Source organism: Nothoprocta perdicaria, unplaced genomic scaffold (assembly GCF_003342845.1).
Source record: "Nothoprocta perdicaria isolate Ctin4 unplaced genomic scaffold, notPer1 scaffold_13, whole genome shotgun sequence".
Classification (NCBI taxonomy): Eukaryota; Metazoa; Chordata; class Aves; order Tinamiformes; family Tinamidae; genus Nothoprocta; species Nothoprocta perdicaria.
This window is the reverse complement of record NW_020454427.1, coordinates 7432827-7497607: the sequence shown is the minus strand read 5'-3', so window position 1 is coordinate 7497607 and position 64781 is coordinate 7432827. Positions and strand designations below refer to the sequence as shown.

The 64781-nt window shown below is 39.8% G+C and overlaps 3 protein-coding genes and 1 long non-coding RNA gene across 4 annotated transcripts in view; 2 read left to right on the top strand and 2 right to left on the bottom strand.

The window, feature by feature from the left end:
* ING2 (inhibitor of growth family member 2) overlaps positions 1 to 3453 on the top strand; it is a 10513-nt gene extending 7060 nt beyond the window's left edge. The window contains exons 2-3 of the mRNA XM_026033643.1: positions 576 to 678; positions 2264 to 3453. Of these exons, the coding sequence (XP_025889428.1) occupies positions 576 to 678; positions 2264 to 2931 (771 nt within the window). The 3' untranslated portion in view covers positions 2932 to 3453. The remainder of the gene's footprint in view (positions 1 to 575; positions 679 to 2263) is intronic.
* Positions 3454 to 15159: 11706 nt separating this feature from the next.
* On the bottom strand, positions 15160 to 20866 carry LOC112942638. Its single transcript, XR_003248423.1, has 3 exons — positions 20748 to 20866; positions 19301 to 19376; positions 15160 to 15313 (listed from the first exon to the last, which is right to left on the bottom strand). It is a non-coding gene; the product is annotated as an uncharacterized LOC112942638 (long non-coding RNA).
* Positions 20867 to 24942: 4076 nt separating this feature from the next.
* RWDD4 (RWD domain containing 4) lies at positions 24943 to 30775 on the bottom strand. The gene is made up of 8 exons (XM_026033612.1): positions 30744 to 30775; positions 30559 to 30639; positions 28338 to 28447; positions 28090 to 28234; positions 27627 to 27741; positions 26518 to 26567; positions 26355 to 26357; positions 24943 to 25339 (listed from the first exon to the last, which is right to left on the bottom strand). The coding sequence occupies exons 1-8, from the start codon at positions 30765 to 30767 to the stop codon at positions 25307 to 25309; spliced, it is 561 nt and encodes a 186-aa protein (XP_025889397.1). The 5' UTR covers positions 30768 to 30775; the 3' UTR covers positions 24943 to 25306.
* Positions 30776 to 31079: 304 nt separating this feature from the next.
* Positions 31080 to 54799, top strand: TRAPPC11 (trafficking protein particle complex 11). The gene is made up of 29 exons (XM_026033521.1): positions 31080 to 31361; positions 31961 to 32130; positions 32446 to 32516; positions 33575 to 33689; positions 35643 to 35742; positions 35973 to 36046; positions 36299 to 36395; positions 37112 to 37245; positions 37586 to 37733; positions 38430 to 38523; positions 39773 to 39852; positions 39940 to 40018; positions 40103 to 40157; positions 40784 to 40929; positions 42043 to 42104; positions 42198 to 42330; positions 42992 to 43122; positions 43551 to 43706; positions 44212 to 44399; positions 45093 to 45241; positions 46792 to 46913; positions 47579 to 47698; positions 48906 to 48971; positions 49067 to 49223; positions 50432 to 50540; positions 51237 to 51328; positions 52192 to 52325; positions 52678 to 52845; positions 53971 to 54799. The coding sequence occupies exons 1-29, from the start codon at positions 31131 to 31133 to the stop codon at positions 54013 to 54015; spliced, it is 3426 nt and encodes a 1141-aa protein (XP_025889306.1). The 5' UTR covers positions 31080 to 31130; the 3' UTR covers positions 54016 to 54799.
* The last annotated feature ends 9982 nt before the right edge of the window (positions 54800 to 64781 follow it).

Below are 64781 nucleotides of genomic sequence, written 5' to 3'. Positions count from 1 at the left end.
CCGCGCTCCACGGCGATTACGTTCGCTGAGGCTTCCAGTCGCCGCCCCGCGGTCGGTTACCTGGGCTGAGAGCGGGTGGGGGTGCGGCCCCTCGGTGTGAGGGCTGGGGGTTACCACACGCGGCCTCCCCCGCTCCCCGGGAGCTTTTGCAGCCCTGAAACTGGGCCAGAGTGGAGGCTGTGGAGTTTTACCTACAAACCCAGTTTGGTTTCACCTGCTGTGTTTGTCCAGGAAAAAAAAAAAATCAAAAAAGGCCCAATAATGTGACAAAAGTACTTCAGGCTGAGTCTGAATATCTTCTAAAGATGGTGCTAATGTAATTGTACCTAGTTTAAAAGGCAGTGGTAGTTCACGTGGGAGGGCCAGACTCGTGGCTGGACTGGGCAAGCTGAAATCCCTTTAGCCTTTAAAAGCTCCAGCACAACCTAATCAGGTTGCCCCTACCACACACTGGGGCCGGGCTCCCCTCTTAGGAGGGGTCCCGGGACAACCCCGCAGGGGTGCGGATCCTGTCCCTCGTCCTGGGGACTGTCAGGGAGTTATCTGGCAAGTCTGTGTTTCTATCCTTCCAAAAGTTCCTGCTTTTCTGTGCTCCGGAGAAATTCAGCGACCRTTTGGACATAGGGAAGGGAGGTTGTCTCTTCCGTGAGCCATTTAAAGCGTTTGGCATGTCGCCTGGTAAATATCAAGGGATACATGCAGGGAATAATGAATTAAAAAAAAAAAAAAGGTGGGGGGGCAAAAGGGAGGAAAAAAGGCGYCTCAGTAGCATGAGGTCAGTTCTGTTCCCTGTAACAGCAGTTCTGTCCCGGGGTGCTTTGTGGCAGGTCTGTCCATAGGCAGCAAACCTGTGTGACTGCACYGACACTGCTTTCCCTCCCTCCTGGAAGGAGCCTGGGTGGCAGCTAGCGTGGCTGCAGCCGTCTGTACTCTGGTTGTGCCTTTCTAGTGGAGCAGCCTACAGAATACCTTAGTCAGCACTTGTCGGGAGGACAGAGGGAGATTCCCTTCCCTGGCAGGGCAGCAGGCGAGAGCGGCCGCTGGAGGCGCGGGAAGCGGCACCGTGTTTGCAGTGACAGCCGCAGCGCCAGGCTGCAGGAGAAACACACCGACTTGCTGGGCGGTCACGGTCTGATTTTTATCTTACCCCTGTGAAAGTTGGGAAGAGAACAAAATGCTCTTGGCTTTTGCTGTGTAGGTTTCAAAATTTACAGTAAAAAGTGGCTGTTTGGACTTAATGTTATTGTTTTTAAGATGTTAGCAGGAAAAAAGGAGAGAGAGGAAAAAAAAAGCAATGTTGAGATAATACCTACAGTTTCCACTTAGTGCTAGTTTGAGTCATTTCACAATTGTACAAAGCAGACAACATCCTTTAAAAATAGAAGTTAATTTGTAAAAAGCTGCTCTGTAGGGAGAGAAAGATTTTATAGTGTATCTTCTGGCTTCAGAGGCAAATATATTAGCTTGGTATTGTTCATAAATTTCCATGCATGTTCAAATAAAATCCTTAAATTGTTAGTGAAGAAGCAAATACTCCATCTGCCAAAGTGCATTAGACTTCACTGCCAGCTCTCACTTAATTTAGTTTTCTTCATGTAAGCAATTCCTTCCTTTTTTTTTTAATGTGTAGGTCTAATGTAAATTCTGAGAAACAAAGTTATAAAATCCAGCAACCCCCAAATCTTAGGGTACAAACTGAAACTGGTTTATAGCTTTAATCTCTATTTTGGTTCATTAAATATGCTTCTAAGACTTTACTAAAGATGCACTGCACTTAGTTATTTTGCATGATTTGCAAGGAGAAAATAAAGTTAAATGGAKCCACTCATTACCAGTTGCTTAAGAAGTAAGTCCTGTGATGTGCTAACCATTAGATGACCTATTCTTAAAAACTCTACCTTAGCAGAGTGCTAAAGAGTCTGAACTAAAATTACAACTTTGTCAAGTGGAGGCAGCGTGTGGAATATCCCCACTGTGGTGGGTTAAAAAACCTTTCTGGGTTTATCCTTTTCCTGTGCCTCACAGAGGCATTGGAAATGTCTCTTTCTCAGAACTTCAGAGAGTTTTCTTGTAACAGATTGTGAACTTAAATATTGGTTTGATGATAATATGCAACTTGCATTAAATACCGGATCTAGCCCACTAGGGTATATTAAAATTTGTACCGTTTCTCATGAGTTAGAAATACATTCCTATAGTTTCTTGAGCAAGTTCTGTCTTGTGTAATTATTCCTATTGTCTTCCTTTTTTTTTTTTTTTGTAGAAGCACTAAAAGAAATAGATGATGTCTACGAAAAATACAAGTCGGAAAATGATCCTGCCCATAAGAAACGCTTGCAGCAGCATCTTCAGCGTGCATTAATCAACAGCCAAGAACTTGGAGATGAAAAAATTCAAATAGTTACTCAGATGCTAGAACTCGTAGAGAATAGAGCACGGCAAATGGAAACACACTCGCAATGTTTTCAAGATGTGTCTGAGAATGAAAAGCCCCTGGAAAAGGCAAAGATGGATTCCTGCCAACCGGAGCGATCTTCGCGCCGGCCCCGCCGGCAGCGCACAAGCGAAAGCCGCGATCTGTGCCATATAGCAAATGGCATCGACGACTGCGATGAGCCACCCAAGGAAAAAAGATCCAAATCTTCCAAGAAGAAAAAACGCTCCAAAGCCAAGCAAGAGAGGGAGATGTCACCYGTAGAATTTGCAATTGATCCCAACGAACCAACTTATTGCTTGTGTAACCAGGTGTCTTATGGCGAAATGATAGGATGTGATAATGAACAGTGTCCTATTGAGTGGTTTCACTTCTCGTGTGTTGGACTCACCTACAAACCAAAGGGGAAATGGTACTGCCCCAAGTGCAGAGGAGATAATGAGAAAACTATGGACAAATGTACTGACAAATCAAAAAAAGATAGAAGATCGAGGTAGTGAAAGCAATTCATGTTTTAAAGAGTTGCTCCTTTTATATTGAGATGTTTAATTTCCAGAGAACGCTGTTTTAGGAAATGCATAAGACTATGCAATAATTTTTAACCTATAATATTAATGGAGTATTAAAAGCTGTCATACCTTCTGTGATCTTTAACTTTCTGCACTGAATAACCAAATAGTTGAGACAGGGTGACTTCAGACCTTCACAGAAGACATTACAAGCATATGGCTCTTGGTTTCAGTTTAACCCATTAGTATTTTAAAAAGCCTTGTGAATCTTGAAATAGTGGTGATGGGAAAGATACTGAAGAACTTTTCATTTTATGGGAAATTTATTGAGTTCCTCTGAGGCGCCCTCACGTAACTGTTAAAATTCTAACAACTGAATTTGGTATTCCAGGTCTTAAGAGTTTGGGGCTTTTTGTATTAACATCACATTTTTGGAATTAGGGTTTTTGAATTCAGCCATGTATGTAAAGTCTTCCAAGCTTAAAGCAGACCTCTTCAGTGACTTTCATATGACCAGTATGTCATTTCAAGGAAGAACATACCACTAACTTATGCTTTTTATGTCAATATTAAAATCTTGTCTTGGTGACTTTATATTTCGGAGTCAGTTTCTGGGTACGATGATAATTTAGGTGTACAAGCTGTTTGAAACACTCAAGCATGCTGGTGTGGGCTTTGCTCATTAGGATACTCCCCTGATGCTGAAATGACTTCCTGGACCCTCTTCTGTTTTGCCAGGGCCTGGGTAGGTGGTAGAAGCGGTAGGGGATGGGCTGAGTGGGGTTGCTGCTGTCCTGGGATCAGATGTGGTGGGGGTCACGAGCTGCAGGGTGCTGGTGACGGGTACCCCGCTCCTCGGGCTGTTGCAGGGCTCTGCTTGTGCAGCTGTGGCTGCCGGCCAGGAAAGCCCCCGTGTGCYGTGGCCAGGTGGAACACAGCGGCGTATGGATAAGCGCCATAAAATAGTAAGCCTATTTTGGCACCTGGGATCTGATTCCTTCACAGGATCTAGCATTTGCAAGTGAGACTGTAGTTAACATATGGCAGGGGAATGTGAAGCTGGGGTTCAAGTCTCTGCTCTAAAATTTGATTTCTGTGAAGGGGAACAGCCACGCTGTGGAGAGCTGTGCCACAGTGACCAAAGAGCTGCTGCAGAAACCCAGAGTAAGGGCCCTGACCATCAGYGGGGCTGGAGAGAAGCCTTTATTTCAACACCATGCCTTACCTTCTAGGCTCTCAGCTAATTTGCATTTGCAAAGACAGGCTTCTTGAATGGGCTGGATCATTATTACTGACTTCCTATGGAGAAAGATAAGGCTGGTTGCTGGAGAAAAGTGTCTTAAAGCCTATTTTGCATATTTTACTCCTCCAACTTGCTACACTTTAATGATTCTTAGTTTCCTTCTTGGGAAGATATACTGRAATACTTGGATTGGGGACTGTAAGTATCAATATCTAAAGTGTTCTTAAAGTGGAAATACTTCCTAGTATTAGAAAGACCCATTTGAGCACTGAAGTAGTAGCAAAGTACAAGTGAACCTGTATCTGTTAACATTCATCTTTTGAATTTCTATTGGCTAAATCAAGAATATTTTTTTCAAAGCACATGAAGGGAGCTTGGAATCACACAATTGCTCATCTGGAATAACTGCTGAGGTAAGAGAAAAGTGTATTTGGTATGTTGCAGTGTTGCAGAAAGGAAATGTTAAGATGCTGAAAGTGGTGCAGATATGAAGCTCTCATGCAGAGATGCTCTGTTTCAAGCATCCTTCCAAAGTGAATATAAATTCCTAAGGCTGCCAATGAAGATACTGCTGGGGGAGCAGTATTTGCCTAATGCATGAATTCCCTCAGATACAGGAATAACTCAGCACTAGTTCATGAGCAGATCAGCAGTTGGCCTCAGATACACGTGGGTGCATTTGAAATTGTCCCTTTTCAATACTCTAAGATGTTGCTAAAATTTGTATGAGAAAAAGATCTGATGCTATCTGGTATTTAGCGCTTCTGCCACCTCTTCTTATCCAAACTCAGATTTTGCAGTTTTGCATCTATTTTCATACAAGATGAACGGTAATGCGTTGAAGACGTGCATAGGATGTTAATACAAAATAGGCATGTTAAGTAGAAAACTTCCTAATGTTGCTCCTTAAAGTTCCATTCTTAATGAAATGCGCCTCAAAAAAAAAACCCAAAATATTAAAGAATCCTGCATCAGTTGCTGTCAAAGATAGGTATTGACTACCATGAAGTAAGGCTAGTCTCTTGAAGGAAAAAAAAAAAAAAAGAAAAAAGGGCAATTGTTAAAATTGTTTTTGAAGCTGACAAAGGTTAAGATAACAATAGAATATGTAGGTAATAAACCACATTCTCGAAAATTGGTATTTCATCTGAATTCACTGTGGACACATCAAGTTTTATTTTTTTCTGTAAGCTTGGGAAAATGTGGTTTGCCTTTCAAGTTCTGGCCCTTTTGCCTTTCTATGTTGAAAAGATACAAGTTTGTCAGCAGCAAAGGGCCTTCGTAAAGATATAAATTCAAGATTTCATAAATTCATAAATTCAAGAGAAAAGAAAGGGCTTCAGTCAACAATGTTTCTTGATTGTCAACATCTAGATCATTAATCTTGACRAAAATAATGCAACTAGATTTTTTAAAGCAAAACGAACAACTTTACTATTTGCTTTGGAAGCAAAATGAGCAGTTTTAACATTTCCTGCCAATATTATAAAGCCATCTTGCTATCTCCAGCAGTTCATTTTTCTGGACTCAAATTTGACAAGCCTTGAATAGTATACAGTATTAACAGAAGATTTTTCTAGCTGGTCTGTCTAGTCCATAAGCTGTCTGAATTCAAGCTTGGTTAGTTAACAGACATGCTAGGAACCATTTCTTTAAATGTAATCTCTGAAGGTTGTTGTACATTGATTCCTGTTGATTGCTGAAAAGAATGATGCTAATAGTTAAGTATTTCAACTGGTTTTAACTGTGCTACCCTTCCAAGCATTAATTAGCCTATTCTGAGGTGATATAATTGTGATATAGCTGATGAAGCTAGTCTAGTGGTAAGTGAAAAGCCCTCCGCTTCCCTGTATTTATCTAAGGCTTATTTACCTTGGCCTTTGTACAGAAGGTGGCATTTTCTAAACGTGAAGCTTTTCATTTAAAAGCAACTAAGTTCAGCTTGAAGGCAAATAGTGCTGTTTGTCTGAATTCAGACTTTAAAACTGCCAAAGGTTGGTGTTTCTGTAACTTAAACCACTTCTGACTGCACCAGTTCTGGTTTTGAAAGCCTTCGTGTGGGTTTTGTCCTTCAGACACAGCTGGGTACAATTGCACCGTGTTCGGTCTCCCTTGCAGCGCACCCAGCGTTGAGGACCAGAACTGCAGGGACTGCCAGGTAAGCAAGAGCAGCCTCTTCTCTGCATACCTGCTTCTTGCACTAAGAGGCCATCCTCTCCAGCAGCTCTGCAAGCCTTTGACATTGGCATCTCGGGTTAAAGAAGGTAAAGCACAGGCCTCACAAAAGTCCTACTTGCTTSCAGTGCTACCATCCCAAGTTGCGTGTTTGTTTTGGTTTTGTTGTTTTGTGTCCTGTCTCTGTATCCTGAATGCAACAGAGCGATTGATAAAAGCGGTGAAGACCCTTCGGGCAACATGTCTGTCATTTCTCCACGGTGTATACCCAAGTAAATGCTGCCTTGGCAGCTCCTGCTTGCTAAAGCCTGCTTTAAACTCAAGTCACGGATGTGCAAGTCAACTGTCTCATCAGTGGTGTATGGCAAAAAATGTATTATGGGGGGAGAAGGGGTGGGGGCAGCAGTTGGCCTATTGCATAGTTTAGTACAAGAACATCTGCCCCAGTCGGGACTAGCACGCCTGGCAGCTGCTGCTCTTGGCCGGTCTCTGCCGAGGAGATGCAGGCAGCCAGCTCTGTACTGGCCTATGCAATGCAGCACCCCAAAGAACCCAACGGGATCGCGCTGGGCTGAGACTAGGACTGCAGGGTTTTCTGGAGGAGCTGAACTCACAAAAAGCCCTGGAATGGAGGTGCATGCCTCCGTGCAAGCCAGCAAAGTGGTCGATTCTGAACTCTCAAAATTCTATGTTAAAGTGTTTTTTTTATTGAGCATTATGAGCTTTTCTGAGTCATGCTTTTCTCATGCATAAGTCAATGCTTAAGTTCTTTGAATAGCCACCTTTAAATCACAGAATGTTCAAGGTTGGAAGGACCTCTAGAGATCATCTAGTCCAACCTTCCTGCTCAAGCAGGCACACCTACAGCATGTGGCACAGGGTGGCATCCAGGCGGGTTTTGAAGACCTCCAGACAAGGAGACTCCACAACCTCCCTGGGCAGCCTGTTCCACTGCTCTGTCACCCTMACAGTAAAGAAGTTGCTCCTCACCTGGAGACAGAACTTCCTGTGCTCCAGCTTATGGCCATTACCCCTCGTCCTGTCGCTGGCCACCAGTGAGAACAGCCTGTCCCCTTCCTCCCTGCATTCTCCCTTCCTGAACTTATACACATTAATCAGATCCCCTCTCAGCCTTCTCTTCTCCAGAGTTGGATCAYTAGATGTTCTAGTTTTCCTTAAGTTCTTCCTCATTGCTGCTGGATATTTCTCAGTTAGTCTCTCTCAGTGGAATCCACAGCTGCTTTTGCATCTGACCCTCACAAGGTGATAAGGGCTGTCACTCAAAGCCACAAGAATTGTTTTTTCTGTCTAGAACTACTGCTAGGGAGGAGAATTTGCTGTTATATTTGTTGGTTATAAAAATGTTACTGTGCAACTGTTCAAATCCCACAGATTTACCTCACATGGAAGAATTATTATTATTAAAACTGCTAGATGATTACAGAACTTCCAAATTTCCTAAAGCTAACCAGAAAGCCATTCTCTTTTGTGAAAATGTCTCACAAATTTTAATGAAATGAAGTTGGTTTTGAACTGTAAGTAGTTCTCCTTTTGGCAGGCCCATTTTACAGATTAGGGATTAGTGCATAGTGGGCACAAAGGCAATAAAATCCTCTCCGAAGTTTTGCTGTGACATACTTAGACATACTTAGAGTACTTGCACTGGAAAGGGTAACACTGTTAAATGAATTTGACTTCAGTGATTTGCTCTTTAAGACTAGTAGGAAGTCACAGTTTATAGTTGGGGGRAAAAAAAAGTGGGTAAATCTGGAGTTGAACTTAGTATGATTTAAAAACCTAAGGGGAAACTCCTGCCTCCTACTGAGAAGCAGAACAAACTAAAAAATTCTAGAATATTTTGGAATAACTTGCAGCAGAGAAATTAGGATGAAATCCTGTTGCAATTTAAATAAAATTCAGTTGAGCCAGGATTCTTCCCAGCATACAGATTTCCAGCTTCCTTTGACTAAAGCCTAAAAAAAGATTAAAGCTCCATGGCAACTGCTATCTCAACTCCTGACAACCGTAGTATAAATTATATCTTAGAAAAAACTAATCATGAAAGTTTTATTTAGGTCACCAAGTCAGGCTAGGAAATGGGAGGCTTAMAGTGACCGCCCCAGCCTGCCTTCTGCTCCTCTGCGTTCTGAATGAAGCAGAGGTTTTGTTGGAGGCAAACTGGATGATGCCCTGTAATTATAAGGAGTACTAATAAAGAAGTGAGTAGTTAGCTACAAATCCAACACTTTCAGGGCTTAAATTTGTGTCTTTTAAATTATTTCATACTTTGAGGGGAAGAGTAGCATTTATTTGCAATCGTTACCTTCCCAGTAACACCGCTGAGGTTCAAGGTAAAGACTGCAGCCCAAAGTGGTGCTACGGGAGGGAGCTACCACGGCAGCTGCATTATGGCGGTGGATAAACAGTTATTATTTTTATATGGTGGGGGTAGCTGGGCTGAGATGGTGCGCTGCATTCAGGAGCCCCAAGGCGCTGCCCCCTTCCCTGCTTGCTCCCTGTGCCACCKGGAGCTGCTTCCAGGCCCCTGGAGAGATGGGTTTCCTGCTGCTTGAGGTACTTGGAATTCCTAATGGGCTGTTGGCTTGAGAGGTGGAAACGAATATAAAAGGACATTAAAAGCCTCAAGTGAAGGTAATCTGTGACAAGGAAAGAAACATACCCTCCCATGGAGATTTTCTTGTATTCTGATTTCTTTAGTTGTATTGGTTTTATCCAATTATTTTTGACCATGTCCTTTCTATCTAAAAGAAACTAACTATATGATTTTCTGAGCTTGAAGAACCACTTTACTTGTTGTCAGTGGAACCCCTTACTTGATTTATTTCATAAAACTTAGGAATACTGAATAATGAGAATGGAAAGGACACAAAAACTGATTAGCTGAAAGCGTTTAGAACAGAAATATGTACTTTTGTTTACTACGATTTTTCAATGCTATGATCTAATGCTACTGTACACTGGACTGGCAATTCTACCTGCACTGTGGTGATTTGATTTAGTAGTAGAAGGTAAGAATAACTTTGAGGCCTTCCTCTCAAAGTATATTCATAGTAAATCCTGACAGTACTTCTGAGTGATTGCTTGTAAAAACGAACAATAAAAGCCCACTGTAATAAAAATATAGCCAAGGACGTCATGATTATCAAATCAGTGCTCTTCTAAAAATCGTTCAGAAGAAAGATGGCCAGATCAGGTAAGTGAATGGAATATTTGTTAATTCTTACATTTTCACGTCAGTGGAACCTGTTTGTGCAGTTTGTCATGGCCAATGTACATAAATGCATCACCTGGTGAAGCTTGGCCAAGCCAAAAGTCTTGTCCCCCTGTAAACATGCTATGCACTTCTGAAACCTGCTTGAGGATAAACTGTGTTGCTCCCCTGAAAAGCGACATTTTAAGTATCTTAGTTTTTCTTCAGAGAAATCCAGAATGTTTTGTGTCACACTTGTGGCTGTTGCCACGGAGACAGAATTGGCTTGGGCGAAGCAGGTCAGGCACAAGTCTCTTAAACGCTATATACGAGTGGGGTTTTCTTTTTTTTGATCACAATTCTCACTTGTATTTAATGACTTGTCATCTGTACTTGCTGGTATGAAGTACACTGGCAGAGAAGAAAGCACTCACAGATTTCAAAGACTTGGCTCTGTGGAGAGCACTTGAGTAGCTGAACTGCATCTTCAGTTACTGCCAACTGTAAAAGGCTGGTCGAACTTAAGAGTTTTAAATTTCTTTWGGGTTCATTTAAGTCTCATAAGTTCTCAGCTCCTGACAACCATAATATAAATTCAAATACTCCAAGTCCATCACAGCAGGAAATTTCCTGAGTGCAAACAAAAAGAAAAAATCTTCTGCTCCTGAATGAAGGATTAAATAATAATAAAGGAACACAGACKCTACATAGAAATTCAACAAAACAAATTCAGTAGAGAAAAAACATTATTTAGATCATGATCTCTTGTTTTGGCAAGCATACAAACATTCAATAAGACTCTTTCAAACCCTATGGATGAAGTAAAGCCATGCATACAGACATGTAAAATGTGTCCAGATCTTAGTTCCAGCTTCTCACTAAATTAAAGCACAGTTTCTAAGTGAAATTATCTAATAAGAATAAAAATGACAGCTATTAATTCAGTTCTTTCTATCTTAAGGTAAGTTCTCCTGTTGGTGTGACAGTGCTTTCAAATAGCTCTTATTTTCTAACTTATGTAAATATCAGGCACAGCTTGTGCCTTTCCTTACTACTTATTTCTCAAAGGGGTTAGGCAAATATTAAGCTCTTTCAGCAGATACTTCATCTCTTCCAGTCTGAATAACTGATAAGATTGTACAGCAATTTTAAATTGTGGCCCAGCAAAATATAGAATCTGAACAGACAGATTCTGTCTCAGTTCAAAAGCTGTCTTTATATTTAAATGCCATGAAGAAGTAATGTTGAAATTACTTATTTTTGCCTTACAAAAAGGAGATACACCAGGTACCAGCTCCTGAACTAAAGCCAGCCCTGTAAATACTGATTGAGATGTCAGTATTATTATTCCTGTAAGATACTGTTTGTGTTCTTAGCAAAGTGCAAGGTTTTATTGAAGACTGAAGTGTATCAAAACATCTCACATGTCTGAAGTAATGACATTTAACTCAAGGCTCTGAAACATCACTAACCTGCTGGGTCAGGGTTTTAACACTGAGGRAGAGGGAACAAACTGAAGCCCTTAGTGTAGTTCTTTCCATCATTCTGGTTTTGAAGAGTACTGGAAAACATAGTATTTAATGGGATATTATGAGTTTCATTTCAACATGCTGCAGATATAAACTCCATTAAAATACCTTGTTCTCTAGTCTCCTTTCCTGCATTAGCTTCGTTATGCCTTTCTCATGGGTTTCAAAGTTCTAAAACAGAATATTGAAATTTGACACGATACAACTTCTTGATTACAGTTTTTTGAACCACAATCTCTCAGAAGGAAGGATGCACAAATTACTCAGGTGGTCGCTACAATTTTAAGGTTTCTAGATAATCTACTTATCTTTTGTACATTATAAGCAGGTGAGGAAATRACTACTGTAAATAGCAATGGTGGATAAATTACTTCCATTTATTCAGAAATAAAAATGTCTGCAGTTCTCGACTTTCAAGGTCCATGAGAAATAATGAGTATAATTGTCATTTCAGTTACCTCTATTACAGCTCAACCATTATATTTCATTATAGTTCAGCTCGGACTAGCTTGCCAATGGACAATTTTGGGTGGCTACAAGTGGAAAAAGATTGGAAAGCACTAGGCTGGAGGGCTTAGAGAGTGATATTTCTTACAATTAAGTGATCATAGTTAGAACTCCCCCCTTCTTGCTTCCTCTCAGGCAGCGAGCGTCATTAATTCTTGCAACTGAGAAAATAATAACTATATATGAGTCTGACCCTTGCCTACTTGATCTCCCTGCTTCAGGGCAAGGACATGTCTTAAGGAAGGACATGTCTTAAGGAAGGTCATGATGAACTGTTTGTTTGTTTGTTTTTAGATAAAATTCTATTTATTTGAATTTTTATTTCTATGTCTTGGACACGAGTTGTTTCATCTGCAGCTCTGAAGCATTAATGAAGTCAAAATTGTCACCAGTGGCTCCCTTGCTGCYTCTGCTTTTGGGTGGAGTCTCCCCATCAGCTCCTCTGTGGCCTGTGACAGAAGAGGGCCTGCCAGAATAAATGGGTTGTGCGGGAGTCTTGCCTTTGGGTTCTGGCCTCAGACAACCCTTTAAAAACCCTCTCTCCAAATTCCAAACGACAAAGTGGTCCCTGGCAAAACAACAGGATTCTTTGATATCACATGAACCATGTTCTGGGAACAGCACCAAGAGATCTTATCCAAACATTTCTCACAGACCTCACAAACACTAGGGAAAACCAATTCAGTCCAACAGGCACAGGGAAGAATGAATTGCATCCTTCTGCTCCGGCGAGGTCTTTATTACTCTTAGAGGATTCTATCTCTAGAGAATGAAAGAGTTTTTTTTTTCTTTTTTTTTTTGCCACCTTCCATCTGTGGAAAAGGCAACCTTAGCTCACAATTTGGATCCCACAGTAGCTTTAAAATTAACAAGTCTTAACCGGACTGAAACCGAGTTTCCTCTCAGATGCACAGTATACTGTAAAAATCATTTATTTTTAACTTTCAGATATATTTAGACATACTTGCATACTTATCTGACAGATTTTAAGAGAATGGCCTTTATGCTAATGACTATCATGACTTCAAAAAATTAAGAGGACTGACTGAACAACCATTATATTTAGAAGTATTAATAGTTAGATCTGCAGAGAATGAACATATGATTTGTTCCATATGTAAAACTTCCTGGATGATGCAGTCAGTGCCAGAGACAAACTCCTACCTAATCTCAAAGAGGCCAAGCCGTAGTTCTCCTAAAGAATCCTGTACTTCTTTCTTTGGCAAGGAATGAGGCAAAATCCTTCTGTTTCTTCACATACTTCTTTTCAAAAGGTCATAAATTAACTGTGTCTAGTAAAACACATTCCCTGCGTCGTATAATGAATTATCTAATTAAAAATCTTTTTTACGGAAATGGAAAAGAAAAATCATCAATAAGCATGCACCCCCACAAYCTTATTTTTTGAATAATTTTGCAATTAGTGCCTGAAGAAGGAGTCTTGTAGAAGACGTAAGGAAAGAGGCCAACCGCTCGTCTGCAAGGAGGAAGAGCTTCATATCTCACCAGCACAATGTCAGTGCTTTCTACAAGTCTCCTTTCCTGTCTAGCAGCACTGCTTTGCATTTTGATTTTGCGGTGTAAGGACTCCAAGGTTCCTGCACACAATGCACCTCTGAAACAAAGAACAACCACCTATGAGTAGTAACTATCCACAGAGCTGTCCCCATTCTGTTCATAAGTTTAAAGCAGCCTGATCCATGTGTCTCATGAACACTCCTAGTAGTGATCTCTAATTCCCTAGCATAGATAGCTGTACATCAGTTACCACGGAGGGCTACAAGCCTGGCCTCATTGAAGTCAATGGGAACCAGGAGCTCATTTTGGGAGGTCTGAGTTGTTATAAAGCACAGATTTACAGGCTGACTCAGGCACCTAAACCTGTAGGAAGGCTGCCTACTTTTCAAAACCTCCTACATTAGGAAAGATGCTATTGAAGATCTCACTGGCCACCCAAACATATTTAAAGGCGGAGCACAGGTTTCTTTCCTTGAGGAGAAGGAATATAGTCTCTAAACGCTCATCACTAGGCGATCACAAGGAAGTAGCCATTAGTTCCATCTCCCGTGAATGATGAACATCAGCTCTCAGCCTATCGGCTTAGCACCCACCTCTCCTCTGCCAGCAGTGAACACCTCGGCTTCCTTTTCATTCCTGTGCAGTCAAATAAAACAGATAAAACACATCTGCAGCCTTACACTGTCACACTGCCAAGGAAAGCCTAACTGCACATAGAAGGAAGACTGAATTCTGCTTCCAGAGGTATATGTGCAAACCAGTGCAAGAGGTACACAATAACATCAGGTCTACTCTGTAAGAATCAACCAGATGATAAATAAGTTACAGAATAAAGCCCTGACGTTCACAYGCAGATTGCTTTGGACTTTTAATACCAACCAGGACATGCTTGGGAGAGGGAGGGCTGAAGGGGCAGTCTTGCTGCCCTGGTGGTGACAATTTAGGAATGGAAACTATCAGATTGCCAAATATGCTAACCAGCTGCTCACTATAATGCTCTAAAAGGTTATTACGTACAGGATTTGGGACTTTTATTACAGTTTCATTTTGCTTTGTTGTCCCCACATACACCAAATCTAGATGCTGTATACGTAATGATYTGCTGTACTCCCAATGTCATTGCCACCTGCAAATCTAGTTTTCAAACCCTTCAGGCATAATAGTGATATAAAATAAATAAATAAATAAATAAAGACCTCAAAATGCACTTTAGGTTGTCTTCTTTATAATCTCTTTCATCTACAACAGCCCCTAGCTTCTCTTATATCTTACATTCTCTTACATTAGTTTTCTTCATGACACTTTGTTTTACCTCTGTGTGACTGGATTTGCCTTTGTAAACTATTTCTGTCTTTAATGCAGAAATGCTTGCAGTACTATTTGAAAACCAAATTAAAAGAAGTGGCAGACACCGGACTTCTAAGCCTCATCATTCTGATTCTGTCAAACATACTGCATAAGTAAATATCCCCGTCCTTTCCTATTGTTGCATGTTAGAAAAGTGGACTAATCATACTTGGAAAAGTTGTTTCTTTGTTCGTTTCAGTGACTATAATATTTACACAGAGCAAGCTGAATAATGAACTCCCAGCTGAGGTCAGGAACAGGACTCCAACTGAGAGAACACCTGGTGTAGCACAAACCTTGCTCTCAGGTTTTCAGCCTGACAATCACTCTCAACAAGTGCTGTGTAAAGCTGGATGCTAGTCTGGCATATCATACCAAAAAAAAAAAAAAAAAAAGAAAGCCCTTCAATTTATATTTGGAAGAAGTACCTGCAATTGGTAGTGGAAGATACAGATGACTGTTAGGAATGTGAGAGGAGACAGCGGAATTCACACCTACAAAATCTACTCTTAAATTTATTCCCTTATATCATTTGAATTATCTAATGACATTATAGAAAATATAGAGTAGCAGAGTAAATAAGAAGTAATTATGAACTGCTCTGACTGAAAGCAAAATACAGTGATGGTAGAGTGATATTCAGTTGAATTCTGGTAAGGGATTTTAATCACAAATTCTCAGTGGGGGAAAAGCACTTTCTACTAACCTGTAAACTTACAGAATACAGCCTTTCATTGAGTTCCTTGACACAAGTATGGAACAATCCTTGTGCACAGGAATATCTGCTGAAGAAATGAGTATTTCATGCAGGAATTGACATGAATCAGTCAGATCCAAAACCTGAAATAATAAAAAACAGTAAAGGTTCAAGCACAGAGCTCAGCATATTTCCTGAGTCTGCCATATATTTCTTTCCCTTCCATGCCCCAGAATAAAATATGAAGCCCTAAAGTTCTCAGGGGAAAGGAAGTGAAATGTGAAAATAGAGAATATGAAAGTATCACCCCTCACAAAAAGCAGGAAAGAAAAACAAACCCAAACAAAGGAGAGAACTGAGGACAAGAAAAAAAAAAAAAAAAAAAAAAAAAAAAAGAAAAAAAGAAAAGAAAAAAAAGGACTGAAATGACAGTAAAAATGAAATGCAAGTTCAAAGGAAAGAAAGAACTGTCAGAAATAATTAGGAGAGGGAAAAGAAATCCAAAATATCTAAAAAGAGGAGTGAAGGGTCACTTTATAGCTAATTAACTGCATCTGAAAGGAATTGTAATCTCTTTTAAAGCGTTATGAGATTTTTCTCTCCTTCTATTTCCTTTCATTAAGAAAATCTTAAAATGCATGTTCAAGGTGTCATAGAGTACTGTTATTTATGCAGCAGTCACTGCTGAGGAGGTACCACTGCACACTGCATAATTTAAACTTTGCTTTGTTTTTCAAAACTAAGAGTCTCCTGCTAATCTTTTAAAGATTTTTTTTTCACATTTCACTTGCTATCTACTAGACTTGACAGGTTAATTCCCATTGAAATGTTGAAAAATCCCCACAGGGAAAAATCCTGACAAGTTATCCCATTATTTAACTAAATTGACAACTAAAATAAATACAGAAATAAGTCCTCCTCTCTGAAATGTTGAAATATGGATAATGAGCCCATTCATAAGTTAGATAGAATCTAGATAGAATAAAAGATTTAAAAGGCTATTAAAACCTCCATTTTCCAGGATATTAGGCAATTTCTAATGGAAAAAGTCACACAGCAAAGTCTATGAGACAGTCTATGAGTCCTGCTCCACAAGTGCAATCACCATGACCTAGGTCACAGAAGGGAAGACCCTTGCTTGAAATGCTGTAACACCTGTAAAAGATCACTCAAAGGCATAATGCCACTGAAGACAATGCATCTACACTATGAAAAATGATATGAACCAGTCAGGAAACTTCACTAACAAACATCATATTACTTAAAAAAAAATGAGAACACACAAGACACTTATTTGAAAATAGTTCACCCTTTTTATTCAGAATCTTATATTTAGTAATGCCTAAATCCATTGTGTTATAATTTTTATTTTGTATTATGACAAAGACTTAAAAGGATTTGGGGTAAATAATTTAACCAGAATCAATTAAATATAGTGGATGTTCTTGCAGAGGATGCATGCACTACAAAGTACATAAAAGAATGAAGCTGGAGACAAGGACCGGAGCTCTGTTCAACTATGGACTGCAATGAAATTTTTTCTGCAAACTCAAACGTGCTGAAACTAGAGCTCAGATATATGCGGAGCTATTCAGGGAGGGCAAACAGGAAGATGTTTGTTGCTGTTAGCAGATCTTCTACTAACATTATTTCCCATGATKGAAGGCACTGACACTAAAGTTACCTTATTTGCTACAGCACAGCTTATCCTCACTGATTAAAGAATAGCCAGTAGTCTCATTTTTTATAAATAGATATAAAGCGTCCTATGGATTAAAGATAGCTGTTGGTTACAGAGGCGAGGAGATGTGATCGGGGACCYGGATAAGCAGCGTAGATCACTAGCAGCTGCAGGAAGCAGCACGCAGGTGGGTCTCTGAAAAGGCATAAAGTTGGTCTCTGCTTTTCCATTGTTCCATTACATTTAAGGGCCTTCTCTAACACGGTTGTATCAAAGAATAATCTGCACGCTGACTCTCTATACATTCAAGGGAGTATATTCCAAGACAAGATGAAAATAAAGAGCCTGTTCCAAAGCCCCACGAAGTGAAAGAGAACTTACACTAGGAAACCCTCTGWGAATGAGAAGGTCAAAACAAATTCTGATAATTCCCTGCTTTAGCTCCCTCTTGTGGGTAATGCACAATTCAGAGACTAGCTAGTTCTCGTAAAAGTAACTTTCATGAAACAAAGTAAAACGCATTTAGAATATGATGTATATATAATTTTATAGAGATATAAAGAATATACAGAAAATATTCCAATGTAGTAACCATTCTGACATCAAACTAATGTGGATTTGAATAAAATAAAAAAGATTAAATATTATGATTTTGATGAATATATTTCTCAGATTCTTGACTAATACTTTGAAGACTAAAGCCTGACCTCCTTTCTCAAACATTTTATTTGTAACTTTCATAAAATTCTCATTTTGCAGATTTCATGCCATAAATAGTCTTTATTGTTTGCAAAGATTTCAGCTCTAGTGGAAAAACAAAAGACACTTCTAAATCTATGATATCTTTTTTACAAACTGCTTATGTCTACAGGTTTATCAATTAAAAAAACTATTTTAGTAATAAACTAACGTTTCTCCTTCTTTTAGGAAAATATACAAGAATCTCATAGCTTCAACTCAAAATTTCCAGATTTGTTCTTGCATGTAAGTTTCTGGGAACAATTTTTCCTCCCTTCACTACTTTATCATGAACGTCTTCAAAAATAATTTATCATCTTTTAAAAGAGCTTAGAGGTATTTCAACATGTAGTGAAACAACATGTGCAGCTATAGCACATGCACATAGTAACTATATTTTAAAGTGAAGATGACAGCATCTCCAATTTGAWTTTATGTCTTTGCATTACAATCCAAGACACAGTTGTTAGAGCCTTTACTCTGTCAGTAAAAAAAAAAAAAGGACACATAACTGGCCTTTTCTGAAAGAGTACACTGAAAATGTAAATGTTTCTCAGCTGGCAGTAGTTTAGTGATGACTCATGTCAACTTTTTCTATTAAGTACTTTCTATGGATTGAACTGTTCCAACTTCTTAAATGATTAGCATGTTAGGTTCCTGGTATTACATTTAGACTCAAAAATGCTGCTGGGCTGCATTTTTCCTTGACTATACTGAACAATATCGCTCCGATTTAGACAGCAAATTCTTCAGGGTAGGACATATCTTTTCCCCCCACTTCCTTCCTCCCCAGTTTTGTGGATATTAAAAGACATGAAAAGAGAAACTTTGTCCCAAGTCACAATCAAAAAAGAAGGAGCCCTCCTAACTTTCAGAGTTTGACTCTTTTCTTCTGTATCCTGGCAGAACTATGGGCAACAATACTAATAAGCATTTTATAGCTCAGAAAGTGTGTCACTTTGGGAACTGAGACAGGTTTTATAATGAAATACCTTGATATTCTGCACAACCATAGACCTTAGATTTTTTTTTTCTGGATGCACAGTGATGTGTTCTCTAGTTATTGCTGGTAGAGCACCCAGCAGAAGAAGGGTCATGYCCAGGAAACAGTCAATGACTCTGTGATGACTCCAAAGAGACTTTGCACAACCTTTAACAGGCAGAAGCTGTACTACAGGTCTCAAATTTGTGAATTTATTACAGGAGAAAATAAATGAGGAAGACATATTGCAGCTTGCACATTGTTTTATACATATAATGAGAAACAAATTATCATAATTAGTTTCAGATGTGAATAATCAGCACTATTCAAAGGTATTACAACTTATTTCTCTCTCCCYCCCTCAAAACAATTCCTTTTCACATAAAAGTCTATGAGCGAAGCATGCAGGAATGCTGTATACCATTTGGGGGAAAAAAAAATAGTGGGGAGATGTTGTCCCTAGGTTGTTGTCCCTAGGTACATACTGCTGGTTTTTGGTGAACTCTGTTAGATAAGACTAGGAAAGTCCAAGTATCAGTAGCTTAGGACTTAATTTTGAGCTCTTACAATTCACTCACCTGATAAATTGAAATTTTATCTAATTTTATCTTCATTTARAACACCATTTGCAGATAATTTAGGTATGGCTGTACTAAGTTTGGGCTGCAAGTTGATTCTTCACAGTTGATTTCTTACCTTTACTTTATGAGTTTATTTCTCAGCACTTACCCATTTTTGCTCCCCAGAGCTTTTCACAGTCCAACTGCTGTCTTGATCTATGAGCAAGATAATATTGCATTTGATGCTAGAAAAATGCACAGGAGACAAATGAACAAATGTTGCTTATCAGAAATTTCATGCAATTGAAAAAAAAAGGTAACTATCAAATACCTTGAAATACATATTCACATACATGCCTGTTTCCTCACTTATTTTTCTCTTGGGTACACGATTATGACAACTATGTCTGTAGAGGTGACAACAACCAACAAAAGCAAAAAACTTTCACATTTACATTACTCTATTGCTGATCTTGTTAACTGCGAGCAGTATATTAATAACTTAAAGCACTAACTGAACTAAATTCACTCTAGTCTGAACAATTTTATGAAAGACAAYTTCAAAAGATACAGGAATCTGTTTTCAGTCTCATGCTCCTAGAGATAAAACATCTTTTATAGAATGCTGGTATAGCAGTTTATCACTGTCTCAGCATCCAGGCAGCTACAAGCTTTCAGTGGCAGAGAAGACACAAAACCAATATAATATCTGGAGGAGATTTTTAAAAAATCTTAATCATATCTTTCCCGTTTTGCTCAGTAAGAGGTCACTTCCACATTTTGTTCAGCAAAGATCCTACTGGCCTAAATGAACTTTGTATTWATAAATGTTAATTTTTACTTTTAGACTAGATTTTTCTCAAAGCAGGAAAACAATCGGTTTAATTGGTCTTGACAAAATTGCTGCGGTATGGTGAGAATAACGGTGACAGTAGGTATTTCCAAAATGCTTTTTACTCCTTAAGAGTGCTRTAATTGAGAAATTGGCTCCTGCTCTAGAAGTTTCCTGCAGTGCTACTGTTCACGTCTCAGGAGTGGCACCAGACAGCAAAACAAAGAGTGATGGCCACAAATTAGGGTTTAGGTTGCTCAGGTTGGATATTAATCAGCAAAAAAAAATTTTTCCTCAGTAGGAGAGTGGTGCAGCCCTGAAACAAGTTGCCCCAAGAGACTGTATTCTTGGAGCRACAAGGCTAGAAAAAGCTCAGGTGATCTGATCCAGTGTTATCAAGGGCTCTGCTTCAGAAAGCAGGTTTGACTGGGCGACTTCCAGAGACTTCTTCCAGGCACCATTTATGTGATGCTGTGGGCTTTTACTGGCCCATTCACTTTAAAAGAATCTCTAATTCTTACATGGTCCTTTTCCAGCAAACATCAGAGGCAGTTTTGATTTTGACATGAAAGATTTTATATACAACTTCCTGAATTTGTTACTATCTAAACACATATGCTCTGAGGATTAAAAAAAAAAAGAGYCATAATCATGCCGGGTACTGGTCAACTGAAAATTAGCAATATTCTAGTGCTGATCTTAATCAGAGAAAAAAAAATAAAACTGGTAACATTATGAAAACTTATTAGCTATCTATAGAGAATATTTTCCATCAGACTCTTACCATCAAGCAGCTACATTTTTGCTGTAGTAGTACAAAAATCTCTTCCTTCAAGGTCAACTGAATCACACTCTCCACATAAGCAGAGATCAAACAGTTGCCTACGGCAGAGATAGCAGCGTGCTAGACAGTAATGCTCTCCTCATACTTGTTTTTCCTGCAGGAAATCATAAAATGCATTACTGGCAAAGACATTTATCTGATTTAAAGTAAGATCCTGCTCCAAAGAGTGGCTCTGTACAAGATGATTTTTACTTTTAAAGCCTTTCAGGGACAGCCTAACAGATACTTGTTCTAGAAGAAAAACATCGTCCCTTCTTGAACAAAACATTCCAAACTCATCCTAGACCCTGACTTTTCCCTTTCAGTGATCATTACCAATAATAAAGAGACTGCAGATGAAATTGTGTCCTCAGAGTTCCCCTGTGCAACCCCATTACTCTCCCCTAGAGCTGTCAGCAGTCAGACTTTGGCTGACTGCTCCTCATTGCTGTGACCTTATCAGATCCCACAAGTTAAGCAACTTGCAGTAGGAACAAACCCAAGTAAGAGCTTTCCAGTTTCTGCGGAGTTTTAGGGTGAGTACCGCAGACACAGGAGCGTGGGGCAGCTGTGTAAAACTTCAAGCTAGGTGCGGAAACTTTCAGCCTCATATAGGATATTATTGCCTGGATTTAGATTCTCTTATGTCTTGTGTAATTCAGCCATTTGGAGTGAGCTGCTCACTTGGCTCTGAATGGGTGACAGAAAAGAAAGTTACTTCTTTCATCCYTCTTCTACAATGTCTTCCCAATGTCTAGCCAGTATGTCCTGCCCCTTTGCCAGGAAGACAGTAGATTTTCAGACTATTTTGATGGGCTTGGAAACAGGACAATGGGAAAAGTAAAGGAGAGAAAAAAAAACAGAATCAYTCTTGTCAGGAATATTTACCAGCCCCATTCTGAGGAAGACAAAGCTATTTTGGAGAAAGAATAAAAGACAATGGCAGAAACAAAATTCACCCTCTGGTCTTTTGTCATATCCCAGCCTCATTCTGCAATTTATAGCTCTGTAACTGGAATCTTGGCTGGTATCTTGTTTTATTGTCTTGAAGCAACAAAGATTTACCACCAGTGCTCTTCCTTCCCAGTGTCATGCACAAGAATATCCTGAGATTTTTTTCCTTCATTTTGCTACAACCCATTCAGTTTCTATTTTTATTCATTTTTAGTTTTCTTTCTCTCTTCAAGATACTATTACACAGAAATTTCTTTGACTTTGCTAGCACAACTGCTTATGATGCAACAGCATAAACCACTAAATGAAATTATATAAACAGGCTACAAAGGGAAACTCTATCAGTTTAATGACTTGCACAACACAAAGTTCAAAGGAGCACTTTGCCTCAAAACCACTTGCATTGCCAAAACCGAAAGGCTCCCTACATCTGTGTTTTTACCAAAGGTTCACAACCAAGAAATAGCTTTCCACCCAAAGCCATAACTCATCGCTTAGGTATGTTTTATGTACCCACCTYGTGTACCACCGAGTGCAGCGGCAGTGCAGCCAAGAACAGACCTGACTGCAGTGGCGATTGTGTGAGTCTCAGTAAGGAGCTGAGCAGGACACGCCAGGTCCATCCTGTTGCTCACACACAGCTATCAGCTCCCCATCCAACCTACTTGAAGGCAGCCTCAATTATSCCCTGGCATTCAGTGCATTCTGTCGCAGCGGAGCTCCTTTGGTCTGGGCAAAAACATCCCCAAATGAACTCGTACTTTACATCAKGCCAATGGGACTACAGACATGCTTTGAAGTTTCAGCCAGAATAAAATGCCAGCATGAGGGCACGGACAGTCCTTGTGCCCTGCTTTTGAAATTTTCAAAGGCTTTACCAACACAGGACAAAATAACGCCTGTGTTATCAAAAGAAACAGCCAGATAGATTTTGGAGATCACCATTTTCTAGAGATATTGAATCAGTTTAAAGCCCAAATTGCATATATCCTATCCTAACAGCTGTGGCACCTTGAAGCTGCMAGAGGCATAGGCATTGCCTAGGGATGTGCCCTAGGGATGCGCTCTCCAGAACCAGCAGGACAGACAGGAACAAAAGACACCCCCCCTTAATAACAAGCAAACAACCTACAAGCTTGGTCTGCTAAGAGAGGAGAACAAACAAGCTGTCTTAAGGAAAAATATAGTTTATGCATAATTGTACTGATTTGTATAACTGGAAAACTCAGTCAATTTGTTTTCAAAACTTACAGAAACTTTTCTAATAACTGATAACCTTTTAATAATCCTGTATTAACTGCTAATTTTCTCTACTTTTGCTAGAACTGATGTTTGTCTTTTCATTCCAATCAAAGCCTTACTATAAAATCCATTAATTTAAATAGATAACAGGGCCCTACAAACAAATGAATCTTGTCCTACTGAAATGTCATAAAAAATCTGTTTCAACTGCCAATGTCAATTCAACTAATTCTATTAGTTTGCTTAAAATGAAATATTTTTCAACAGTATTTAAAATTCACTCAATAGTCATATCTCTATCATGTCTTAATTGATAAGAATCAATTTTCCTCCCCTTTTTTCAGTGTTCAGTGTTCTTCCATAATATCCAGCATTAGATTTTGAAATGAATCTGCTTCAACTACTGTGTCAAACCAGAAAATGATTTAAGAGAACAAATTACTTTTCCAAGTTTCCACAGAAAGAAAAAGCTAATRCAAGGTATTTTGCTTGAAAGCAGACCTCTAAACAAATCCATGTTCTCAATCACTGCTAACAAAGCCAGAAGAAACTGCCAAGGTATCTTCACAAAAATAATATGGTTTGTGAGCAGACTCTGAAGCTGAAAAATCAGGCATTTCACAAGACCAATGTGTTTGCCATTATACACAGAAATGATAGCAAAGGAAGAGAAGTSGCTTTTATTTGTCCTTCCCCTACGTTCCCCAGCTACTGTATTCAGATAAATTGCCATGGAAACTCAATTTATATGCCAAGGATAGTAGCACAGATAAGTTGAATCCCCTTGGAGAGATTCTGAATAGAAAAAGTCCTCCCGTTGTGCTGCTGGCAGAGCCTGAAGCTGCAGCATTGCTCTTCCCTGTTAAAGGAGCACAGCAACCAGCAGAGCAACTTTCTTGCTGAAGTGCTACTCCCTTCCACACGTCCTTCCCACACATGGGGAAATCGAAGCCCTGGTGACAGCAGTGCAAACGATCCTGCTCTTGGCTGCACAAGCTCCTACCTCAGCACTGCTGTGCAGGGCAGTCTGGTTGTCCCTGTGACATCCCCTCAACTACAAGCTGCACACAGTACACAGAGCAGTCACAGGACTGGCTGTGTGTGCTCGACACGGAGGGTATCCTATGACTGCCACTGGGATGCATAACCCCCACGCTAACAAAATACTCACAGCTACACTGACGCACACAATCATATCCCCAAGTGAGAAAAATTACTGCCAATTTTGAAAAATACTTTCCTTGCATGAGAAAGTGACTTGCAAATTCWATCTTCGCCCTCAACAGAGGGCAAAGAGGGCAAACAAGAGGGTACAGTTAGAAGAATAACACATAGCACAGCATATACACAATCATTTATTAAAATTCACTTAAAAAAAAAGGAAAGGAAAGGACATTAAGGCATCTTGTATTCAGTTACCATTCATTAACAGTAAAGATGAGTTTTCTTTCCAGTACAAGAGAGCAGACCAGTAAAAGAAAAAAAAGTTTTCCCAACATTATGTTGCAGAGTGCTGAATTCTTCCCACCGTTCCACCCACCATTTGGCCAACAAATTCCTCCCAGGAACTCYCATTTCTTCAGCAAAAGAGTTAACAAACCCCAACACTCACTGCAACACACACAAGGGCACATTTCCCCCACCCCRCCTCAGACCTCAGGTTTCTGTAAAGATGCACGTGAGAGCAGGACTAACAGGCGGACACTGCACAAAATGGAGAGATACTACTGCAACCACACTTTCTGAATAGACTAGAATATTTGGCCTTGCATTCGCTAGAATAAACTACTTGAGTCAATAACTAGGGAGAACGGGACCACAATCTCTAGTGTCTATTATCACATAACAATTTTTAGGTTCTCCTTCTGTATTAGTATTAGATAAAGAAATGACAAAGGTTTTGTTTCCATTGAATAATTTATTTTGATGAATTATGCTGTGAAGTGAGAAATCACTGTTATAGTGTTTTTTTTCCTTTTTTCTATTCAAAAAGAACATCAAGAAATGTTTACAGTATCATTGCTTCACTATAACAGGATTTTACTACAAAGTAAAATATAAATTAATTAACACTGCATATATCACTATTCATTTCATCACATTGGCTCTCTATATCCTTTGTCACATTCTAACCTTCATTTAAGGCAAGTTTTGTTGTCAAAGATCACAAAGTCTCTAGATCAATTTGTGTGACTAGGTTTACGAGTTAGGAAAGTGAGCTTTATAAAACGTTTACTTCAACAAGTAAGAAAGTTATTAAGAGAAAGATGGTGACCCAAAATTGTACTGTATTAAAAGGTGGTGTTTCCTTGTACCAAAGTCCTTTATTCATCATCTTTAGAACCAGTTTTGCTTAACTATAAAAGAGACACAAAAAGAAAGTGTTCAAAGTTTAGACTGCTATTCCATTTATTAGAAAACAAGAACAACATTATTTCCATCTTACACAGAATACAGGCATATTTAGTTAATAATACAGACTGTGCTACTGTAGCAAGAGGTGTATTTCACTCAAAAATATTTCTTTTTTTATACTAAATAAGCTTACTTTCTGAACCTGAAACTTTTTCTATCTTTCCTTTTTATGAACTAAGTTCTCTCTGCACATCTTAMACTGTTCCCACATACATACGAGCACGAACTGTAAAACCTAACATTATTACTCTCCTTTTTTAAATCTAAGTCCATAAGTACTAGAAATAGTGCATCTATCAGGAAATTTCTCTGAAATCCACAACATCCACTATAAATAATTACTTTGAATGCAAAGATTTTCTGCTTATAAGCACCATTTGCTAACTGGTATTTAACAACTAGAAACGGTGATAGGTCTTATACTGAGAATTAATTATGGTGGCATAAAATAATTTGCTAAAAAATGYCAGGCAGCTATATTCATTTCCACTTCACAGCAAAGACACTGGGGCAAAAGATATCTATGCTGAGGAAACGAGAAGAAGAGAATTCTTCACTGGAAGAATTATAGCAGAGAATGCTCGGGCTTGCAGGAGACCCTACTTGAGAAAGCTACTCATTGCTTCTACTTTCCTATCTATTGCTCTCCTGGCTGCACYGCAAATTTTATTTTATATCTTGCTTTCCATACAAGGAAAGAATATTTTTTGTATGTTTGGACATCAGAAGTCTCTTGTCAAAAACTAAAACTTAATTGCTCAATAAATTAAAAAAGAAAAGACTAAAGCACTTTCACTTCTCTCTGAAACTAATTTCAGATGCTATTTAACATCAGAAGAATTAAGCATTTTAAACACATTTGAAAAATATGTGAATTGGGATTGAAAATAAGTAGCAATTTTTACTATTTCCTGCAAATCTTTTTGGTATTAAAAAAGATAACTTGAGAATACTTACATGCTGGATGTACATAGAAATGAATGAGACATCACAGTCAATCCAAACAAAGTTAGGAAGAAAAGCAAAAAGACATCAGATTAAATATAATTTGTAGTTACATCTGAAGGAAACCAAAGTACATATTGCAGTATATTTTCGTAACTCTTAACAGTCATGTTACCTTAATTACATCCACCCAGTTCCATCCTCGAGGAAGTTCCCCTTTGTGATCTGCAGAACAAGTAGTTTTTGTTTTCAAAACATGAGCCAAAGAGAAATTTTATCTGTCTTTAAATCATCAAACAAAATACTAAAAACCAAGAAAACCTGAATTTCTCCCTCACAAAGTCATGAAAAGAAATACTAATGTATTTTTTTATATAAAGTATTCTTAGAATTTAACAGTTCTCAAACAACACTGAAGTATTATTCCAAAACTACTCTTAAAATATCTGAATATTCTTTTACGACAGACTCGTAATGGCAGTTAAGAGTTATTTGAAATTTTAAGTCCATCAAAAGACATTAATACGGCAAATGGTAAAAAACATACATTTTATTCCTCAAAGTMATTCTGTTGAAGTAAAAATACCCAAGACAGTCCATTTAACGTTTGATTTAGAAGGCAACTCTAAAACAATGGTGGGTTGAGCAGCAATGATGCATTTTGTCAAAAAATAACGTTTTACATATATTTCATTTTGCAGGATCAGTATTTAACACRTAAAGTATGCACTTGGAATACATAAACAATATGCAGATATTCCTAGCCTAGGGTATAAATAAYGGCTGCAGTAGGACAGTATCAGCCAGATCATTAAAAAAAATAGTACAAGTCCTCTGCAGAATTAGCCAAATAGCTGAACTCTTTCAATCAACAATGTAATATTTCATTAAAAGCACAGAATATCTGCAGAAGCATCTCTGTACATCTGTTTTGAGGACACATACTATGCTAAATGTTTTAGYTTAATTTAGTCTTCTGAAAGTAACATTTTCATTTAGAAATTATGTTTTAAATTACTTACTACTTGTCAGGGTTTGTTAATGAAATATAAGACTTTTATAAGACTAAATGTTTTCTCCATAAAAAAAATTTTTGAAAACTCCACTTTTGTCACAAAATTAAAAAAAATAATAAGCTACCTTAAAATATGTCACTTTGATCAGAATTACCAATAATTAATTCTATAAACAAGAGACTAGCGATTCTGCTGCCAGCACAATGTCACTGCTGTAAAAGCTGGACTCTCACACTGCTCAAAGAAAACAGCATTTTAATGAACAAACCTGTTTTGTCAGCTAGCTTTCGTTTCTGGGTTTTGGATAACTGTTCCTTTTTATCTTTTTTCTTACTTGCTGGCACATCAGGAGTTCCAATTGCGATACTATTGCTTGCTGAAGTCTGAGAAGGATAAAAATTGTTCTGAATATTTTGTATTATACTTCCAAAGCCAATAATACAAAAGGAACATACCTGTGTACGATTACTGTACCAGACCTACTGAAAYATCTTGATTGTCATATAAATTATCATCACAGACTGTTGTGGTACTATTGGTACCATACTCAACTGTTCAGCCACTARTATGTTTAAATGCAATATATTGATTAACATCTTAAAGATAGACTGATGAAATTTAAATTTAGAGTTCTAACAACTATTTTTTGATATTTACCATATGAAATATTTTAGAAGTGCTTTTAAAAGCACATCTTTAATTCAGATTAAGATCTGAATTTATCTACTTACCACAGTGTGAACAGGCTGATTTTCCATGAACAATTCTTTATTATCTTTGGCATATTCAAAAAGTGTATATGTCATAGCAGTTCCAAGATTAGCTTCAACCTCTACCATTAATTTATCCAGTATACTTTTTTTAACAGTTGAAGATCTAAAAGAAACCAAAAAAAACAATGTAATCTTGGCAGAAGTTTTTCAACGGAAAACCGCCTCTACATATAAAACTAGGAAGAGAAGCAGTCACAAATACTTACATTGTGTTGTTGAAGAAAGCGTCCATCGATAGGACTGGTGCTGTTTGTGGATATGTTTCTGGCCAAGACACTTCTATTAGAAAAGCTTTGGGATCTCCATTTTCACCTATCTGAAAGAAAAAGTAAAACCTAATATATCAACAATTTTGAGTAGCTTATTAAAGACTACAGTGTCAGTATGTGAATCTTCTACATCTTCAAGATTATCTACATTCCCTTGAAGACAACAACTATTTTTATACTATTACCTGTCAGAAAAAAAAAAAAAAAGTTTTTATCTAGAAAAAAAAAACCTTGCATTTATTACATGAACATTAACCTCTACCCTGCAGCTTTCCTTCTATGAAAATTATCAGACTCATTCTCAGTTCCTTCTGAGGTGATGCTACTTGGCTTCTTTGCAGGTCTGCAAACCAAATCCTATATGGTTTCCTACTCATGAGAAAAGATAAWTTTTTTTTTTCTCCACTTTTTTCCCCCCTCATCCAAGCTCAATGCAACATGAAACAAACCACAACACAGTGGTGAGATACAGAACACAATCTATTAATGACTTAAGAGAGCACAAGTAATAGGTAAGAATTTTAATACTTATTTCTTAACACTATAGATATTTTACCTTACAATAAGAAAGAATGACTACAAAGAATATTCAAGTAGCCAATAGTCTAGATGAAAAAGAAAACAAATAAACAGAAAACATATCATGTTATGCACTATGCCATAAAGATTATGTTAACTTCGGTTAAATAAAAAAAATTATTTTTCAACTGAAAATTAATACAGACTAACAAAAATGTACCTTACAAACAGAAATAAACATTTCGCACATGGATTTATTATCCTGCTGTAATAAAATTGGTTTAAATACTATTTTAATACCATGAGAATAAAATCTCTGATTTTAGAAGAGGCAAAATCTGGCTTTATTAATCTGTGTGGAATGARGTGTAACAACAATAAAAAAAATCCTACTCAAGTTAAAGCCACACTTTAGAATGACTCAAAATTCAAATGATTCTTTTTCAATAGTCTGGATGTACGTAAAGAAAAAAGCTAGTGTTTATTTCATTTACAATCGCTGTGTCAGTGGAGTGGATGAGGTGATATTCAGCGGCATCTGTTTTACGAGTAAAGGCATTAGGCTTTAAATCAGGGATATGCCACATTTATCAAGACACCCTGCACAGTGAAGCAGTCCGCTTCCCAGAGCTGCCATCAGGAGAACTGGCATTGTGGTTTATGGAGTTTTCTTCCTCTCAGAAAATCTGTCTGCACATTACCAAGCGAGTGCACAGAGGAAGCTGTGTGGCTGYCACTCCTCCTGTCAACACAGCTTGCAACCTGGGCACCACACTCTGTACGATACTGCCACATTTCCTCAGTATTTGAAAAGCTTTTCATTTCAGTTTTGCAGCACACTGATTACAAAATACATATGTGGTAGGCAAATGAGGCGCTGAAACTTTATGCAGTTCATTGTACCAAACTGCTTCAATGCATGTTTTCCTTCACAGGAAATATCTGTTATAGCCTTTATCCGATACACAGTGTATAGAATTTAAATTGGGCTCTCTTAATTTATCTTTTTTTTTTTTTTTTTTCTCTGTGAGAAATTAGCAAGAACGGAAACCAGCCACGTGTATGAGGCTACACTGCAGGTCGGGASGGATGCTACGTTTACCCTTCCAAGAACCATAACTTCACACGCAAGCAGTCCTGTCAAGAAAGCAAGGCTGCATGTGTGTGGATGGAATTCAAGCACTATTTACCAAATCAGCTCCTCTCGCTATAACTAATGATGCTACTCCAAATAACGTGCTGGATAAGGCACCTAAGCTGCCTCAGATGCGAGATGACGATGTCCCGGCCGAGCAACGGGGCAGGCACAGAGCTCCCCACCTTCCTGAAGCTTTCCTGGGAGCAGGAACCCCCTGCCCTCGGGGAGCCCCCAGCAGGGCTACCTGCCCTGCCTGTCACACAGGCGCTAAGGGGTGAYCAGCCCCTACGGGACAACAACCCACCCGGCAGCAGCTCCCTAAATGCCAAACGTTGAAACATTGAACATCACCACAGCAAAGAGCCTGGAACAACCGCCTACACCCATCTAGGGCCTTCACAGCCTGCTGAAAACCCACTTTATATTAAAAAAAAAAAAATATATATATATATATATATATATTTTTGCAAGTACGTGGCGCTGTCCCGGACGCTGCCTCACCCGGTACTGGAAGGACACGGGGCTGAGCTCCCTGAAGCACCGGTCTCCCTCGTAGATCGACCGCAGCGCTTCCAGCTCCATCTGAGGGGAGCAGAGGCAGCCGTTAGTGACCGACCGCCAGGCGGGCGGCGACGCCCCCCCGCGCCGCTAACGGCCGCTAACGGCCGCCAACGGCCGCCCCTCACCTCCTGGTCCTCGTTGGCCGCCATGGCGCGCGCCGCGGGGGGGGCGGCCGCCCCCCCTCCCCTCCTCCCTCCCCCGCCCCTCCGGGCCCGGGCACCCGCGGCGTCGCACGGGCAAGCGCAGCGCGCAGGCGCGGAGCGCCGGGCCCGCCCTCGCGGCATCACCTGACCGCTGGCTGCCACTGGCGCCGCCCTCCCGTCCTCTCCTCCCGTTGGCTGGCGCTGCCGCGGCGTCGCTTCCTCCCTTGAGCGGATTGGCTGCTCCTGCTGCCCGTCAGCTCCGCGGGGCTTCTCTTCCGGAGGCGCGGCCCGGCTTGCCCCTTTGGGTGTTCCCGCCGTGGCTCCCGAGCGGCGGYGCCGGCGGCTCCCGCTCCCGGTCCCGTGGCGAGGATGGCGGCAGCGGCGCCGGTGCTGGCGCCGGCGGCGGCGCAGTGGGAGCTGCCGGTGGAGCTGTGCTGCCGGCCCATGGCCTTCGTGACGCTCACGGGCCTGGACGTGGTGTACAACGCGGTGCACCGCGCTGTGTGGGACGCCTTCTGCGCCAACCGCCGCGCCGACCGCGTGCCCATCTCCTTCAAGGTGCTGCCCGGCGACCACGAGTACCCCAAGTGCCGCACCAAGGTAGCGCCGGCGCCGCGGGAGGAGGGATTGGGCTTGCGCGCGGGATTCTGCCGCCTCCTGGCCGTATCCCGGCGTTTGCTGCCCGGGAAGCACCGTGGCTCAGCCATGGGGCCGCCTCCAGCAGGTTCCCCTGCTTTTGGCTCCTTTTGGCTGCCTTTTGCAGCTTCCCGAGCAAACAGGAGCCCTCTCTCCCCGCTTTTTTGAAGTAGGCCTGGTGTTTTGCAGAGGCCTGTGAAATGCACAGCTGAGCTGGGCCCTTTTGGTCCTGCCTGCCCCAAATCTCTCAGGCTTTATTATTAATAAATGTCTCCTGCGCCTGGCTCTGGTGCTGGGAGATGAGAGGTATGCCCTGCTTTTCAGGAGGGAAAAAAAGGCCAGAGGATGAAGGGTATGACCTGCCCTTTAGGAGGAAAAAAGCCCGGGGGATAAGGGATATGCCCTGCTCCTCAGGTAAATAAAGGCTTGAGGGGAAGAACGTCCCAGGAAACGTGACAGACGTTTTCCCATCAGGGTATACAGACCCATAGCCTTCCTCCAACTCTCTTTAAAGAAGCCTAAAGGGACCCRTTAGCTTGCTCTGATGTGCTGAATGTTTCCAGAGGACCTCCTACGAGTGGTACATTCCGAAAGGGATCCTGAAGACTGGCTGGATGAACAAGCACCTGAATCTGGTTCCGGCGCTCGTGGTGGTTTTCTATGAGCTGGACTGGGAGGAGCCGCAGTGGAAAGAAAAACAGTCCGAATGCGCCACGCGGGTTGAGATCGTCAGGTAGTCCTTTGCTTTGGTTCACGATGCACTGCGAGCTGACGGCTCTGTCTGAAATGCAGAGCCTTCGTGGCGTTACAAAATATACATTCTATCATCTCACACAACTCCTTTAGTAAACTTAGTAAGTTCAGCACAATTATCCTTTGCCATATAGGGAAGGAACAGTGCATTCTATGCATGATGTGGTGCACTGCTGCAGTTGCTTTTATTTGTCATATGATTTCTTAATGCTCTACCTAAACTGAAATGTGATTTTCTTCTGGTTATTCTCAAACATAAGATGAGACCATGACATTATGTCACTTTTGTTTTTAGGCAAAGCTTGCAGGGACGAAATACAAAAGTTGCTGTGGTTTTGATTCAGAAAAAAACGCCACTGCCTCCAGGTACTGGAAAGCTAATTAGAGTGCTTCATATGCTATTGYGACTATCTCATTTTTCAGAAGGCCTGAACCGACCATAACTTGTCTACTATCTGCAGTTCTTAATATATTGTTKTTTCTGTGAATGAAACATATTTGTGGCTGCACTGAAATCTACACATGGAAGCTCGAGCCATTGACTCGACTAAATTGACTAATTGACTAAATCATTCCCTTCTTAATTATTTCCTCCTAAGTCCAAGTCAAGCTTTTGATACCTTTTTATCAAAAAAGGTATATTAGTGTAATATGCGTTACTCCTTGWAAGTAGGCTGTGTTTTAAAGCTTTCTGGAGATGAACAAAAAATATAAAAGTAATGAAAACTTACAGGAAAGGCATTTGCTAGCTACAGAAACCTCTGGTTTTAAGACTTTTGACATATGTCTAGTATAAATAAAATGTTAGGGCATGAGGTGGGACTGCTTAAGTCCATACATGCCTTCTCAGTTAGCTCGTCTCTGGATGAGCCAACTTCTAAGTCAGGTCTTTTTAATAGGAAGGTGAGTTAAAGGAAAGCAAATTCCCCTTGATGGAGGAGTGAAGGAGTCTCTTAATGGCAAGATCCAAAGTAGGGAAGATGATTGAAAAACACATCATTCAAGTGGAACTGTGAAGCATGGGGCTATTCATCTTTAATTTCACTGAAACCACTGCCTCTAGCAGCACATTCTGTAGTGTTTGGTTAAGGAAGGGTGTTTTTGGTAGACTTTTTTTTTTTCCCCTGCCTGCATTATATTTTTTGTTTATGGGTGCTATTTCAGTCTTTAAGATTAAAAGAGTGAGAGATCAGAACTTTCAAGACCAAGTTATGGCATACTTCTACCTCGTTACAGAAGTTTTCTGACAGTGGCTTAGCTAGCAATCTCTTCCGCTGGATGAAGCACATAGTGTTCTGAATGAAGCAAGAGGCGGCTCAGTGTTTGGTGTGCTAGATTGTCCATGCCTTGTATCGGGCAGCGTTTGGGAGCTGGTTGACATAGCGCTGCGTGCCGCTTACTTGTGCTTTCCTTGGCTCCCCCAGGAGAAGATGTCATCGCATCGGAGAGGGCAGCAGCTCTGTGTAGTGCTTGTGACCTTTCTGCAAAATCCCTCTTTGTACTTCCACACACGGATCACCTGGTTGGTTATATTATAAGGTAAGTGTTTTTACAACACTGTTTTTCTCCGTTTACTGTCAGTGATGATGAGCAGTTATCCCAGCCTATCAGCTTGCTGGGTGGTACATGTCTTGTAGACCAATAGTGAATGTTTTACCTGTGCTTCAAGTTATTCTGCTTCCAGGTGGGCTCCACRGCTCTGCACTTCTGCACAAGATTTTCTCAGAGGCTTTCTGAGAAACTTTATTAGGTATCCTGACATTAGGTATCCTGAAAGGCAAAGCAAATTTCTCTTGCTAYAGTGTTTCCTGGACCTACTGGTTCTGAGTATTTTTCCCCACTAATGTTCTRTTGGATGTAACTTTGCATTAGCAAACTCTTGTATTGGCTTTACTCTCCACTTTCTAGCTGTACTAAGTGTCTCTCTTCCTCTGTGCTGAGTGATATTTATGTGTTTGCAGATACTATGTCCTTATATTCTTCATGCTTGTCTGCTTTAATATTTTGTCGGGGATATGGCTTCATATAAATTACTAGGATTTTTCAGATACAGAAACGGGACAAGAAAACTAGCCTCTAGTGACAAAGGCAACGGAGGCAAATTTGTTTTTTTTTTAAGTTTTTGCTAGTTTTATTAAAACTAGCATTTCTTTATGGTGGGGGTGTAAAGGGCAGTGCTTGTTTCAACAAGTGCTTAGAATGAGCAGTTGTGGCCTGAGAGATTAATTCTTCCTTCTGTCACTCCATTGTTTGTGCATAATAGTCAGGTTCKTGATGCTGTTGTTGTATCTGTTGCTAGAGAGCAGGTATTACTGCACATTAACTAGCATAAGCCTTCGCAGACCTCATGTAGYTGCATTGGAGGTAAACTGTCTCCAGATATGCAGACATAAGGCTGTAGCATTAAGGATTGATAGTTTTTTTATGTGTGTTTAAAAAATAGTCTCAAATTTAAAATCAGGAACAGAATTCCTGATATCAGTGTTCTGTTTTGAATTTTTAGTCGAAATTTTATAGTAGTAAGAGAAATGTGCAATGTGGGTTCTCTTGCTTATTTTAACAATCCTGAATTGTTTTTGAGTGACCTGTATCTTCTCATAGAGTAACAATACAGTGCTGCAACAACAAGGAGACTTTATTGTCTCTCTTTTGTCAGAACTCCTAGTTAACAATTGCTCCCTACTCTTCTGTTCTTTTGCTTTCATCCGCATCCTGTCTGTGCAAAGTGGAATTGCTTTAGCCAAAGTCTGCAATGATCCTTTCCTGGCCAAATCCCAAAACTGGTGCTTCATCCTTTATTATCTGTGTGTGTCAGTGCTGTTGAATAGAATCTTCTGGCCCTCTTTTTTCTTCTCTTCCCTTCAAATATGCATCTTACATCTTCCTCAGCCTCACCTTGGCCTACTGAGCTCTGGGTCTTTTTTCTTTACCCTGAGTTATCTTGCAAACACATCTTCAGTGGTCACCTGTGGCCCCAGATAGCTGCTGGTAGTTTGAAGTGAGGAGTCAGAGTCTGTGCCCCATAATTTTCTGTCTCTTGCTGCTGTACCTTCCTATCTTGTCCTTTGACGTGTCGAGGCTTAACCCAGGAGCCGCTGCAAGGTTGACTTACTCTAACTAAGGCATCTCTCCGTGTTTTGACTTTTCTATCCTAAGAGATCAGCTGCTTGCTGATCTTCACTTACACAAACCATAACAGTGTACTCCAGGCTTTCTCATGCTGTATATTAGGGATTTTTATATTGGAAATCAAGACATCAGGGATTCTTGAATCTATTTCTTATACATTGTGCAACTCCCATGCAAGACTGTTAAAAGTCCTTGTGCAGATGTCTACCCAGTATGATAATTATAGAAGAGTTTAGTGCTATAATGTATGACTTTTGGCAATATCTAAAATATGGATGGTGATTACAAGTAGCTTCTTTTGAAGTTCTTTGGTTTCCTTGTATTTTGTTGAGAGAAAGGTAGTGAAAAACAACTTTGTTGCAGGTTGGAGAATGCTTTCTATGAGCATGCGCAGAACTACTATTATACAGAAATACGAAGAGTTAAATGTCATAAGGAGTTCTTGAACAAAACCACTCATCAGGTAAACTTACTTGGTTTTTGACATATGCAAGCTATATTAGATGTTACAGTATAAAAATAGGCTTGCTCGTTGTATGAATGTTTTTATTTCTTATACTAAAAAATTTTTGCCAAAGCACTTTTTCAAATTTAAGTACTAAATTTCAGATGTTCATAGAACCATCAACTGCTCCATAGGCAGCAGGCATATTTGGATGTTTATAAATGATGTATATTGGTTGTGTTTTGCAGCTTTTATTTGTTAGACACCAGTTCAAAATAGCATTCTTCAGTGAGCTGAAGCAGGATACGCAGAATGCTCTTAAGTAAGGCTTGTGCACTCCCTCCTTCCCTTTCCCTCTGAACCATAGATGATAATAATAAACTGGAAGATATTTATCATAACCTAGAGGGCAATATTATTTAAATAGATGTGTAATGGATTGATTCTTAACTGGGGTGGGAGGGGGACACACTCTCATTGGAAGATTGTTTTCTATTGGTCAGCAATTCTAGAATTATTTGTTATAATGTAAAAACTTATAGTAATGTGTGAATTTGTTCTAATTTATGTGTAGAAATTACAGAACTGCATATAATCTTGTGCATGAATTGAGGTCTCATGAAACAAACATGCTGGAAATCAAGACTATGGCAGGATTTATAAACTACAAGGTAATGAGCATATTCTAAGCTTCAATTACCTATACTTAAAGATATTCAGATTTTATCTGCAGAGGGGTAAATATTCAGTTTTGTGTTGCTTTCAAGGAGACAGAATGAAAATAGCCATCATTAGGTTCCTATTTTTTACCCCCAGACTTGAAAAGGCAGTTCTACATTCCACAAAAAAAAAAGTCCTTAGCTAAATATTGGCACTTTAGGAATGTCTTGAAAGACTGGAGCTGGCTTGAGTTTCAGTTATCTGAAGGACGGAACACCTTTTAGCTTTCACTTTGTGCAAGGGGAAATAACAATCTGTGACGAAACTTAGGCTAGTGTAGGTTAGATACTGCTTTTTAGGAGGGAGAGTTAATCCTTTGGTCATCTGTTGGAGCTTCTAAGTAAGAGCACTATCCCACCATTTAAAATGGCCCTGGAGTTAGACTTCATTAAAGATCATAATTTTTTGAGGAAATTGCAGGCTTCAAAGATAGTCTTCCCATTGACTCTGCAGTTCTGTCCTGAACTTGGCAATTAAGCACTCTGGCATTGATTATCTGGGGGAGAAGGGAAAGGACTGATGGAGGACTGCAGTTTCAGGCGCAATATGTTTTCATGTTTACAATTTTTCCCTCTAATTTCTGCTTTTTAGATCTAACTATTTTTTTAATTTTATTTTTTAAAATCAAATCCTTAACAGCCTGTCTATCTGTATTTTTCCCCCCTAGATCTGTCGTCTCTGTTTTCAGCATAATACTCCACTGGATGCAATTGCTCAGTTCAGAAAACACATTGATTTGTGCAAGAAAAAAATAGGAAGTGCAGAACTGGCTTTTGAGCATGCTGCTTGGATGTCAAAACAGTATGTATTTTGCTTTGGAATGCTTCTTTTACAGTTTCTGTATAACCTTATGATGAAGCTCATTGTTTTGTTTGTCTAGGTAAGACATGAATTCTGAGGGTTTTTTATCGAAGAAAAAGACAGTAGATCATAAAACCTATATGATGTCATTCTGTTTTGCACTGATGATTGACAACTTGTTGCTGGGAATGAACAGGGTATGACACAGATGCAGTCACAGACCTAAAACTCTTAAGTTCAAAGAACTGTTACTTGTCTTTAGGCTAACCATATATTTTACACCTTTCAGTTCAAAATTACTTTTTTGTCCCTAATGAGAAATATTCTTGTTGGTTTTTAGGTTTCAGGCTTTTGGTGACCTGTTTGATGAAGCAATTAAACTGGGGCTGACAGCAATTCAAACCCAGAACCCAGGTTTTTATTACCAGCAGGCAGCCTACTATGCTCAGGAACGGAAACAGCTGGCAAATATGCTTTGTAACCATGATGTAAGTTTAAAAACAGTCCTTTTCTCACTTTTTAACAAATACTTGGAAAAAATAATCCTGAATAATGAATTGTTCTATTTAATTCCACATGATATTGGCATATTTTAAAAATACTCATGAAAAAATGTTATATTCTTTATCTCTGGCTTTCTACATCTCAAGCTTGAAAACTTTCTATCAATTTTCTGTTATTTCTCAGTACACGTATCCCTTGTGACTTATAGTAGACAAGCAAGAGCATTAATATTTAGGAAAAATAATTTTAAAAAGTGTTCATTTTTGGACATTTGCCTGACAGAAAGGACTGAGTAGAATAGTGGTCTCTGTACTCAGTGATTAAATGTGTGTGCTGGGTATACGTAACTAAGTGCTTTCCAGCTGATGTGTCCTGGTTATTCAAGAATGCATTTATTCCTGTGCATGCCTTCCTTGTTATTGGAACTAGTTTTAAAATTATTATCGAGGTTTTTCTATAACTGTATTTGTAACAATTAAAATGAATCAACTAGGGTGTCAGGTTGAGTTATTGAGTATTTAAATGCTTTGGTTTCCTGAAGTAATTCTTGGGTAGATGGCCTGAAAACTTAAATATTTTGAAGCGAAGTCTTTCTTTCTTGTGTGCATGTTTGTATACTTTACAGTATTAGATTACTTCTATTTCTTAATAATAATGATGACTGTTTGTTGATTTAACAGTCCTCTGTGATGTACCCCAATCCGGATCCCTTGGAAACACAGACGGGAATGCTTGACTTCTATGGACAAAGACCTTGGCGACAGGGAATATTAAGTATGATCCTGTATCTTATATCTGCGGGCTTCAGTCAAGCAAGTCTTCAAGTCTCTGATGCTGCCAACTGGCTTAGGCAAAAACAAGTCACCCCTTTTCCACAGAGCCACATGCAGGGTTCTTGAACTCACTCCCTTGTGTTAGCTAGTGGTGCAGACGGGTGTCAAAGTGCAGGAAGTGTTTGGTTTCTGGAGAAAATGGAGAAAGAAAAATCAGATTTCTGCAGGGTCAGCTCTTCAGAGGAGTTGCACAGGCCATGCTGAAACTTGCTACTGCTGCCTGAGCTACTTGGATTAAATGTGTTGCAGCAATGTGAATAAACAACTATGAAGAGAAGGTGCAGAACTTGCTATAGTAATATTAATGACATCTCTCTGCATCACATTACAAATTCGCTCTGATGTCTGTGCTGTCATGTCAGCTGTAGACAGAAACAGCCAGATGTTCAAGACAAAACATTTTGGATTTCAAAATGGATTGCAGAGGATGCAATGACTAGATATTAAATTGAGAAAGGAAAACGTGTTTTTGCTGTTAGGTGTGTGTTTTTTCATCTCTTCAGTTTTTGCATGTATAGCCCTAAGTTAGATGTTTATACATAAATGGTTCTAAAATGCTGTTACCATCTCTTTCCCTTTGGTCACCTCTCCTTTACTGTCTGTACTCATTTCGGGCTTTTCAACTCTCACTGCCGCCTTTTAAAAACCTTTTCATTTCCCATGTGTACATATTGTCTAACTTGTTTTATCTTCAAGTGATTACTGGGTTTGAAATAGTTTAGAATCTAYTACCAAGATGAAACTCATGGTTAAAATGTTATTCAAGGCGATGTATTCTAGCAGGAGATTTTAGTTTTTTAAAGCTATATATGATTTCCTGTACACTGCTGTTCTTTACTGCTAAAGAAATACAACTTGGAAGCCTTACTTGAGATCAGATGGAAAAGAAGACTCCAAATCTGTGGTAACATAGACAGATGCACTCTAAAGGCTTAGTCATCCTACATTAGTTTGCTATTTATGGGTAATTTCTCTTTTCTTTTTTTCTTAAACAAAAAGGAAGTTTGTTACAGAAATTCATTTTTAGAATGTAGAATACAGATAAGTTCTTAAAGTAATATATCCATCTCCTAGGAAAAAGAATGTTTAAGAATCTGAGCATGCCTGAGTTGGTGCATGAACTGCATAAATTATTCCCTGTGGGCCTTGATGAAATTCCAGTGTAATGGATTTTTCACTGTCTTATGCAGGCTTTGATCTTTCTGATCCAGAAAAAGAGAAGCTGGGGATTTTAGCCCTGCAGATGAAAGAGAAAAATGTTCTTCACTCAGTAAGTTTTATTATACAAATCAGTTACATTAACACTGTCCTAATGTTACATATATAGTGATATCAGTACTCTTGATTTATCTGTTAGGAGTTAATAATCACTTTGTTGAGTAATGCTGTTGCACAATTCAAGAAATACAAATGTCCGAGAATGAAGAGTCATTTGAGTGAGTACAGATTCAGATGCATCTTTTAACTTTGAAATAGTTTTCAGTATTGATCTGATGCATTTGGTTGTTGTTTCTAATCAGTGGTTCAGATGGGTGAAGAATATTACTACGCCAAGGATTACACCAAAGCTCTGAAGTGAGTATCAGCTCAGATTGTTTTAGGCATGCATACTTGTAATGGGCTAAACTCATGTATCTTCTCTTACATGGAGTCATGTTAAAAATTCACTTAAGGTGCTCCTAGTACTCAGATTAGATTAAAAATCCACGTTTGGAATCTATGAGCTCCACTTTTATTAAAACACTCTGAAGGTAACGGGTTGCTTAGATTAGTAAAAATTCCTTCTCTACGGGGATTTGCCTCATTGGGCAAATAGAATTTTTAAAGCTCCTTTGTAAGGTAAATCCCCAYGATAGACTTTATTTCTAGCTCAGTGATTGCAGTCTGTCTCAGGAATGACTTTTGGAGTTTGTCTGCTGCCTCCAATGAGAATATAATTAAACCTGATTTAAAACTTTGAAGTTTTAAAATTCAAAATATAAGGAAATGTAACTAAGTTTAAATCTAGTTTTTATACCAAGGAATTATTGTCATATAGACTTGAAAAATCATTGTTGTGTAGAAATAGCTGGCTTGGCTTTAATCTGGTATTTGTGTTAACTGAGGGAAATTCTGTATTAATGGTATTGAACAAACAATGTGCAAGTTTCTTAAAGTATCGGAGCATGTAACTTGTTTCTCTCATTTTGAATACTTTTCAGGCTCTTGGATTATGTTATGTGTGACTATCGCAGCGAAGGATGGTGGACTCTTCTTACTTCCATATTGACCACAGCTCTCAAATGTTCATATCTAATGGCCCAACTAAAAGATTATATAACATATTCTTTAGAGCTACTGGGCAGAGGTATTTCTTTTAAAGACATATACTCAGTTAACCTATTAAGGAAAAATTACATGTGTTTGGAAATCTGACAGATAGTTGTCAGTTACATACTTTACAGTATTTCACATGTTTTGACCACAGAAGTTTTTATACCAGTGCTGACCTCCTTTTCTCAAGCTGAATTTTCTTGCTGTTCTGTTATGAAATTCACTGCATTCAAATAGTCCGTGTCAGGAGATCCTGAGACAGCATTCTAACTGAGAAAAGCAGCTGTATAGTTTAAGTGATRTAACAGAAATATCCTGAGCTTTGAGGGGCAGGGGGGAAAATATAATAAAGCTAAAAGGGGAAACACATGTTTTGTAGTAAATAACAAAAATTGTGATGATTTTCCTAGGTTTTAAAATCCCAAATGTTTCTCTAACTCTTTACTGGAACTCAGCTAATGGCATCTGCATGTCCTATATTTTAAGAGGGAAGAAAAAAAAGTGTAGCTACACAACAAATATGCAGATRTTTTGCTTTGTGTAATGGCCCTTAATGTCAGTGCAGGAATAATCTTTGAGCCTTGATTTGCTGACTAATAGCATTTTTATGGTGACTAATATCATTTTTAAGGTAGATACGATAAAAATGTTTTTGCATYGTCTGTTAGTCTGGCAACCAGAATTAATGAGATGAACCTAACTTGGCTCATTGTCAAGAGAATGTTTGTTTTTATTTTTATATTTTTAATATTTTTATAAATTTTTTTGATCTCAGTCATTTTCATGAGCTGCTTTTTTATCTGAGCTTGCTTCTTTTGGTGTCTGAAACTGTTCTGATTTTTGCTGCTGCTTCAGTTTTTAAGAAGAAATAGCAGGAAGCTATAGACATTATTCCCTTGTCTTTTTCTTCTGCTAACTTATGAAATATTTTTTTAACTAAAGATCATTTTGCTGAGTTCCAGTGAAAATTAGCAGAAATGTTTAAAATAGTTGGGGGGGAAAAACTTCTGAAAACTCAAACACTTCATTGTTTACTGTAAGATGGTTCATGCAGGATTTTTTTTTTAAGGTGCAAACTAATGGAAAGTTTTTTGTTTGTTTTTTAATTTATGGAGAACTTTATAATCTTTTTTGTTCTAATTGCTAGCATCCACCCTTAAAGAGGACCAGAAGTCTCGAATAGAAAAAAATCTCATAAAAGTTCTAATGGCAAGTGCTGAAACACACCTTTCTTAGATATTCCTAAGAGGGAGACTGTGTTCATCAGTGTTTTTTAACTGGTGATTTTCTGTCTGGATGCAGAATGAGAGCCCTGATCCTGAACCTGATTGTGACGCTACAGCTGTGAAAGCATCGCAGAAGCTGTGGGCTGACCGTGTTTCCTTGGCAGGCAGTAATGTTTTTACAATAGAAGTCCAAGACTTTATACCCTTTGGTAAGTAATAAAGCTTCAAGCAAACTTGCATCAAGCTGTGAATTTGAACGTAATATTCCCAGTTGCTTCTTTCAAAAATATAATTACCTAGTGTGCATTAACCAGTAACGCTGAAACTCTTGTGCTAGCACTGCTAAAGAATTGAGAAGTCAGTGTTTTTCTGTCTTGACGCAACATGAAGAGGAATCATTTGAGTGTAGCATTTGAGGAAAAACTCCTCTACTCCAGCTTAGGCTACCTATACTTTTARAGTAGAAATAATAAGAATTTGCTCTTTGAGGCACTTTAATTCTGGTGTGCTTTGAAGCAGWATACAGCTGAAGGGAGGTAGAATGTGTGCAAGGTAATACCTCCCATGGAAAGGGGGCATGAGTGAGCGTTACGTACAGAGGAAATTGTGGCTAAAATCTAAGGGTTTTTGTTTCTCTCCTCGACACCTGTCTCCTCACTCCCTGACCATTGCTATAAWGTTTCCAGCAAAATTCCAAAAAGTAGCTGTCTGTGGCTGTGCCAGGAGCCAGGTGTGTCCAACACTTAAGGTTTTGGCTTGGATGTATATATACAAAGCTATCTTTACCGTAACAATAGCAAGAGAGAAGAGTGATTCTGCAGTTTCTTGTTGTAGTTTGATGTATGTAACAAGTACTTTTTTTAATTCTAGTGCAATGCAAAGCAAAATTTTTTGCTCCAAGTTTTCACGTTGATGTACCTGTGCAGTTTGATGTATACTTGAAAGCTGATTGTCCTCATCCTATCAGGTTTTCTAAGCTCTGTGTCAGTTTCAATAACCAGGTAACTATCTCTATTTCAACTCGGTAAATATCATAAGAATGCTTTTTGTTTTCATTTTTCCCGACTATTAATACTTTAGTTGCAAAAAGTTATCTTTATTATCTTTTTCTTTTTTGACAGATATATTGATATTGTGGTAAGGCTTCCAAATAAATTTTAATCAATATTTATATACTATCTTCTATAAAACTTTTTAAATGATGCTTTTGAATCCTAAATGTCATCTTTCTCTCAATGTTTTTCCATGAAGTTAGATTAGCTAATGGGTATTTAATATCAAGTCTATTTTCAGTAGAGAAAAATGTAGAAAGAACTAGTGTAACTTTATCTGGTAGCAGAGCTTTAACATTTGCTATACTACCATTTATCAATTTTAAAAATATTTTAAACCTTTAGCTCCAAGCTCTTTCTCCTTTCTTCCCAATTAGGATTATAATCAGTACTGTGTGGTAGAAGAAGCCTATCAAAAAAGTGATGTTCTAGAGCAATCATCACAAGGAACAATGTGTTTGGTCCCTGGCAAAACAAGGAAGTTCAGTTTCAAGTTTGTTGCAAAAACTGAAGACGTAGGAAAAAAGATTGAGGTTTGTCTGTTTGTTTTGCACTTTTCTCTCACTGATGTTTACAAAGAATGGCAATTTCTTCTATCTGTAATTTGGCACCACTCACTAATGTCAGCGTAGTTTCAAATTGCTTGAAACTTTATTACTCCTGGATTGAATGTCAAAACTGAGAGTAACTTTTTGAGCAATATCAAAGCAAAAGGAACTAACAAACTTAAGTACCATTTCAAGGTGTTTTGTTTTGCTTGAAATATAAGTAATGTCAAGAGATGCACTGTGGAACTGAAGGAGCATAGGAAACCACCGAAGACTACATGGGCATGTACGTTTTTTCCACCRTAACTTCCTAAATTGAAGTTTTGTAGTGCTACTGTGAACACTTTGGTCTACAAAGTTGCAAGAAGCTTTTTGGTGATATACRTCTTTACTGGGGCTGTGTGTGTTGGAAAATTATTCTTACAGTGGGTGATCTGAGGACAAAAGGCAGGACAAGTTARCAGTGTCTTTTTGATTTTGTACCTATCAGATCACCTCTGTGGATTTGATCCTGGGAAGTGACTCTGGGAGATGTGTGATTCTGAATTGGCGGGGAGGAGGTGGAGATGCTGCTTCATCACAGGAAGCTTTGCAGGCAGCCCGTTCCTTCAGGCGAAGACCTAAGCTTCCAGATAATGAAGTTCACTGGGACAGTCTGACTATTCAGGCAAGCACGATGTAAGTAAAAACTTGAAGATACTCAAATTTTGAATGGTATATCATTACATAATTCCTGCAAACATCTAGTTGCTCAGTGTAAAAGGAGAGAGAAACTTCTTTGGACTTCTTTAAAAGACCATTCTTATATGTTCCTGCCTAACTGAGTGGGGATAAYTTGATACCTATCTTAATTCCTTAGGATTTTAGAGCTCCCAGATAGCAAGACTTTTAGAAAAAGTCTGCCCTCATCTCAGAGTGTACCAAATTTACTTTATATTTCTCCTTCACCCAAGTCTTGGGAAGACTTTTGCATGCTTTTCATGCAGCCAAGAAAGTGTGGCTCGCTATATTTAAAGAAGAGTGCACACAAAGGATGATGCATGCGGCTGTGTACATGCACCATCCCTGAGAACCTGTATTGGGGAAATAATGATCAATAAATAGGTTAGTAGTGGGTATTTTCAGAAAAGTCAAATCTGTTTGGGGTAATGGGCTTGTCTCTTTCTGGCAGAATATCTGAACTTCTAGAGTACAGATGTCCCAGAGTATCTCCTATCATACTGCTTTTCTCACAGGAGACCTCACATGCCCTGCTTGAGTATGCCACAGCTGTCAGAACTCTTTSGACAATAAGGTCTTTCTGTCTCCTTTAAACTATTCTTAAACTCTGCGTTTAATAAACATGCTGTACCTGAATCTTTTCTCTTGAAGGATCATTTCTAGAGTGCCAAACATTTCTGTTCATCTCCGTCATGAGCCTCCAGCCCTGACTAATGAAATGTATTGTCTGATTGTGACAATCCAGTCGCACGAGGAGACGGTTGCCAAAGATGTCAAGCTCACTGCAGGTTTAAAGCCAGGTATTATTTGCTTGTGTGAGGTTTTTTGTTTCTTTTACTCGATCAACTGCCTTTTCTGGATGCAATGCAGAGACTGTAATAAATGGCTCTCTTGTCCTACTTAAGCTCAAACCAAGATAAGATAGGGAATGGTGCAATAATAGTGATAAGACAGCAGTTAACAGCCTCATTCAGTGGTAGCTATTGTAGTCACTACTTCTCAGTAGTGTTTTCATGGTCTTTCCAGAAATACAAGTTTTGCATTGGCTTGAAAGGAAATTGGAAGTGGAAGTTTTCATTTACAAGTGAATTAACCTTTCTTTTCTCAAGAAAATGTAATAGATTTTCTTGTTGAGGTAAAAGTATAAAATGGAGCTGGATAAATATTTTCTTTAGTGTATCATCTGAGGAGGGGCAGTGGGGGAGGATTCTCCTAGAAAATGTTATTTTTATAACACTTAAAATTGGAGGGTGGGTGGAGAATTGCTGCTGAATTCATTTGAAGGAAAGGGGAGAAGATAGCATCGCGTGTTAGATTTTTAGCTAGATGTATGACAGTTGCTGACTACCATTGGTATTGACAATTTGAAATGTGAAGTCCAAACATTAGCAGTCATATATACTGAGTATAATATCCTACATGCTTGTGCATAAAAATACTTCTGCCATTTGGATAACTGCTACAAGCCCTGCTGTGTAATCTAAAATGGAACCATGTTCCCTACACACATGTACAGTTCATTAATGTCAATAGGGTATTCTTTAAACTTATTAAATTGGAAGTTTGTGCAGAGCTGCTTAAAGTGTTTATTTTTTGTCTTGATTTTTTTTTTCCCCCCTTGATCTCTAATCTTAAAACTTGATATACGGGGTCATTCTGGGCTTACTGATTACCTTAAAAGAACAATTGCATTCTGACGTTTCATTTATAGGAAAAATGATATATTTTCCACAGTTGAGACTTTTTGGCAAGATGTGACTTGTTTTGCTTTAAAAATGTTCCATTGTAATCTTTGTAGATTATTCCAGTCAACTAATAAGTGAAGAATAATGTCACTTAACATCTATGCATTTTTCTTGCGTATTTTCAATGTAACTTGGAAGAGCAGTTTTAAAAATGCCTAAAAGCATTAAACTGTGAACTTGAAAATGTAAGAGTTGTGAAACTTGCAGTTTACTTTGYCTTTCCTGGCTTGTTGGTACAGATTGCCAAGAAAAACTTGGATCACATAACCACATTGTGCTTTGTATATGGTAGGGAACATCTGGATATGRCTTCTGATCTTGAGACTTTCTGGCCTAACAAGTTGAAACAACCTTGCAGGAGAAAGGTCTAGTGTATGCAGATTCTTCAATTTAGAAAACTTTAGGTGCTATGTATGTATCTGCTTGTAGATCTTTCTGCTAGTACTTTTGAAAACTTCGCAACCAAATGAACAATGTTAATCTGTAGTGTTGCTTTTTTTGGGGGTAAGTACCTTGGTGTTTTAGGGTGCAGCACTTTTTCAGGAATTTAAATAACATAAACTATTAATCTTGGTGGATATTAAGACTTTTTTTCTTAATTTTAGGACAAGATGCTAACTTGACTCAAAAAACTCATGTGACTCTGCATGGATCAGAACCATGTGATGACTCCTTTCCTGCACTGCTTACTGATATACCTCTTGGAGACCTACAACCAGGGGAAAAGGTAAATAAATCAACTTTTTTATATATCATAGCTAAGAAAACTGATAAAGGGCTTTTATGCAGAAGTTTTTATATTTAATTTCAGATATTTTAACTAATAAATGAAATACTTAGGCATGTTTTGCCTCATATTTGCTGMTAGTTGAGTATTCCTTTAGCTGGATTTTCTTTTCACAGAATCACAGAATGGTTGAATTTGGAAGGAATGTCTAGAGATCAAGCAGGGACCTTTTGGACTGATTTGAAGATATTGTATGTTCTGAGACATGATAAGGCTGAAACACAATAAGGAGGTTAAGCTCAACTGTAATTACATTCACTGGAAAACAGACCATGCATAATAGTAGTCACAAGGATGACTTTGTAGGCGTGGATGCTCAGATCAGCAGATGTTTCCCTAAACTGAAATTCTGACTAGTAAATGAGAAATAGGATAAATCATACCTAATAATAGCTTTGATCATGGATTATTAAATAGCATGCTGCTGTTAAGTATTAAAAGCTTACACTGCATGATTAAAGTATTAGTGTAACAGATTTTTTATAGTCAAAAGTAGTCACTGTACTACTATTGTACTCTTCAAGATGATCACTTAACAAATTTAGGATAGCTCCGGGCATATGGAGTGCTTAGCTCTTTTTCTAATATTTTTTTTTATTTGACAGGTGGAAAAAGCAATATACATTCGTTGTGGAACAGTTGGTGCAAGGATGTTTCTGGTGTATGTTTCCTACTTAATCACTACTRCTGTTGAAGAGAAAGAAATTCTCTGCAAGTGCCACCGGGTATGACCTAAAAATGCATCAGTTACTGGAGATATACAACCTTTAAATTAAGAATGTGTCTTGTAGTTCTTTAATTCTGGGTTTCTTTAAAAGCACTTCCAGAATATAGAAAAATGGCAGCATATTTAGTATCCACTGAATGGATAGATGGCACAGCAGCTTGTACATGGATAAATGTCCAGAATAGTCGAAACAATGTGGGCGTGCAATGCACAGAACTGAGATAATGTGATAGAAGTGATGCAATTTTTATGCTGAAGGAAATGTTTGTATTCATGGTATTGTGGCTGCGTCAAGAGGTTGCGGAAATAAACTGTTCTGTCATAGGTAGTTATTAATACAGAACCTAATAGGACCAATTATATTTTGAGAAGGTAGGTTTAGTCAATGGATTCTATTGAAAGGTGTGTATTTTTTAAAAAAAAAAAAAGTTAGGCTAGGGGAGAAAAGTTGATGCAAGTGCTCAGTATTTTTAGGTGATTCACCTTCTAGTGAGTGTGGCAGAATGTGAAACTGAGGGATGTAGTGGAGCAGTGAAAAGCTTGCATGTGCCTTAGTGTCCTCTGTAGTTTAGTATTGCATATTAGAATTGTAATACCACCAGTTTCTACTGTCAGATGAAAACCTGGTTTCTCGTATTTCATCTAGACCAATAGTTGAATATTTTCTTTATCAGTTATGGTTTATACCAGTGCAGATTTGTGAAATACACAAATAGGGAACCTTATAATTTAAGTGTTTAYGTTGAAACTGTGTTGATCTGTTCTGTGGAGCATGAACAGAGGAGTGTTGAAAGAGAACTACAGTATGTTGGATTCAYTTAGCTTCTTGAGAGAAACTTTACTCTGGAGAGACACTTAAAATAAACAACTCTTCATCTTCTCTTCTATATAATCCTGAGTTAATCATACTATAATAATTCATGACACTCCAATGGAAGGATGACCCTTAATGGGATAGAGAGGAAGAGAACAGTCCCCCTTTTTTCAAAATTAGGGTGAGCACCTTCATGAGTGCTTAATCAAAAGAAAGGAACTTATCTTTTGCTCTCACAGAATGATGCATTAGGCCCTGGGGAGAACTTAAGAGTAAGCTTAATTTTAATGCTATTTTATTTAATTGACATCAGTGGTCAGTCTGAAACTGAATATAACTTAGGTTTCTTCCCCCTACCCTATTCCTCYTATCCCTTTCATTACCAATACAGGATGAAACTGTAACTATAGAAACAGTATTTCCATTTGACGTTGCCATCAAATTTGTCTCCACAAAGGTAGGTGTTAATTCACTGATATTTTAGAATCACAGCACTTCTAATTTTCATATCCTGTATAGTTAAAAATTGATGCTACATGTTTGTCTTGGCAGTTGGAGCACTTGGACAGGGTCTTTGCAGATATTCCCTTCTTACTGATGACAGACATTCTGAGTGCCTCTCCTTGGCCCCTCACTATAGTGACCAGCCAGCTGCAGCTTTCACCTGCTGTCACCCCAGTAGATCAGCTGGAGTCTTTTGTGGAAAATGGTAAGCCTGTTTGCTTCACAAAGGTATTTTTTACATCAATATTTGCTTGCCAATGGCAAACTCTAGGGGGAAAAATGTTACTAAGTACATCAGTTTATTGATAAGACGCGTTGTAGACAGCAGTAAATTTTAAAACTTGTTGTTCTGCTTCACTAGACCTGGTAAATGGAATAGATTAGTAGATAATAACCAARATTTAAAAATATAACAGATACCAGGGCAGGCACATGAGAGTATACCTGATGTGCAATTATTAAGTGTACATATGAAAAGATGATCAAATGTCCAGCTTTCGTGGACTACAAGTACCTTCCAGAATGCAAACACTTTACCACTAGGTAAAAACAGCTTCTAAGTGCTAAAGGGGGGCATGTTTATAACTTTAGCCATGAAACTAGAAAATGTGAAGCTAACCAGAATAGCATAAAGAGAGTCATTAGAAGTAAGATTTTTCTATATATTAAGACCTTTTAATAGCTTACTACTAAAATGTATAAACTATCTTACAGATCCTAATGTTTAAGAACTTAGTACAATAATTTCTAAAGATGGAAAAACTTCCTGCAGAGTTGATCAAAAGTCTTCTAACAGGACATGGTCTTGCATTCACTGCATTAACAGGGACATGAAAACCTGTCTGTTTTATCAAAGCTTAGAATGCAAGTGAGAGCCTACATCCATGTCTGGTCCTGGGACAGCTCTCTGACCACTTAATCAAGAACTTACAAGACTGCAGTTCCTTTGCAGCTGAATCTGCTAAGAGGGTGTTTGGCAGAAAGCAATGATTTCCCCAGGTTTCTAGCCATCAAAGYATGAGATTTCGTGTTTTGTTATGGCACCTTGTGCTTCTTGACTGCATACCACTGGTTGCTTCTAAGAAGCCAACAGCCAAGGGTAATTAAACCTCAGATAACTAACTGCCTTGCTTCTGGATGTATTTGGTTTTTTGTTGGTTTTTTTCCTCTCTTGTAAGACTTAAAGATTCCCCTAATTATTACTTTGACTTGTCTGTGTATGTGCAACACTTTCATGTGTCAGCACACTCCTAGATTTATTGAATTCTTTACTATGTAGGTGTAGTTTGCAAAACACTTCTAGGCCCTTCAGACTGAACAGCTTTGTATCTATTTTGTAATACAGGCTTTTAAGASTTAGTGGCTTCTGTAATAATGATGGTTTCTTGATTTTAAACAAAATCTTGCTGATAGTTGTTTTACAGACAGGTGAGAGTGCCAGTGAATGCTTTTGCCTTCGGTGCCCTCCTGTGACTAATGCTGGTGGAGTGGCAACTGGATGTTATACCATTTCCTGGAGGAGGTGGGTATCTCCTGGCCTGAGCTAGGGTGGGGAGTAAGGGGAAGTGGGTTGGTTTGGGGGTGACCATGTTTTGGGCTTTCTTCTTTTTGTTCTTTCTATAACAAGCACTGYCTAGACTTTGCATCTCAGGGGTTAYTGATTCTGTAAGTAATCTTTAAAACTCCTCAGGTTTCTAAGCAAATGTATATTCGCTTACAAAATAAGTGTTATGTAGTTGTGGTTTTAACGTCCCATGAGTCTTTCTTCTTTAGAAGATCTTAGGTTGGTTGCTAAGCCTTTTCTGACCACCTTTCACTCCCTCTTTTCATGCATGAGGYATTTTACTTGAGAGGCCATGTCAAAGGAATAGTTTTTTGATGTTAAGAACAAACACTTTTAAGAGGAGAACTAAATTTCTCACCCTATCTTAACCCTAACATAACTTGTTTGGGTTTCTGAAAATGAATTTTGATATACCTGTCTACTAGCTTTTTTCTTGTTTAGGCGGAGAGCTGTTTAGTTTTTCTGCTCGCTCATTGCTGTTTTCAAGATATTTTTCCTTACTTCCAACAATCCAGTGTAAAGATGCTTTTTTAAAACCATTGGAGTTACTATAGTTTATTGGATAAAACATATAAGGAATGTTCTTTTGACTTGCTGCCTTGATATTTAATTAATGTTTTATAACTTTGAATATTGTCTGACTTTTTCCTGCAGAAGTTCACCTGTGGACAGTGTACCTGTTATTAGTACAGCGATCACTCTACCACATGTGATTGTAGAGAGCATTCCCCTCCATGTTAATGCAGGTAATAAGAATTGGCAGCACAAATGGCCCAGTTAAAATGTTTAGTGTTTTTTCCTTAAGTGAATGCTATATAGTCTTACAGCATCCAAAGCTTGTGTTTGTTGTAGTACTGACAGAAAAGTATTGATGTATATTATGGGGCCAGTGGAAGGAAAATGTATCCTCTCTAGGCTGCCCCAAGCCTTATTCCTCTTGCCACTCCTTGAGTGCAGTGAAGTTGAGTGAATGTGTCCTCAAAAGCTCCAACAGGAACAGCCTGTGTTACATGGCAGCACAGCAACCACTGCCTCTGCTGAGGCTACCTTTCCCATAGGTTTTTCTAGATTCTTGTGGCTGTTCCATCCACCCACACCCTGGCAGCATCCCAGGAAAGAAACAGCCTGGAGTGCTGGAACTGCTTGTGGGCAGTGAACTATTTCTCTTCTAGCACTTCACCTGCACAGCAGCAGAGTGGAGGTGCGCAGAGCTCATGTAAAATTTCTATGCTTCACAATATTTTTCTATGCAAAATGTCTGTGTAGTTTTCTGGTTTGTACTGAGATTTTCCTATCATCCTTTCCCATTACACTTTTAAGTAGGATCCTGACAATATCTGATAAGGTCTTGGTAAGCTGAAAGTGGTCAGTGGCAGTGGCCATAGAGATTYCCTGCCTGCATTCCCAGGCAGTGTAAACAGTCAGGGATTTTGACTTGAGGGTTGCAGAAGTGTTACTTAATCTTTTTAATGAAAAAAAAAAACTCATCAGTAATATTTGGGATGCATAATTATTGTAACTTTCCCAAACTTCTCATTGTTCTTTGAGCTGCACTTATTCAACTTTAAAACTTATTTTATATATGGGATTATTTGCTTTCTTTCCAAAGATCTTCCATCATTTGGTCGAGTCCGAGAATCCCTCCCTGTGAGATATCACCTGCAAAATAAGACCAATTTAGTCCAGGATGTGGAAGTGTCAGTAGAACCCAGTGATGCCTTCATGTTCTCTGGCCTTAAGCAGGTATAAAAATGGCACATTTGCAGATCCTGTTCCTTAACTGATAGTAAAGAATACATGGGCTAGATTTACACTGATGTGCAGAGATAGCAATCACTGTATTTTGTGAAAAAAATGAAGTATGGTAAACAAAGGAAATAGTAAATTCTATGTGGAGGAAAGTCTGCATACAGACTTCTTTTAAAGAAGGGCTACATGGGAGCCTCATGAGGAGCTGTTTGGCATGTTGTTTGTACCTAACACTGTTTCAGAAGTAACAGTTTCAATAGGAAGAGGGAAGTTATTGCAYTGTTTCTAAAGCTAGATATTGTAAATTTTCTATCACAGAACTGTATATGTCTGTTTGCTTGTTCAGATCCGACTGCGAATTCTTCCTGGCACAGAGCAGGAAATGTTGTACAATTTCTACCCTCTGATGGCTGGRTATCAGCAGTTGCCATCTCTTCATGTTAACCTGATGCGATTCCCAAACTTCACGGATCAGTTGCTCAGACGATTTATCCCTACGCACATTTTTGTAAAGGTAAGACTGAAGCTTCTTGTGTTTTAAAGGGCTTTTTATGGCACTGCTTTCTCTTTGAGGACTACCCTCCTGGCTCTGTGCCAAGTTGTAGCAAATTAGTGTGGCTGGCTATGAACTGGCCATTTGCTTTGGGAAGTCTGTTACTTTCCATTTTGGAAACTCTGTAGCATCTTCCACATCCCAAAATAACTTCTAAAGATATATCCTCTCCATGAATCACTCTCAGTAAGTTTTTTTTTTTGACTGGTGCAGCGCTGAAGTCAGTTTGGTCACATCATGATAAATAGATCTTCTGTATTTTTTCCTCATTTTTTTCAAAGTAGGTTAAATCCAGTAACCTAAAGTACTGTGTTCTTAGGCTGCATCTGCCTCCAGAGTATTGCATTGATATTTCAGTTAAACTCTTAGCTAGTGAGCCCGAATTTTGTTCGTGCTACTTGAGATGGGCTTGTTGTGATGTCTATAATCCTGTTTCCTGGAAATGGGCCTGACGTTTTCTATTTTATTCAACTAAAAGAGATAGGTAAAACCTAGTTTGTATATATGCTGTCAATCAGTGACTCTTCTAAAGTGGTTATCAAGATGTTTTCTTACTGAAAAAGTCTTACTCCCCRCCCCACCAGAAGTGAGGCTCTCCTTACCTTATTTACAAAAGTGCCTCCTGAGATTTGAGTTCTTTGCTTTCTCATTGGAGTTGTCAGAACTTCTAAGAACGGTTTCTCTTTCTCTTTAAAACTTTCTCAGTCTCCCCTATTTTGTGACTCTGCTTAACAGTCTTCCAAGAAACTTACTATGTTATTTCCATTTCATGCATTTATTATCTTTTTTCTTAATACTGCATTAATACTTGGGAGACCTCTAATCAGCCAGGCCTTGTGCTAAGTTACTGAGATGTGCAAGGAAATGCCCTTGGTGTTTAGCAGGATGGGTCCAAGGAGCTGAGACCTGATACCAAGTACTGAGCAGGATGTGCTCCATAAAGGTCCTACCATTAGAAATGCTTAGAAGCAAGGATAGACTTAATGCCACAGTTGTTTTTCAGCTGCAGGGGTGAGCATGATATTACTGAGTTTCACAACCCTAATCTCTTGTGTTTCTAAACTCTTTATTTCTCTTTCCTCAAAGCCCCAGGGTCGACAAGCAGACGATAACTCAATTGCAGCCGCATAACTTGGAGACTTGTACATCTGCACTTAAAGAAAATGGCATGTTGCACAGAAGGTGTAAAACTCACTTTGGAAACATGGCTTTGATAAAACCATAAGAATTAAATTTTATTTTTAAATTGCAACTCTCAGAACTAATGTTTTAAAACACCTAGTCTTTGCTACTTTAATGAATAAATGTGGGGGAAAAGTTGGTGCTTTATTTAACATGAACTTTCTTTTGAAATTAACTTTGTGAACATCACACTCTTAAAAATATTGTTTTATAGGCATATTAAATGTCTGGAATATTTAAGCAAAAAAAAGGCAAATTACTTTGACCAAAACCAAAAGACATTTTCATAATTAATGGTAGGCTGAAGTGCAAAGTTTGTACTTGCTACTACTGGGGTTTACAGCACTGAAAATGATCATCCTGTGCAGAAGTGTGTTCTGTGCCGCTGCTGTTGAGGGCAGAACAGGGTGTGCAGTAACAGAGCTACAAATGATCAACCCATGCCCTTGGCATTACTCTTAAGTGGCTTATTCTTTAAGGCCACAGATCTCTAAWAGGCCCTATTTCTCCTGTGTAAGTGATGCATCAAAAATTGAGTTCAGCAACAGATTGTCTAATGAAGGAAGAGGCTCGTTCACAACAGCTGGACCATCCAAACTCGGCTTGATATAGTTTGRATTATTTTTACACAGTTTCTAGAAGAAGCTGTCTTGATAGTCTGCTGTGTGAAATAATAATAAAAAAGTCCTGCTGTTGTACAGCTCCAGATGAACTGGTGTTTAAAAATACAGTAAATCATGTATATACAGAAAAATGCATTGTGAAAACTACAGTTTAAGTTTCTAAATAATTACGTTTTGATTGCTTGGAAAATACCTTATTTATTGTCAGAGTGAAGTTCTAATAAACAGCTTGTAACAGAGTACTACTAAAACTGTGTCCTTATATTCTTTTCATAGTTGTTTGCTGTTGTAGGCAGATATTTCAACTTACAGCACTGAAGTCCAGAACAACTCTAACATTTGATCAAAAATGTTGTACAAGTGTGTAAGATAATGGGTCGTGTTTGGTGGGGGGAAATATATATATGTATATAATAAGCATGTATAGCCTTCCTGTAGAGTACAGATGAAGATATTTAATGAAGAGAAGGTGATGTGTGTTAGGCATTAATACAGAAGGGAAAAAAGACTGACAAACTTTGCTGGGAAGAGTAAAYTGAAAACTTCATTTTTTTATTCTTTGCTGAAATGATATGAAGTAAGTGGAGCTCAGAGGAGACATTTTTTTCAGGTCTGCCACTTAAGAAGAGAAAAAAACAGAAAATATATTCACTTTCAATTTTTTTTAAAAGCAGCCACACAGATTACATTACTTCTTGCAAGGAGTGTTGATACAACTATACATTGCAGCAATRTGTGGGGGTTTGTTTGTTTTTCTTCCTAGAACAGTCTTAACAGCTAAATGATTTGAATTCCTTTCTGAAAGAGGTGAGTTTAGAATGTGTTCTGGATTATAGCAAAATGAGAGTTTAAGTCAACTGTGTAAATTAGTTTATTTAAAATGATGAGTAGTAATTGTAGGCATTGTCTAAAAATCATATAGAAATGCAAATATCCTACATCATATAGGAAAACTTACTTTGCTGTAGTATTTGTACCTKCTATTCTTTATTCATTCCATTCCAAAAGAGAATCTTTTCTATTTGATCTCATTATGGCTTTAATAACTACAAAGCAAAGTATTTGCTTGTTGTATTTGTCGGCTAAGTACTAGGCGCACCTTTTAATCTATGTAATGGCTGCTGTCAAGCAGAAACCACCTTTCTAAAAGCACTTGAAGTGATTATTTTCCTGACTCATAAGACTCTAATGCTGAGTGGAATATCTGATTCATAACAAATCCCCTTGGGAGTCGGGAGATGGCATGTATATTCATGTGCAAGTGCAGCTTTTTATCACTTGTTGTGATGAGCACTGTTCATATTTCAGTTCCATGCATACAACTTAAATATAGTTTATTTTAATTGGAACTAATTAAGCATCAGACAAAAGCTATTTTTATACCAGTTTAAAACTAACTTTCAAACTGTTGGGAGTGGGGAGGGATGCAGGAAGGCAGAGATCAATAGTTTGAAGATGCTGCTGAGCTGGARAGTAGCCCTTCAGAAAAGCAATAGCTTTAGCAATTTAGCAATAGCAATAGCTTTTCTTAAGCCGCCTTGTTCTGCCAAGAGTGGGAGAGCAGAGCGTGGCCCATCACTTCACATCTCCTGGCCTTAAGGGACCTCTGGTGCAAAATAAGATAGTCTGGCCCATCTTTGTTCCTTCTGGGAACTCGGCCTCCAGCTAAAAGTAGTTCAGGAAAAGTGAAACAAAGGATTTAATTTTTTTTTTTTAATGGYCTTGCACTGCAGCTTCTCTGGTCTTTTGCTTACAGAAAGGGTTTGGAGGGTCCATCGGGTGGCTTTGTGTACTAAAGAACAAGCTATTCCTTAATCTCCCTCTCAGCCTTCTCTGAAGACCTGATGTGTGCGATTGCAAGTCTGCRGGTGAAAATACTTCTGCCTTGACTCTCAGCTTTGAAGTTACTGCCCCTCAAGGAGGAGGTGAAAATACTTCCAAGACAGAGGTTTGGGGAGTTTGTTTTCTTTTTCTCTTCTACATGAACCACAGCCTTGCCTGGCTGCTTCCCTTTCCAAGAGCAGTGACCTGCTGCACCGTAACCTCTTGGTGAGGAAGTCAGGCTAAGTAAGAGACTGAGAAAGAAACTGGGGCAACAGAGAGCCTGTGTAACTCATCTGCCCTCCCTCCTGCATGGGCCATCCTCACCAGAGACCTGCACCAGTAGCCATCTTAGCTCTAATTCAAGGGTATTTCACCCAATCTGCTGAAAAGGAGGGTGTTCTCACCAAAAACGTGGTGGTTCAATAATGTAAAAGGCTGCTGGCAGGGAGATGTGTAGCGAATAAAAATCAGGATGCATTTTGATTTAACCATTGTGTTTATGAAAGATTTAGAAAGGAAATCTATGAAAATACATGTTTTTAGAGAATTGGTTTAGAGCATTCACTAGKGATGGTTCTGGGACTAGCAGCCTGATAACTATTTTCCCTTTACCTAGTTTTATCAAGTACTTCTGAGCTTGTGATGAAGTTTTAAACAAACCAATTTTACACTTAAATTGATTGGGGTTAAAGTGATGAAAAACAAATTTATATGTAGTAAATGCTGTGTGTGACCTGTTTAATCCTGTTTGACTTAGGGATTGGTATATTTAGCTACATCGTCATACAGTGCAGAGATGGCTTCAAATAGTGTGGATACGGAGTGGTCCTGAGATATGTGGTTAAAATATACTTTGCTGCTCTGTGCTGCTTTTCTGCTATTGGAAATCTCTCTCCAGAGGCAAGGGTGCCATCCACGGCCATCGTGGCTCAGGTGGGCCCGGTCCTGAGGAGGAGTCTGAGCTCGTGGGATCTCTGTGTTGCTGCTGTGCATCAGGATGGGCCAGCTCAGCCTGCTTGCAGAAAACACAGCTACAGCAGCTGGTGGGAGCAAAGAGGCGAGCTAGAGAAGAGCAGTAAGTTATATCGAAAAGAATAGGCTGGAATAAGGTTGCTTGTCATCTTTGTAAGCCTTATGCTCTCCTGAAAAAAATAATTTTGGAGGGAGTATGGGGAGGATATATATTAGAATGGCTTATACTTCTGGAAAGCAAAACTCCCTCTCTCAGCATCACCATTTTTTGTATTTGGAAAGAGAGGGCAAGTGTTGGATAATTAAAGAGACATTTATGTGTTTAAATAGGATTTTTAAATGCTCCCAAATGGGATTCTAGAGTACAGTTCCCTTTACCTGAATAGATTGCTAATCCATTTTTTAAAAGGAATGTCTACTTTGGCAAGTTTCCATGCTGAATGTCTGGATGCTTTTTTGGGAACGTGATATTGTGCAAGGGCCATCAAGTTTGTACAGCCATGCTTGCTGGGTGCCTTGTATCAATACAAAACTATGTTAGCTATGTGTGCCAGTTACGGTAGTCTGAACTTGCCAGGAGGATGAGGAAATCGGGGAGTCAAAAAACTTCTCCTTGGAAAGTAAATGGAAGCACGTAGCTAGCATTTTTCSCCTGTTATTTAGGAGCTGCTAAAAGGTGTCCAATTCCATTGRGGCATTGACCTTCAAGCTGAGATTTCAGTTGCTCTTTCTATAAGGTGAGCAGTTCACCATCTTGCAGTTGTTCTACCCAAAGCGGGCACCCGCTTTCCCCCTCTAAACCATTTTGCATGCAAACGTTTGGGATTTTTTTCTCTACTCTTTAGCAATTGCTCTGTTTTTTTTTCTAAGCCTTATGAACTATATTTTTAATGTTGTTAAATGAAAAGCCTGAGCTTTTAAAATATTTTTCTTAAATGATTTTTTTGCCATCTATTAAAATCATCCATCTTAAACTATTTTAATAAGTTATGTTATTATGCATTTTTTCTTATGTAGCTACACACGCATATTACATGTACATTCACATAAGTATTCTTTATAACAAAGCTATTTCCATCCTTCTGTTACAAAATAACCTTATATTTAGCTGACTAGGAGATTGCAGACAGGTTCTCATTTCTATAGCTATTTTTTTAACTCTCTCGGTGTTACTGGTCCATTAAAGGCTTCTATGTGGGTAATGTAGCAATTAATGTGTTAATTTATGACCTTGGAGATATTCATCACTCAGAGTGGATCAGGCTTGAGAAGTTTTCAGCTCAAATGTGCTGATCACCCAGGCACGAAGCGGCTGCCGATAAGTACGAGGAAGGAATTCAGCGAGTGAGAGTTTGGGTGGTGAGAAAGAAATGCAGCTATCCATCCTCCCTGGGCAGGTGCTGCAGAAAGCACACAGCAACTTTAACAGAAATATTTCTGTATTTCACATGTTAGTTGCACATSCTTACTGAGCAGGAGCCTTCACAGTATTGATGAGGGGTCGCTGGGCTGGCGGGTGGGGAATTCTGTATGGATTTGTTCCTGGTGGGAATTGGGCATGTCGCTCTTTATGCCAGGATTGCGCTTGGTGATACATGTGCTGCGGATCTGAATGGATGAGACTTACCTGGGATTGGGTTGCTGAGGGCAATATACTGCTTATGAGCACAGGCAGCAAGCTACAAACTATCCATGATGTAGAGAGGCTGTCATTTTTCTATACGGAAATAGCGATGTATTAATCTGTGCGTTTATTATTGTCATGCAAATCACTGTGGTAAACTTTGGCTTCTGATTGCACTCCTATTCCTAGGTAAATTAAGCTGATGTTTTATTAATTTCTCTATAATGAGATCAACAAATGGCTGTTTGAACTCTGCTGTAGAGCCTTTAGGGCAAGGAGACCACGCTTGTAGGTCCTGATGCTGCAGGCTGTCGGGATTTGCTCCATGCATCTGCTTTTACACAGTGTCTATTGCTGTTAGTTCATAAACAGCAAGCTGTCAAGTTGGCAGGACTTTGCATAGCTCCCTTCTCAAATAGCAGTGCGAAACCTTTCCTCTAAAAAAGCTGCTAAGGACAAAAAGAGGAAAGGATGTTGTGGTAARCAACAGAAAGCATCTGTGCAGCGAGCTCTGCTTTTATTTTTTTGATTAAAGTGCATGAAAGATGAAATGAGTGTAAAAAAAAGAAAAGGGTGGTGGGAAAGCACTGGAAGGAAGGTGCTGGGAGATGATGCCCGAGGTGCTGTCACCGAAAGGGGCAAACACAATTTTCTGGTATCATGCAACTCCTTTGCACAAATATGAAGCATGAGTGCCTTTGATTTTCATTAAAAAATAATGCTATTTCTTTGGAAAAGAAGTTAAAAGTGCTTGAAACCTCTACAGAGGAAGGAGATGGGAAGAAAGTGGTGCTGGACAAGGAGAAATGATGAAAAGGGAAATGTCCTGGGCATGGACTAGGGGGATGGAGGAGCTCAGTGTCCAGGGGCACARTCGCCCTGTCTGCAAAACAGTGAGATTTCCATACAAAACCCCTTTTGTGCCGTGGGACTTTGCTTGCAATCCACAGCAGCTGCTGGCCATGCCAGGAACTTTTAAGGCAATTAGCCCGCGATGGCCATTGCTCCAGGAAGAAGAAAAGCTCAACTTTCTGGTTTGGTGTGGCGCTGGGTCCCCAGATAATCTTCAAAGCGGAGCTGCAAAATGTAAAAGGCATTAAGCTCTGGGAAACTTCAAATCTGGCACACCTGGGCTTTCTTCTGGATGCTGCCGCGTTTTCATTTGGAGGCTGGAGCGCCGGAGGCGGTTTCCCCTGTCAAGCAGAGACTCCTGACCTCTTGGTGGGGCTGAGGGGAGCGCGGTGGTGGGTGCTCCCGCGCCCGCCGGGCAGCATTGGGCGCCGAATGGGGCTGTCTGTCTTCCTTAGCTAAAGTGCTTTCAGACAGCTCGCAAGCGGCCGTCTCCGGCGCGCAGAGCTGTCGGCGCTGTCCCCGCAGAYCCAGCATCGAGATTAGCGGCGCGGGGGTCGCGGTGAAGCTGCCTGAGCCGGGCAGGCTGAGGCAGAGCGAGGAGGCAGCGGCGAGGCGAGGCGGCYGCTGGCACCGCGTGCGGGAGCCCGGAGCGGGCAGAGCTGCCCGCAGCCTTGCAGCGACGCCAGAGCGTGTCCTGCACGCCGCACTAAAGCAGCGCGAGGGCACAGCCTCTGCYTTACCACTGCCAGCACCCCCATGCTCCTAAAAATAGTCATAGCCGGTGTTTTAGAAGTAATCACAGGCGGTTGTAAGGTGCTYGTTAGCCTGGAGCTGCAAAGCTGCTGTGCCCTTGGCTGCTGCCCGGGGTAGGAAACTCAAGGCCTAAAGTGAAAGGTGAAGAGAGGAGAGTATCAGCAGAGAAAATAGTATAGGACCTTCCTTTAAAGGGGGGAAAAAAGTATATATCCATCCTGCAGATGGGATTTTTTTTCCCCTTAGAGCTATGTTGTTTTCCAGAGGCACCTGGAATCACCAAAGAGCCTTTAGAAATTAAACAGCAGAGATCAAAAATGACAAGGCAGGTGGACAGTCTGAGCGCTGAGTCAGTACTGAAAAGAGCCCACGTGCTCCAGGCTGCAAAAGCAAATACAAGGAAGGGCAAAGAAAGAGATAGTGTTGCTCTTTCTTCCAAAGCACTCATGAAAATTAATGGCTATTTCACTTATAGTCTCTTTTTATTACCTGCAGGGGAATCATAAAAAAAAAAAAGGTGATTCAGGTATTCAGGGCAGAAGCTGTTTGTATTCTGAGGGGTCCTTGTACCTCAGTTGTGCTAAGGAGCTGCTTTAGGTAAATTGGTGCATCATTTCAGTAATTAAAATTGCATGTTACCTGCAAGTATCAAGTGCTTTATAGCTCCAGCGGAGCCACAGAATTTGAAATAAAATTCTGCCTCTGTCAAAAAAGACATCTAAACCTGGTCCTGGCTCTAATCGGGACAAATCAACTGTTGCAGATAAGAGACAGCTAGAGGATGGAAGACACATGAAACTTCTCTTTTCTAGACAAACGTGTGTATAGGGTTAAGATAAACACATATCCTTCTCCTCCCTCCCTACCAATTTAGCTTTGGCAGTCAAGAATTTCCTATGCAGGGAGTCTATGCTGGTCCCCTTTCTCTGCATTGATAGTTAAAAAGACCTTGATGAGCAGATTTATTAGTTGTTAGCATCAAAACACTTAAGTCTCGTTCCTGTCTTTGCAGCTYCATAAATAAGTAAAACGAAAGGGCCTCCTGGGTCAGGAGTTGTAGTGCTGCTTATTTACATCTCTAGACGCAGGCAGCCGAGTGTGAATGTGACAGACGTGTCCCCTTGTATTATACATGTTTTGTGAGTAAAGTGAGAGCTCCTTTTCCATGTCTGCGTGGAGGCGAGTTTGATCCCGCTCGGCAAAGCTCCCTCCGTAGGGAAAGGCTGTTGTTAAAAGCACAGTTGCCAGGGGGACCCTCACCACTCACCTGCCCAAACAGCAGCGATCTGGTTTTGAAAATCTAGTGTTGCTGCCAAGGGTTTTGCTCCAGAGGGAGATGGGCACGGCTGCCATAGCCAGGAATCTCCTCTCTTTGCCCCAGGATCCCTCCTTGACGCCCCCCGGGGCAGAGCTGCTTGCTACGCTCGCCTTGCAAAACCAGGTTACTGAGGCAAAAGAGGACAGGAAAATGAAATGGTGCTTTATGAATTCTTGGCTGCAAATCTGTGCTTTCTTGCAGTGCAAACTGAGGAAATGCAAGGTTTTATTTACCTATCAAACCTACAGGGATGTAAGAAGAGCGTCTTTGCTGGGAGAGGTGACCCTGCTGGAGGGTGTGCAGGGCTCCTGCCAGGCAAGGACACTGCCTGCGTGGCCAAGGGAAGGGGCTGTTTCTTCCTATGTAAAACTACTCTAGTGGTTCAAAAAAATGTTCCTCCTACATGGAAGAACACTTTAAAAACCTCTTGGGGGAGGAATCTTCAGTAACTTGCTTGCTGATATACTGCCTGAATGCTGCATCTTAAAAATATTACCTGCTGCCATGCTCTTTAAGTTGCCAAGTCATGCGACTTGCCTTATAGCTTACAAGCCGGAAATGTCTAGTTGTCATTCAAAAATATATTTTGCAGCAGCCTTTCTTTTGCATTGCCTCGCACTGATGTCTTGCAGGAGGCTTTTCCTTCCCCGGAGAGTTTGTAATAGAGAGAAACCCACGTGTGGCAGGCAGATGAGCTGCACCTCTGCTCTGGATCAGGCCCTAGAGATCTCCAGGGAACAGAGCCCTCTTGGTCCATTTGCCTTTCTGCTCCCTGCTGGAATAAGCAAAGGGGGGTTGCTGCAGAGCTCCTGCCCCTGCTCTGCCTTCTGGGGCTACCTGAGCACAGCAAGGTAACCATCTCCCTTGCCAAACACTCCAGTGACACTTAGAAATTCCACTCACCTGTTTCCAGGACTCCTCCACTAAAGGAGCCTTCTTGCTTGTATTTTCATTGGTGAATACCAGAGAAGGGGAAGGTGATGCTGTTTGCTCCCAAACCAGCAAAAAAAGAATACAAATGAACAAAAGTTAACCATCCCACGCCCCCCATCCCTGCCATAGTCAGGGAAAAGGCCATTTGAATCAGTCCTAAGAGGAGGAGGCAGAGGGGGGGAAATAAAAAGGARTAGTTAATGTATACACTGCTACCCAGAGCCTTTACCCAGGCACTTGAAACAACAGGGAGTGTTTAATGTGGGTCCCAAGGTCCTGCTCAGCTCCCACTTGTCGGGAGTTCATGGGAGCAGCGTTCTGCCCTCGGAGCACGACGTGCCTTGCTTTGCACCAGAACCACTCTGCTCCGCTCCGTCCACCTCCTGTTGGACAAACCGTAGCCTGTTGCCTCTCCCTCCCTCCTCACTGCGCCTCTGTTTTCCTCCTCGTGCACCCCTGTGCACAAGCAGCTCCAGGCATCGTCCCTCTGGTTGCGCCTGCTCCCCTGCCTTGCTTGCACGCCCTGATGATGAGCAGAGCGGGAATGCTGTGAATTTGTGTGTGTGAAAGATGCATATAACAGCGGAGGAACCCTTGCAATGCGGTTCCCGGGAGCAGATCCGAGGAGGAGGAGGACAAAGGCTCCAGTGTGGGCTCAGCCAGCAGTGCTGGGCTCCATAGGGTACCCGGTGGAGACATCGAGCCCGCTCCAGGCTGMAGAGCATGGGCGTGAAGCTGGGAGAAGGACGGGGTGGTGAAATCCGGCTGGGAGAGGATGAGGCAGCTGCGGATTAGCCTTCCTGGCGGAACAAGCCAGGCACGGGGAGCGTGTTGACAGCAGGGCAGCGCTACTGCGAGCGCTTCGCAAGGCTCTGCGTGGTGCATTTTGTTGCACAAACACATCAGAATTAGGGTTGAGCACAACTAAGGGAAAGAAGAAATGTGGTGGATTTGGCTGGCACTGGGCTTTGGAGGTCAGAGGGGTCCTGTGTATGAATGCTTGCAACGTGTCAGACGCAGAAACCAAAAGAAAAGCTAAAAGGCTTAATTTGACCTCTTTGTTTTCACAGGTAGAAATAATAATAACAAAAAAACTTAAAACTATATCACCTTAAAACTGTATCACACCTTCTTTGGTGTGATAAAAGCCTGATACAACGTGGAGAGGGGAGAGGCACCAAGTACTAACTATCCCCGTGTGAGGGGGTGGCCGCGGCACAGTGAACCCCCCATTGCAGCAGGCTGCCAGTGGCTTTCTGCAGCAGGGATGCGTACACAGGGATGCCCAGGGAGCCCCTTTCCAAGCCCAGGGCTTCGTGCAAACGTAAAGGGCTCCTTTGAAACACGGGCAGAGGCACAACCAGGCACTGCTGGCAGAGACGGGCAGGCTGTGCTGTGCTAGATCTTTAAGCAGGACTTCCAGGACGGGGAGCTGGTGTTAACCAGTTCCGCTCACAACTGAGTGACTCGGTGGGATYTGGAAGAGTGTATTTTACCTGAATTTCCAATTTGGTAAGGCTCGTTTTGTAAACTGTGTCTCGCTCCTGTGGGTGTTGGTAAGTCTGATCATACTCAGCGCAGGGTGTATAGGACGCCAAAAGGGAAAAAAAGCAGTGGGATTATTGAAGGAGTCTTCGTTGATAAACACGGGCTGGGGAGAAGGAAATGCGTATGGATAGAGTATCCCAGGTGCTTGGAATTAGGTTATTACCAAGGGGCTGTCAGCCGCGGGGGGTGACAAGTCTTAGCAGAGGTTGATGCGGGTGCGCAGGGGTGAAGCGCAAAGCGGCGGGGCGGCTTTGGGGGGCGAGGCGGC

Excerpts from the sequence above, each read along its gene's own strand:
- RWDD4 (XM_026033612.1), bottom strand. The coding sequence starts at position 30,767 with ATGGCGGCCAACGAGGACCAGGAG. Across the intron at positions 30,640-30,743 it reads CGGCCAACGAGGACCAGGAG|ATGGAGCTGGAAGCGCTGCG; the intron begins GTGAGGGGCGGC and ends TGCTCCCCTCAG. Across the intron at positions 28,448-30,558 it reads CCGTGTCCTTCCAGTACCGG|ATAGGTGAAAATGGAGATCC; the intron begins GTGAGGCAGCGT and ends TTTTTCTTTCAG.